Genomic DNA, 57,637 nt, shown 5'->3' with positions numbered 1-57,637 from the left:
TTCCATAAATAAGTAACCTGAAATAAGTAGAGCAATTTATGCAGATGATGGAGCATTATGGAAGAGAGGAAGACATGTAAATCATGTAGAAAGAAAATTCCAGGAGGCTATAGATGAAGTATGAAAATGGGCTAACTGTTGGGGATTTAGATTTTAGTTTCTAAAACTCAAGTAATATGTTTTTCTAGAAAGAGACAAAATCCGAAAGTTATGTTAAAAATATATAACAGATGTTGGTTTCTTTGGTTCGATATTTGGAACTATATTTGATGGATTCTAAGTTAACATTTGGAATTCATTTTCAAAAAATAACTGACAAATGCAAGAAGGGCATTAATAGATTAAGATGTCTGGCTGGAGCAGAATGGGGAGCTAGTTGACAACCTTTTTGGAGATTAGACTGTGCTTTAAGATCAACAATAGACTATGGTGGTTTTGTATATTGCTCAGCATCAATGTATTTGAGGAAAAACAACTGACAATACAATCTCTACTTATATTTACTAAAGAATTTGTTGTTGATGGATTCAGGACATCCCCAGTTGCATCTTTACAAGTATAAATATGGTAAATGCCATTAGAATTTAGCAGAATGCAATTAAAAATGGTGTATTGGATTTCAGTTAAAGGTCATGGCAAAATCCATCCAGTTAAAAAACATGTTGGGAGTATGAATATTCAAAGGTGGAAGGCTATGGCTGGACAGCAGATAAAGAGGCAAAGAGAATGGGAATAATGAAATTGATGTAAATCAAACTGTATACTGTTCCTACATGATTATATACATTACCAGTAGTTGACCTTCAGCTGAAAAACATAATTCTAGAAAAACTAAAATATATGTGAAAGGAGTTGGCAGTGAGACATTATATAGACATGGAGTATAATTGTTGTTTACAAATATATATATACAGATGGCTTAAAAAGACCAGCGTCAAATCGAATCACTCCAGCTGTTGTTGTTCCAGAGTTAAATTATATAATAAGTAAAAGCATCACTGATCATTTATCAGTTTATACAGCAGAGATGATTGCAATTATGTTAGCAGTTCAGTGGGTGGAGAACTTGAATCATAAAAATGTTGTAATATGCTCATGACTCATATTCGGTGTTAACAAGTATAATGTATGGGAAATCTACATCAAGAGAAGATATACTACTAATAGAAATCCTTTTGGGTACAGGGCCTGGCACATGTTGAGGTGGAAGGAAACAAAAGAGCAGATATTTTAGCTAAGACCTTAAAAATACAGAAATAGGACTTAGTATTCCTTTGAAGTTAAAGGAATAGTAAAAAGAGCCTTTTATGGCAAGAGAGGTGGGATAAGGAGGGAAAGGGAAGACACTTGTACAGAATTCAAAGAGAGTGGTTTGTGGAAATAGGAGGGAAGATGTGATTATTTCACATCTCCGTATAGGCCATATGGCGCTCAGCCATTTCTTAAAAATGATTGGGAATCATGAGTTAGGTTTATGTAATAGCTGTAAAAAAAAAACAGAGACAGTAGAGCATGTTCTATTATAATGCACCAGATCTAAAAATTAAAAGTTAAAACTAGAAAATCAAATCAAGTCAATGGGTATAAGTGGTTTGTCAATTAAGAATTTATTAACAAAGTCATCACAAGTTTTCAATATATTATAATTTAAAGGTCACAGATTTAATTCAATTTTTAAAAAAAATCTGTTATTTTTTTCATTTTTCTTTCTTATTATTACTTGTTTCACTTAATTGTATTACTTATATTGCTCCACACTCCATCTCAGAAGGTGGCGGAAATGCACTGTAAGTTAGTTTGCCAACTGCGATTAAGATGAAAGAAGAATGCTTAGACTCCGCTCCCCCTCTTCACAGCAACACATGGTACATCCCCAGCTTATCATCACCCGGCAATCAATCAACAACACGAGAGAAACAACCACAACACAGCAGCATCTTACCTACCAACATGGGCTCTCTATTGCGCCTGTTATCCGATGCAAGTCGCACTTTAGGAAATTAAATAGTTAAACTCTGTGTCAGCTCGAGGCGATATCGGAAGATGTTTGAACCAGAATGTAATCGTCTAAACTTTTACCAAGTTGCACGGAGAGTCCTGGCAAACAGTCACACAGAGAACAGAGATGAACCGTTCTCCAGTCAAGAGGCGGATTTATGAATCGCAAGGGGGTTCGACTCTAGTTTTGGTTCTGTATCTCGTTGTTGCTTGCATAGTTGGCACTGTAATCGTCTGCGACTATGTCTGATCCGAGTTCCTGGAGTGCGTTCCCTGGATGCAGCAAATCTCATTTTGTCTCGGGCGCGATGCTCAAGCGATCCAAAAGGTAACATGCGATATCAGACGAGACGTGCACGATCAAAACTTTCTAATGTGTCAACTTTTGACACGTCACGTGGGTAATTCTTGGTCGATTTATGTAATCGCACTGTGGATTTTAAGTTAATGCTATAGTTGCGTCTCAAAACAGTGTGCTGTTTACCACTGTAAAAAATGACGCAGTATATTAGGTTGCATGGCTTTGTCTAAAGCTTTTTTTTGAACTGTTGATGTTGGCATAGTGACATATCTCTATGCACTGATAGACATCTGTAGCTGCAGACCAGCTAGAGATGAAAGTGCAATGCATGACTCTGAAAGAGGTGATTGGTGAGCAGCAAGTGATAAATAACATGCACAACTTGAGTCTCTCAATGCAAATGACAGCTGTGTGAAGGACACCGCATATGATGGCCAGAGCCTGCAGATTTTGCAGAATTACTCATAGGATTATTCTTGAATCACAAAAGCCACATTATTGTAACACTATCGAGAGCGTGCTGATCATTAAATCCTTTGTCACTTTCTGTGTTAACTTTGGTGTCGACCGTAAAGGCTGGGCTGGATTATGTTGAAAGGTTTTTAATAACCCCTCTCCTCTTGTTTGTGTGTTGCAGCTGTCGCAGCAGTAATAGAAAGAGCCTTGGTGTTGGAACACCGTCGCCCACCCGCCCTCTTTCACCTCTGTCCGCACACACAGGTAATACTCGCCGTCACATGACACCCACTCTAGGACAGCTGACATTGTGTTGGCCTGTGACTGTTGAGAGGTTGATGTACCTGCCGTAACATAACCCTGTCCAATCCTCACCTCCTCGTGCCAAACTGCTTCAAAGGGTTTACGTCATCACTCAAAAAATATGTGAAAAAGCCGAACCCGTATGCTGATATTATTTCTGCAGAACACAAAACGAGAAGAGTCTTTTGAAGAGTCTTCACACAGACGTTTGTCAGTAGCGATATCTGTTGACTACATAAAAAGCACAATGGAAGTCAATCATATACCTTTCCATATCCTGCTATAGGATTGTTTGAGGAAAAGACAGACACTTAAACCATTTTGCATTGGTAATCTTCCTCTACAGTGATTTAAGCATTTGAATAGTGACTTTAAATTGATATATGAATCAGTGACAGAATGAAGAATCATGATTAAACTGTATGATTTGATCACAGATCTAATCATCAGAATAATTTATCATCAAATCAGCTGAATGAGTTGTTGAATCTTCTGAATGAGTTTCTTGAACTGTATCAATCTTCTGAACCATTTGCTTGTGATTCGGCTGTTGAAATCCAAGAGCTTTCTGACCCTGCATAGACCGCAACACAACTACCACATTTAAAGCCCAGAAAGGAAGTGAGGACATCATTAAAATGGGCCTTGAATGTGTGTGGTTGCGTTGCTGTCTATGGAGGATCAGAAAGCTCTCGGATTTCATCCAAAATATCTTAATTTGTGTTACGAAAACGAACAAAGGTCTAACAGGTTCGGAAAGATTTGAGGGTGAGTCATTTATTTTCATTTTGGGGTTAACTATCTCTTTAACTAAATTCATTAACTATAGCTCATCGACTTGTTTTTTACATTAACATCTGTGTGTTATTTTGGTGCAAATAATGACTGTTTTCAAACAGGTTTCCCTGGAACAGAAAAACACCTAGCCATGTCTGGCTGCTCAAACAAAGTTGCTTGCACCACTTGGAAAGTCAGCTTACGAATGGCTTACTTCTAGTCGTCTCTGCTTGTTAAGTTTAGAGATTATATTTTAAAACATTGGAAAAATTACACACGTCAGTTTTAAACTCCAAAGACATTGAATTAGGCGCATATTATTGTTCTGAAAGGAGATAAATGTCCTAAAGTGTGTGATTTGTGAAACATCTGAGGTCATCTGACATATATTAAATCCTCTAGCTTACGTAACACTGTGTGCTCTGTTGAAATTTCCTCTTGTTCCCCTTCCAGCTGCCAGCAGCCCTCTGGACAGCCCACGAAATGTGTCCACTGCTATTTGCTCTCTCAACTTCCCTTTCGCCCGCAGGTAAACAAACGCTCTTTATCATGTTTTTCTCGTTCATTAGACACATGACAGACCAGCATTCTGGATATTCTTCAGTATTTACCAAATTGTTAATTACCTAAGTGTCAGGATCGCCTAAGTGACAGGATGCACTGTTGACTCATTTATTCTTATGAATCTTTCTAAATAGAGCTCACTAAGCGTGTCGCCTATTTTCTCTCTCTTCATCCCTGTTTATTTCTTCTCAGCCACCTGGCTCGAGCTGACAGGTAGCCAATCTCTTTTTCACACAATGACGCAGCCGAACCTCAATCAACTTCACTATTTTTGGGACTCTGTGTACTCTTCATAAACTTTCTGTTATTTTGTGTATTTATTTTTTGCCTTGATGCTTTGCTTCACCATTTTTAAAAACAATTCCCAATGTTTTTGCCATAAATATAGGCTTTAATGCTGATATTGCAAAAAATAATAATAATTGTGTGCGAGATACCATTTCTGCCAGCCTCTGAATGCAAATTTAGCTTTCTTTTTATTTGAAAGTGCATGTCAGAAGCTGTTAATTGAGGAACTCTCAAGGTGACTTAGTATTAGCGGTGGTAAAGATGCATATTGTGAGTGATGTTAGTATGGGATTATATTAGCAGGGGAAAAAATATATATTTCATATAGTCTATAAATAATAGTTGTTGTGGGCTGACGTTAAGTTTGTGATTGAATATCATTCTCTGTCCTGAATTACTCTTTCTTTTCTCTCGGCAGAGCGGAAGGGAGACGGTGGTCTCTGGCTTCACTTCCATCCTCAGGTTATGGGACCAACCCTCCCAGCTCAACCGTCTCTGTACGTGTCTCTCGTTTATCTACAATTAAATCTTGTATGTTCCATTGAATTAAAATTTGGTTTGGAATAACAAGAGGATGCATAAAAAAAATAACAACAGAATTGTCAATTAAATCATTTTAATAGTAAAAGAGCAAAGCAGGTGGAAATGTTCCTGATTTGGAAGGATGTTTTATGTTCGTTGTGGCCATGTGTTTGTGATGGATTTATGTGTTTGTTGGTTGCTTTGCAGTCATCTTCCTCATCTCAAGAACGACTGCACCAGCTTCCATACCAACCCACACAGGACGAGCTTCATTTTCTGTTCAGACACTTCAGAAGTTCGGAGAGCATGACTGATGAAGATGGCCGGCCCTCCCCGTTTATACGACCCCGGTCACGTAGCCTTAGGTAAACAAAAACACACATGTACCCATTAATCGCAACATAGGATGTCTTTGTTTCCATTTCATTAATATGACTATTAGGATTTAATCATTTCTTGACTTGATTTAGAGTTTATTATATATGCATTGACTATCTCAGTGGTTCTCCCCTTAAAAAAGGAAATTACCTAATCAGAATACACCAACCAGTTAAGTGGGTAGGATCATTACATTTTCAAACTAATCAAAACCAATGATTTTAATTACCCATATTTGCATACAGGTGGTTATAAATATAGATGACCACTCTTAAAATAAACACAGTAATGAACTACAACGGGATTAATCACACTAGAACTAGTGTAAAGTTACTAGTTAACCGAGTTTACCCAGGGTTACAGCTGTAATGTGTATAGTCACTTTATTTTATATGTAATATTAAAGGAAGATTTCTCTCATTATTTTCATTGTTTCAAACCCATATGACCTTTTTTGCGTAATGTAAATACTTCCGTGTTCTTTTCTATGGATTTCCAATTAACAAGAACTTTTTTTGTAAAAAACATTCGAAATTTAAGAAGATATTTAGAAATTTTAACACCCAGCCTATTCATCTTGTTTTTTTGTTTGTTTTTTGTCGATTAAAAAGTTGCACTGATTTGGTTCAACTTTTTTTTACTCAATTTGAATTATGATTTGTCCATAATGCAAAGCTATTGTGTGACTTCTGAAAACTTGGAATACATATTTTTTAAAGGGAAAGTATACCCCAAAATTTAAATTGTATTATTTACTCACCCTCAAGTTGTTCCAAACCTGTATGAGTTTCTTTCTTCTGTTGAACAGAAAAGAAGATCTTTTAAAGAATGCTGGTAACAGTTGATCCCCATAGACTTCCATATTCTACAATACGTACAAAAAAAAAAAAATGTGAGTCAATTGTATTCAAAAGCTTCTTGGTTTTGGGATTTAGCAGAAGAAAGAAATTCATGAAAATGTAGAAAAGCCTGAGGTTGAGTGAACAATGACAGCATTTTATTTTTTGGGTGAAATGTCCCTTTTAAAGTGCACTTTTTTTATATTTCTGTGGTGCTTTTTTACCCTTTTTTGAATTTTTTTAATCCCCCATTCATTGTAACTGCATCAACCAGAAACAACCAGAAAGTCGTATGGGTTTGAAATGATGTGAGGATGAGTAAATCATGGCAGATTTGTCATTGTTGAGTGAACAATCTCTTTCAGTGCTGTTTGTTGCCAGACTTGTTGTCAGATGAGTGGACTCCTGACTAATAGGAATATCCAGGCTTTCCCCATTAAAACGAAACAAAAAGAGCTTTTTTGTTTTGCAAGAGAACCTCCCTTGAGTCTGAGTCCGAGAAGAGACCGTTTTCACTATGGTATAATTGAACACTGGGGTTTGAAATTTGCATCTGGCCAATTATTATGCAAGAGGTAGAGTCTAAAGTAGAAACTGAAATTTGATTAGGGTTTTTTTGTTTATGACACCCATTCTGAGCGAGTCTACAGACTGCAGTGCAACACCTCACCTTTACCCCACATCTCTGCAGGATTCAGAGGTTTAGATGTCCACCCACAATGCATCATGCTTCAAAGAGGGTGCTTGCACAAACAAACCTCTGCTCATTTGGTTTTTGAAAGTAGAGGATAGTGGGTATATTTGTCAGTAAAGTATTTAACCAACAATGAACATACTGGCAGTTTTCATTAGTGATGCAATGGCATATTTTCTTCCAAAACAGCCATTTTTTGGTTTTGAGTCAGAATAGTTTTGAAGTGGCAAAATCATTAAAAGGGACAGGGACGTTTAATTAGCATTTCTCTGATGACACATTTTTATGGAGCCAGTGTCTATTTTGTGACACAAATGCTTTGCGAATGCTAGTCCTGAATTAACAAAACCGATTTCTTGTTTTTAATCGATACTGATATGGATTCTTAAATCTCAAGAGCCATCTTTAATCTGTGCTGTTTTCTGTTGATGCATGAACATCACTACTAAAAACTTAATTTGTAGCATCTGTTATCACTATAAGGTTTGTGCTAATATTTAATATGAAATACCACAAATATTTATCAGAAAATAAAAAAAAATGGCACTCCTTAATGTGGTGTGACAGATTGCTGTAGTGTCTTTGTTCAAGCAGCAACCATTCATATCTTTCTCTTTATTACTATTTTTAACAAGAAAAAAACATTAACGAACATTATAATGTATATTGCATTATATTACAGAAGATTCATTATATTTTTACAGAACCTGTTGTCTTAATTATTTAATGTATGCTTGAATTGTCATGAAAAAGTTTACAGCCATCGTTTAAACGTTCATGATTGAAAAAAAAAATTGGAAAAACTCAATTGGGTTGGGATTTTGGCTGAGTGCATCCTGAGTTTTTTCAGTCCAGTGGATCATTATTTATCGTCTGTTGTTCTCCTTGTTTTAGCCCTGGACGAACTGGCAGCTCCTTTGATAATGAAATTATAATGATGAATCATGTCTATAAGGAACGCTTTCCAAAGGTATGTATCGCCAACAGGTTGTTTCCAGTTTCTACTCTACAAATCTGAGATGCCTAATGTTCTCTCTGCTGTGCAGGCCACCGCTCAGATGGAGGAGCATTTGCTGGAAGTCATCAGGCAGTTTTCCCCAGACAGCACCCTTCCGCTGGGAGATGGCGTCTTGGGATTTATCCAGCACCAGTTGGTGGAGTTGGCCAGGGACTGTCTGGATAAATCTCAGAAGGGCCTGATCACATCTCTGTACTTCATAGAGCTACAGGATAAACTGGAAAAAATGCTGCATGAGGTGAGGCGGGAATTTCTGAAAATCTCTTTCCAGTTCAGTGAATCCAGGCAATTGTTTGTATGTGAGACTTTGTTGATGTTGGAGAAGTGGCCTGGTGGGAAGCGCACGGGCTCCAACATGTGGCACCTGCATACCGGCGACCCATTCTGATGAAATGTAAAAAAAAAAAAAAAAATTGTTTAGTAATCATGGTTAAATTTTAAGTAAAATAATTATCTCTGTTTAACCATTATCGTCTAGCACTAGTCAGTCAGTTAAAGAATACTGAATGTATGCACTGAAAAAAAATTGGTTTAGGTTTTAAGGTCCTTGCGCAACGATATTTTCATCTGAATTTTTTTTTCCGTCTACATCAAACCTTAAAACATTATCACACACAGAAACATTGTATACTGGGTCCGATGCATATTAATTAATCTGTTGCAAAAAAAGAATAAAACGATACCAAATGGAGTCTTCTAGCAGGGAGGATGATTTTGTTGTCTTCTTTCTACTTAAAAAGAGTAAAAGAAAGAGGAGTATTGGGTCCATCCAATCCTGAGATATAGAGAAGGACTTCCACCTTCTATTAAGGAGCTGTGGGATTATTACGGGTGATTCAGACTTTACTTCAGGATGTCAGTGGCTCAGTTTTGATGCTTGCGAAAATGGAGCCACAAATTAAAAAGACCACCATTTTTTGTGAAAACAGTGTGCAAGGACAGTGCTTTGTGCTGCGAGACAAAGTGTATCAATTTGTCAGACGCCATTCTAGGTTTTGGCGTTAGCTGGTACGGTGGCTACGAATTGTCAAATGATTTGCTGTAATATGCTTGCTGTAGATTAAAAAAAAAATATAATAAATCAAACCCGATCCAATTATTATTATTTTTTTATGTATTTTAGTGTGTAAACGTGATTAACATAATGTGATGTCATATTATTTTTTAACATGCAAAAATTTCAAACTATGTGTGCAATAACATTTACTTCGAAAAACGTTTAACCTAGAAATTGCCGGTAAATGTCGCAAATAATCAAAGAAATGGCAAGTAACAAATTGAATGAAGACTCTAGTAAAACATACTCCAGACTCCAATCTTTGTTTCATTTACGACTTCGTAAAAACATTTTTTATGTCTGTGCACCATTTTAAATCTAGCTTGACTTGTCGTATGCATGAACAACCATTTTCTGCTGCTTTAGCCAATGTCAGCTTGGTGATGCTGTCCTTTTCTGATTATGCCAAAGCCAACAGGTGGTCTGAGATGGTGGTTGTGGTTAAGCAGGAATGCAGGCTTCTCAAAAGAAACTGTGACCATTTCCCCTAACAAGTGTGAAATCCACCTCATCCCCCAAGGTGTTTTTACTCTATAAATACTTTCAGATTTGTTTTACACCCAGCAAAAAAAAGAGCAGCCTCGAGCTGCGTGCTTGTACATTTGCATACACGTGAGCATTTGCGTGCGTGTGTAATTGCACATTGTTTTGTGTATAAATGTGTGTGTACCCTGCAGCAGAGGGTTTGATTAGAAATCTAGATCTCCCCGTTCAAGCTCCACTCTCATCTTTGCAACTACAGGGTGTTAGTTTCCATAGCAACCCTTACGCCCACCCTGTATGTAATGTTCAGACAACCCCAGGCAAGACTGAGCGCGCTGTCAGATCTCTGCTGTGCGGTGGATGTCGTGCTCATAGATGAGGCTATTAAAGTGTTTCCCACTTCCCTTAGTCAGCGGTGCCCTGATGCTGCAGTTTAACAGCTCTAACTGTTCGATCAAGCTGTTGTGATTGAAAGTCAAATCCTGTAGTTTTGTGTTGGTTTGTGGTTACATCAGTCCGCTCTGTGCTGTTACTGTCAATCTCTGCTCCTTTCTGGGATTGCATAGTCTTTGCAGCTTTAATTTCACTGGCATTATGCTTAAAACTATTGGTGGCTTATATGTTGCTGATTTATACAGCGCAAGATGAATTTAATGTTACACATAGGGCTGGGTGATATGGCCCAAAATATAGACTTTTAAATATTATTACAGTATTATTATTTTACCATTAATAGGGAAGGAAATGCTTTCCACGTTTGTTAGACCTTGAGATTGAATGTAAACTCTTCACTATTAAACTCCTAGCCATGAAATCAATTTTAATTTCCTAAATTCTGCATTTCCATTTGATTTTTTTTTTTGATGTTTAATGATTTAATAGAAATGCATTATCAAAAAATTATATTTTAATAATCTATTTTAATAATATTTCATAATGTAATAAAAAATTCATTTTTAACAAAATTCAAATTTCTGTTTTTTTTTTTCAAATAAAATGCTGTGCAACAGAACTGTGTAAATAAAAACATGAATGATTATATGATACTCCCTAAAAATAAAAGTAGTAGTATTTTTTTAAAGTCCATTTTAGTGATATATTTCTGTAATAATTGCTTTAAGTTAAATTAAACGTTTATTTTGGTGGTTTGTAGTGAAGGTCTTTGAGTATCAGTGTTTGATGTTTTTTGACTTTTTTGAGAAAGGAAAAAAAACACAGAAGCTGCGTCGGTGTATAAGTCACATAAAATATTAAACGTTCAACATTATTAAACATTAAAATGTTTACAAAAATTATACATTTAAATTTAATGGAACAGACAGAAATGAAAAGTAAAAGTATAAAACAAACAAATTACAGTGGAATTCCTTGTAAACTACTTATTATTTTATAAATGTCAAGGTTAAACTAATTTATGTAAAGCAAAAGTTAAACTACTGGTGTAAAAGGTACTGCACAAATAAATTTGGGCTCATTTAGCTCTTATTCAGCAGAAATTTTAGTAATCTGTGTTCTTGACATTTAGTTTTATAATATAAATAACTTTGAAATTAGAAATCGCAGCACATTTCAGATCATTCCAGAAACAAATGCATTTATATTTTCAGTATGGTGCAGAATCAGTTTTAACTTTTAATAAAGAATTTAAAATAAAGTTAGCATAAAATTGTTATCATTGATTAAATTTGTATTTTTTTGTTTTAAAATGTGGAAAAAATTTGTTTACATACTAATTAGACACCACTGTAGTTAATAACAAAATAATTTATTATACTAATTTGTCATCATATTGAACTGTTTATTATCGGTTTCATGAATTATCATGAAATGTCGCAAATGGAATCCCATCCTTGATCATAATTAGATGTTGAATTTCCGCATGTGAACAGTAAGGACAGCCTGAAGCTGGGCATCATTATAAAGCTCTGTGCTGCAAGGGCACAAGTCACAGTCGAGTCTGTGCTGCAATCTTATGACGGAAAGAGACTCGCTGGCTACAGTGCTAAAAAAGGAAATGGTTAATTGTTTTGATGTGACGGTTCGTGCCGAGTTCGAATCATCCTTGTTTCCCTCAAACCCCTCTTGCAGTGGCATTTGACTTTCTGCGAAACATGAGTCACACATCTTATCACATCTTTAATGCTGATTTGATAGCATGTCTCCCTCAATTTGCTCTGCTTCATCAAATGCATAAAAGTTCAGTAATTTTAGTTTTTCGTCTGACCGAGCGTCATCCTTTGTTTACTCTGCTTTTCTCCTTACGTGAGGAGACAGCAGCTCAAGATAGATTAAAAATGTTTTTATGCATTCTTTTACAGATGCTTGTGTTTATGATATTTGAATATGTCTTTCACAGCCTTCATATTTTGCCATCTATTGCATCTAAAATCCAGATACTGTGTGTACACAGAGTTGATTTAAAATTCACATGAGTGCCTAGAAAGGATTTGATACTGTTGCACAAGTGGCTCATTTCTTCCCACTTCCACATCCCACAAGCCACAGATTCCCCTGAACAAGCAAGAAATAACATTCCAGTCACTTCGCCAAATACTGTCCAGTGTTCAGAACGGATACAGTCATCTTCTGTGTATCTGACGATCAGCGCACAGTATGCTGCTGAATTATTTTCCACCCTCTCTCTGACTCTTTTAATTCAATGGTCTTTTAAAAAGAGAAATTTAAGAAAAGGTTGCATTAAATTGATCAAAAGTGACAGCAAAAACTTTTATGGTGTTAATAATAAATGTAATAAATGGTGTTCTTTTGAACTTTATCAAAGAATCCTAAAAAAAGTTTTACAGTTTGCATAAAAAATATGAAACCGCACAACGGTTTTCAACATTGATAATAATAAGAAATGTTTCTTGAGCAGCAAATCTGCATATTCAAATGATCTCCGAAGGAACATTAATGATGCTGAAAATTCAGCTTTGCATCACAGGAATAAAATACATTTTAAAATATATTCAAATAGAAAACAGTTCTTTTGAATTGTAATAATATTTAACAATATCTCTTTTTACGTAAAGGGACCGCTCTCCCCAAAATTACAAATTCTGTCAATAGTTTATGTAGTTTAAAGCTGTAATCTGAAATGTTTAATCATTTTTAAGTCAAATCATGCAAACCTCTATTTTCCCACATGTGTCATCCAGTCCAGTAGGTGGCAGAAATAAAAGCTTTTACCCTGGTTTGCCACCTGCCATTAAAACTGCAGAAGAACAAGATGCTGCAACTCTAAATTCATCCCCCTTATTGTTGTTAAAAATATGAATATTATAAAAATTATCTAAAAGCTAAAAATTTAGCTGTGAGCTAAAAACGTAATATTTACCTCAGGAAAACTATTCACGGTCCATATCTTTTTAGCAAGATAGGGAAAAAAATAACTCTACACTTTATATGCTATATAATATAATTCCGTTTTCCTTTTTTTGCTAAATATAAGTGCTAGTTTTTTTGGTTAGTGAGTTGAATTTCAAATATTTGCATTTACCGAAATTACATTGCATCACTAAATATCGCTTTGTTGAAAATTATACACTTTGTACTAAATAGAATGCAAAAAAAAGTTCTCTGCCAAGAGTATAGTACATCTCAATTCATATATATATTATTTGAAGAACAGAATGCAAAAAGTATGCAGTTGACCTACTACTTCTGATGGCAAACTGAAATGCACAACTCATTACTATCCCATGAGGCCAGAGACGAGGGTTTATGAATAGCATTGAAGCAATGCAACTGACGTTGGTAGTTCATGTGATCGTAACGATTTTATACATATCACACACACGACTCAAAACTATTTCAGTAGATCAAGACATGCGGTATCCCTGTAACAGACTGTGTTTGTCTCGCTTAGGCTCTGGAGCGCTCCGAGAGTGAGGAGGTTTCAGTAATCACCCAGCTGGTGAAGAAGATCCTCATCATCATCTCGCGACCCGCACGACTGCTGGAGTGTCTGGTGAGATTCTGCACTCCACTGATCCACGGTGAATATTCCTAACGCTCTTGACATTCCCAAAACTGTGCTCCTGATTTTCACTTCCCTAGGAGTTTGACCCTGAGGAGTTTTACCATCTTCTGCAGGCCGCAGAAGGACACGCCAAAGTCGGCCAAGGCATCAAAACCGACATTCCCCGCTACATAATCAGCCAGCTAGGACTCAACCGAGATCCCCTTGATGGTGCGATTATCTTGTGGTGGTTTTGTTTTGAAAGCATGTCAGTTTCTCTCAGGCTCATGTTGTTGTGTCCTTCATCTCTTTTGACAGAAGTCGTTCAGCTCGAGGAGCAGTATGACTCTGGCCCCACACTCACGGTCGATTCGGAAGAATCCACGGAGGTAAATGGACCTCAAAAAGAGCTGAAGCATTAAATAGCCTTGTTAGGTTTCGTAAGACATCGCTAAAGATACATCTCCTGTTGCTTACAGCAGAATAAATCTTTACCCACACCACTACGAAGAAAACCACAGGAGAGTGATTTTGAGACTATTAAACTCATCAGCAATGGGGCTTATGGGTAAGCAAATCACATCATGACTACAGGTAAAAAAGTGATTACTATAGAAAGGCATGAGGGCAAAACATGATTTGAATGAAAACCCAGCTTTATTAATCATTCTAGCTTACTATAGCTTTTAAATCCCGACAAAACAGGCTCCTGAACTGGAGGATGGTTTATTGTTACAATCACGAAGGCAGTTTCTTTTTCTGGTTTTGCTAGCTGCCAACAGGACCTACTTAAAATGATAGGTCTCCCAAAGATGCAAAATCTGTCATTAATTACTCAACCTCATGTCGTTCCAAACTCATGAGACCTTTGTTTATCTTTGGAACACAAATAAAGATATTTTTGATGAAATCCGAGAGCTTTCTGAACCTACGTAGACCGCAGTGAAACTACCACGTTCAAGGCCCAGAAACTTAGTAAAGACATTTTTAAAATGGTCCATTTGACATCAGTGGTTCAACTGTAAATTTATGAAGCATGAGAATACCTTTTTTGTGTGCAAAGAAAACAAAAATTACAACTTTATTCAACAATCTCTTCACTTCAGGTCAGTCTCCGCCGCCACTTACGAGAGTATTACTCAATCAAGTGTTGATTAAAAAAAAATGCATGAAGCTATAAAACATTGGCATAATGCATGTTAAGATATTCATTCAACAGAATATCATGAGGGTCATGATTATTTTGTGGAAATAATAAAAAATGTTGGCAGTAGCTGGTGAAGAAAAGTTGGCAAAATAGCTAATAATTAAAATAGCTAATAATTAAACAATTTTTTTAGCACAGTTTCTTAGAATATGTAAAGGAAAATATTGAGTTACAGTCTGGGGGTAGATGGGTTTATGTCTGAAAATGCAATGTCATAATTCTGAAAGTCAATGTAGTACATTTGTGTTAAGAAGATTCTAGTGATCTTCTGATTAGTTTCTTCTGATTAGGAAATGTTGGCAATGAAAAGGGATAGTTCTCCCAAAAATAAAAAAAAATGTCCTCATTTACTCACCCTCATGTTGTTCCAAACCTATATGAATATCTTCTTTCTGTTGAACACAAAAGAAGATATTTTGAAGAATGTTGGTAATCTTACAGTTACAGGCTCCCATTGACTACCATTGTTTTGGGTAAAAAAAAACTACTATGTAAATCAATGGCGAGCAGAAACTGTTTGGTTACCACGTTCTTCATAATAACTTCTGGAATAATAGCTTAAGGAATTGTGCAAATTGTGATAGAATTTTCATTTTTGGGTGAACTATCCTTTTAATAACTAAATTAGTGAAAACTAAATTGTGTAGCTGTTTTATTCAATCTCTCAAGATTTAGTGCTCTGTGTCTTCAAGGTCAGGAAGCTCCCAGAACATTACCCAAGCATCCTACTGCTATGTTCTCCATTTCTCCTGCAGGGCTGTGTATCTGGTGAGGCATAAAGAAACTCGGCAACGGTTTGCCATGAAAAAGATCAACCGACAAAACCTGATTCTGCGGAACCAGATCCAGCAGGTATTTGTGGAGCGAGATATCCTGACGTTTGCAGAGAATCCCTTTGTGGTCAGCATGTTCTGCTCCTTCGAGACCCGCAGACACCTGTGCATGGTCATGGAGTACGTGGAAGGTAAGGGCTACGCTACACAACATTTTTAAGCCACGGTTTTTCCCGCGATTTAAAATCTGGAGAAGTCAATGAAAGTCAGAGCCAGTCTGTAGATTTTAGTTGACAGGTTCCATTGAAAATCTTGATTCTACGACTCTGACTGTGATTCCATTGGGTCACAGGATATCAAACATGTTTCTGCGTGACTTTGTTGTGATCGGAAGGACTTTAAGTCTGGTAATGTGTGATCCTCAATGTATCTCTACTTCTGTTATACCTTTACACCGGAGACTTCTTAGGAAAAAGTCTTCTGAATATTTATTTTCTTGCAAGAAAAGTTCAACAGACATCCAAGGTGACTGCAGAGTGCGACCAAGAGGCAAACATCCAGATGAGTTTCTGAGAATTTAATGCAAATAATTTTCTAAGAAGCCAGGATGTCGTAAGAAACTAAAATAACATTTCTGTCTCACACTTATCTTGCGCACACACACACACACACCAGGTTTCCTGTTGTCTCTCAGCTCATCGAAAACTCATAAAGAACACTCTTTAGTACAGTGGAGCTAATAATACTAATAATAATCTTAATGTTTCATATGAAGATAAGATTTCCTCCACATCTTATAGCCGAGTTCTTTTGTGAATGATATTCTGCATCCGATGGTTTGGAGGCTAGCTTGCAGCAACTGTAGCAACGTTAGATTGCTTTCAGATTTATAATATAATTTGATTTGGAAATATATATTTAAAACCATTTCATTTGTTATTTCGGTTTATGTCATCCCCTGGATAATTTAATTTCTTTTATTTGTTGCTGTGATGATTGTAATAGTGAGTACAGCAGTAAATTTTATTTACTATGGGAAAGATTACACGAACACAAAATATATAAATATTCTCATATTAAGGGAAGTTTTGCATGCATAAATGCAAGTATTCTGAAAAGAACCCTGATATTATCCAGTTTAAAAATAAAACCATTTTATATTTATATTGAAAAAATGCCAGAAGGACCGTCGTCAACCGCCTTTAATTCCTCTGTTTAATTTGACTTTACATGTATACTCTTTTTCTTTGTGAATGATTATTGTGATATGATCATTTGTATTTTGTTTATTTTGAGACCATATGCAGTGATATCTAAAAAAAAAACAGCTGCTCTGCGGTTTATAACAAACACAAATATTTATTTACACTGTAAAAGCTTTTTATGTAAACTTAATATATTTATTATTTATTTATGAATTATATTCTGTAATGTTTATCAAAATAAAGCAGAAAAATATAGACCCCATTTTATTGATATTTAAATAGTACAAGCTTGTTTTGTTGAACTTTATTCGTGTATATAGTCTACAGGCGCTGTATTAAGCAGTATCAAAATCTCTTAGTCTTTGGCAGTAGCTACATAAATATATTGAATGAAAAGGCATTTTCTTTTGTAAAGTGCTTTCGAACATGATTTTTCTCCAATGAGGGGGAGGAATATTTGGCAAATTACGCTGCAGCACTTTTATTATTGCACTGGTTGGCTATTAACTGTGAGGAGACCGTGTCTTTCAATGCATTGGAGAATAGAATACAGTGAACCTAAATAAAGAAACAAAGTTGCTTGTCAAATTTCCTTAACAAGCAAACCATTTTTTTTTTTATATATATATAAGCCCAAAAAAACACCACCGGTGACCTGGATTTTTACACGCAACTTTACAAAATAAAAAGCCCAAAGTCACGTTTAATACTTGGACTTGGTAACTGTGTGGTGGAGGTAATAGTACCCTGTTTCACGTCAGAATGGAAGTTGTGTGACATCATGTGAAAAGGGTCTATGGACAGTTTTTTTTTCTGTGTTTGATGCCTAACGTTATAAAAAATCTGGATTTTAAATTGTGCTGTGTATTCCAGCTTTTAAGGCAACAGAACTCAAATATAACCTGTAAACGTATCTTTTAAACGAATATTGTCATATGAACAGTCAAAGCTCACAAAGAGAATATAGACATATATATATATATATATATATATATTTAAATAGTTTTATTCAGTGACTAAGGTCCTTCTCCTCTGGATGGTCGGTAGAAATGGAAATCTCTTGTAACAATATACATCACTGTTCAAAAGTTTGTGGGCAGTATTTCTTTTTGGAAAAAATATATATCCATGTGATAAAATGATCAAAAGTGATTGTAAAGGTCTATATTGTTAGAAAAGATAAAATGCTGTCATTTTTCATTTTTTATTCATCAAAGAATCTTGAAAAAAGTACCCCAGCTTCCAAAAAATATTATATCAACATTGATAATAAATCAGCATATTAGACTGATTTCTGTAGAATCATGTGACACTGAAGACTGGAGAAATGGATGATGAAAATTCTGCTTTGCATCACAGAAATAAATTATATTTTAAAGTATATTAAAATAGAAAAGCATTGTTTTTAATTGCAGTATGTCACAATATTACTGTTTTTCTTAATACCTGTACATCTATTCATTAAGAAAGTGTAATGCATTAAAACATGACAAGCAAAATTTCTAATATTATGATGCGTTTTAACTGTGGTTACCATTATTTATGGAAAGATATAATGCATTACATCATAGATTACAAATGTTTATTATGCATTATACATAAAGGCTCTGAGTAAAGTGTTAGCATTGCAAGTTGTTTAGATTTCATAAATTATTAATAATGCATGTGTATGTTGCTAGTATAAATATGTCTGGGCTGATGTGATCTCCAGGTGGTGACTGTGCCACTCTGCTTAAGAACATGGGGCCACTTCCTGTGGAAATGACCAGGATGTACTTTGCGGAGACGGTTCTAGCGCTGGAGTACCTCCACAGTTATGGCATTGTGCACAGAGATCTCAAACCAGACAAGTGAGAAAAGAACTGCAGACTTCATTCATGCAAGCGTATGTCAGTGTAACTGTTGTTAACCAGCTCTGTTAACCCTTCGCAGCCTCTTGATCACTTCAATGGGACATATTAAACTCACTGACTTCGGGCTCTCCAAAATCGGCCTCATGAACATGACAACTAATCTGTACGAGGGCCACATTGAGAAAGACACTAGGGAGTTTATCGATAAGCAGGTGGGCAAGAACTAATACTCAATCTATGCTAATTTTCAATACACTTTATTGATATTAATATAGAATCTGTCTTCGTTTTGCATTGTTTTATTTGTTGTATTCGTAGGTTTGTGGCACCCCGGAGTACATTGCTCCAGAAGTGATCTTGCGGCAGGGCTACGGGAAGCCTGTCGATTGGTGGGCCATGGGCGTCATCCTGTACGAGTTTCTGGTGGGATGTGTGCCGTTCTTCGGAGACACACCAGAAGAGCTTTTTGGACAGGTTGTGAGTGGTGAGTTCAGATGAACAGGACACAGATACCATTAAAGGATCAGGAAGCTTTACCAACTGGTTTAAAATGAAACCATGCCATGAAAGGATTTGATACACTGTGTTCCTTATGCAGATGAGATTATCTGGCCAGATGGAGATGATGCCCTTCCTGTAGACGCCCAGGACTTGATCACACGATTACTGAACCAAAACCCACAGGAGAGGCTTGGAAGAGGTGCTTCGACATTCATTTGTAGCCGATAGGAATTGTTAAAAAACCTCTTTAGTGTAATTACGTTAACTAGGTATAATTAACTCGTTATTTTTTTCAAAGGTTCATAAGTGTATTTTTAATAAAAGAGCATGTATTGAAACAAAGCTGATAAAACACATCGTTCTGAACTTCAACAAATTTATCTATCTGTTTTTAATTTAGAATTTTTATAAATAATAAAAAAATTTAATTGTAAAATATATTTTAGATTTTTTTTATAAGTATACATTTATTTTTTAATTTTTTTTAATTTTTTTATTTTATATATTATGAATTTATTAAATTCATAATATATATAAATTCATATATATATATATATATATATATATATATATATATATATATATATATATATATATATATATATATATCCTTTTTGAAATTTTTTATTTTTATAAATGTAATGTTATTTTAATTTTGTAAATGTATGAATCTTTAGAAAAAAATATTTTTTTTACATTTTATGTAATTCATGAAGTTGCATTGTTTTTGTTCCTCTGATTCAAAATTTTTTTTTTTTGCTTCAGCAAATTGACAAAAATGATCATGAAAAATACAATTAATATTGTATGAAAAACTAACTTTACCTCGTAAAAATAAATGACTGATTGAAGTTCAAAATAAATGTTTAGATAAATTAGATGTACTGCAAAAATCATTCAAGAGTTTTCTGTGAGCTGTGGTCAGATTTGATGTATTCACGTGTGTTTGTAGGTGGGGCTCCAGAAGTAAAGCAGCACATGTTCTTCAGTGGTCTGGACTGGAACGGACTCCTGCGTCAGAAAGCCGAGTTCATCCCTCAGCTGGAGGCCGAAGACGACACTAGTTATTTCGACAGTGAGTCTCACTAATTCAGCACAGGGAGGAGATTCACAAAGGCCTGGAGCGAAGCGCTCTGGAAATGTCAGCTCATTCTTGCGGCGTGTGCACTGAGATGCTGTTATTATGTCTTCATTGTACTTGCCTATTACTCCTTAAATCCTTTTTGTTTGTTTCTTTTTTCCCCCCATGAAGCTCGATCTGAACGCTACCATCATTTGGCCTCTGATGAAGATGATGAAACTAATGATGAAGAGTCTTCCCTAGAAATACGAGGGTTTTCCTCTTGGTCAAATCGTTTCAGCAAGGTTGGCTCCTTCAGCTGTCTGCGCACTTTTTTTTTTAATTGTAGTTTGATTTTTTTTAATTGTGACCCTGGAGCACAAAACCAGTCTTAAGTCGCTTGGGTGTTTTTGTAGCAATATTCAAAAATAGATTGTATTGGTCAAAATTATAGTTTTCTTTTATGCCAAAAATCATTAGGATATTAAGTAAAGATCATGTTCCATGAAGATATATTGTTAATTTCCTCCCATAAATATATCAAAACTTCATTTTTGATTAGCAATATGCATGGCTAAAGACTTCATTTGGACAACTTTTAAAGGTGATTTTCTCAATTTTTTTTTTTTTTGCACCGTTAGATTCCAGATTTTCAAATAGTTGCATCTTGGACAAATATTGTCTTATCATAACAAACCATACGCCAATGGAAAGCTTATTTATTCAACTTTCAAATTATGTATAAAACCCAATTTTGAAAAATTTACACTTGGTTTTGTGCTCCAGGGTCACAATTTAGTTATATTTTTTGATATTTTTTTTTTCTCTCTGACATTTCTTATGCACATTTCTGTAGGTGTACAGCAGCACCGAGCACCTGGCCACCCCATCCAACCTGAGCTTCTCCTCTGACCGCAGTCACAGTGAAGAGCTGGAGGACGGCAGGGACACTCACTCACATGGAGAGATCCAGCGGCAGGCCTCCACTGGAGACAAGAGGCTTTCGGCTCAGAGGGCAAGGTAGGAAAAGACGAATAAAGAAATCAGTTCACTCAAAAAACTGACATGTCATTACAATCGAATAGAACATGTTATACACAATACAGAAAACTAAACTATATATGTTGCAGAGATGCTCACAAGTCTCTGAGCTAGAGTCCAAGTCAAGTCTCAAGTCTCTGAGCTAGAGTCTAAGTCAATTCTCAAGTCTCTTTATTATATTAAGTCTCTGGTTATAATAAATGTTGCATCACGTACAGCGACCCATCCAAGCTGCTTAGAACACTGCATAGCTATATATAAGGAATTCAAAGCATGTAATATGTTATTATGACAACTCTATTTATTAGCATACAATATCAACTTTGATTTTGGTATATAATCAGTGTAAACAGGTTATTGCAACATGACAAAAACACCAAGAATGCTTTACTTTTAAGTTATTTTGCATTTATGGATTCAGTAATGGCCTTCTGTCTGTCCTGGCTGTATAGCTGCACACCTCTTGTCTGGCTTAAGAATGAACAAAGCTACGCTGACTTATGTTATTCATACAATACCTACTCACAAATAAACATCAAAAACAAAGCCGGCTGCAATGAATTTCTGTGCAAAACAGCTTTTACTACAAACACTTCCACACAAGAACATTGTTATCACACAAGAACATTTTGATAGAGAACCAAAAATATTTAAAGTAGATAAAATTAAAATAAATAAAATGGAAATGTCTACATACTATTACTACTGTAAACTTTGCAAATAGGACATCAGCCCCTTCAAGTCAATGAACAATAACAAAGTGGGCTGCAATGAATATCTGTGCAAAACGTCATGGCTCCGCTCCTACCCAATGACAGAGGCACGCAGGTTTTTTTCCACTGGAGTACTCACGTGAAGGATGCGTGCACAACTAATAACTAATATCATCACGCTCCCCTCCAGCCGTGACTCGGCTCCCATCGTTCATGTTTATGAGCCGTTCAAAGAATCGGTTCGTTCGCGAACGTCACAACTCTAACAGCGAGCTCATCTGACGTTTACTAAAAATTAACATTGTTCAGGAGTCCCGGAGCTCGAGTCCGAGTCGAGTCTGAAGTCTTTCGAGGACGAGTCTCAAGTCGAGTCTGAAGTCACTGTTTGTGCGACTTAAGTCGCACTCGAGTCCGAGTCTCAAACTCGAGTCCCCATCTCTGATATGTTGTGTATGTTACAGTCAGTTTTCATTCATCACTATTGGAACTATTGTAGATTTGAATTAATATTTTAAATTATGGTTTCATTTTATTTCTAAACTATTGGATTTTGTATTTTTATTACAAAAATGTTAGAATATGCACTTGTCAAATATTGTAGATACTTTCTGTATGAATTACTTCAAAAAATTGCATTACAGATGTCTGGTATTTTAACCAAAGTTATGTGGAAGGCAATTTTGACTAATAAGTTAACAGCAGGCATCTAAAATAAAATTGTCTAAAAATTGTATTTTTATTTTCAGCAATTCTGCGACTTAATTTAGACTAGTTAAAATGCGACAATGATAAAAATGTAATTGAGTAATCAAATTAAGATGACCTTAGGTCAAATTGCATTTTTACTTGTAAAAATTATTAACATTTGGTTGTTTTGTCTGTATATTCCTATTTATTTACTCATATTTATTTTATTTTTTAATTTTAGTACAAGTTGAACTAAATGATGTGTATATATGTGACTCGGACCACAAAAACAGTCTTAAGTGTAATTTCTTTCTAAATTGAGATTTATGCATCATCTGAAAGCTGAATAGACAATCTTTCCATTGGTGTATGGTTTGTTAGGATCAGACAATATTTTTCCAAGATACAACTATATGAAAATCTGGAATCTGAGGGGGCAAAAAATATTCTAAATAGCGGTACTGAGAAAATCTTCTTTGAAGTTGTCCAAATTAATTCTTAGTAATGCATATTACTAATCAAAAATATAGTTTTGATGTAATTTAGAAAATATCTTCATGGAACACGATCTTTACTTAATCCTAATGATTTAAAAAAAAAAAAAAAAAATTGATAATTTTGACCCATACAATGTTTTTTTGGCTATTGCTAAAAACACACCCCAGCGACTTAAGACATGGTTTTGTGCTCTAGAGTCACATATATAGACAGATAGTTAGATATAGATGTAGAAATATAAAATGTATTTCTTTTTTTGGTTCACTTTAAATGAAAATGTTTCTTATGGTTGCAAAACGGTATACCCAATCTAGAATTGCATTAGCAGTAGTATATAATGTTAGTATATTGTTTTGATGTTTGTGGCTGAGTCACAGTAGATGTTATTTTCCAGCAGTCTGAAAGTGTGTTTGATGTCTTCCAGTCTGCGCCCTCGCACTTCCTCCAGCTCCTCTCAGCCTGAGCGAGCGGTGAGCCCCCTAGTGGTGAGCAGCACACACAGCCTGGAGGCCATGCCTCGATTCGCCCTCTCCACAGACGACGAGGGTAAGCTGAGCCTCAGAATCTGACACATTCTATGAGATTTATTTCATCAATTTATTGGCCTTCACAAATTTCACAAAACCTGCCAGTGAGCAACTTGAGAACATCCATCCAGCGTTTGTCAGTATAGACCTTTTTCCTGAGTAAACAATGAACGCAACCATTACGGATTCAAACAGTGCCCATCTGTTTTTAATGTGGCTAACGTCGGCAGCTTCGTCTCATCCACGCACTCATTAAACTTTGAGGTCATTTACGGTCATGGTGCTATGGAGCTATGTGCTTTTTTTTAAAACACTTTAATAAGTTTAACATTAGATTATCAGCTCGGAATATACGTTAATTTGACTAAAAACACCAGAGACTGGAAATGCAAAGCATCCTTCTGGTTAAGAGTCATGCGTGACCTCAGCATTCAGTAAAAATATCTGTAACAGTGGAATTAATTGAGTTTAATTAAATTAACTAGTTTTTAGAATTATATTTTAGGGCTGAACTGTGAATCATAATAATAATCATGATTTCTGCTGCTCTCAATTTATTAAGCATAATCGTTATTTATCCTGAAAATTGTCATTTTCATTTGCCATTTAGATTTCAATAGTTTAAATTTCCCATAAATTTAATAAATGGATACTTTTTTGCCCAGAGATTATACGTAATCTTCCCAACCTGGCAACCATGTGCACACGCTCTCTCTATATTATTGAATCAAATGTTTGCCAGTCTGTTTTCTTCTATGAGGTCATTTGCGTGGTTTGCTGTGACTAAATTTTCTACCATACACATGAAGTTTGAGTTGAAGGGTTTGCTTCTGATCTCTCATAATTCTATTATGTTGGTGCCTTACATCCTGTTCTCTTTTTGCCTTTCTATAAAATCTCCCTTTGAAAGAAAATCTCTCATTGTATTTGCATATCTATACAGACTTGTATAGTAAATGTGTGCCCTAGCCATGTTCAAATGAATGTCCACCTAAATGCAAGAACGTTACGCTTCATTCACAAGGGTGGAGTAGTGTTTTGATGCAAACCTTTTTTCTGCAGCTGAAGTTGTCGTATCCAAACTGCGACGAATCAGACTACGTAGCAACAGCACAGGAACGAAACACTCATCGCCGAAGGAGCAAGGGAGTCCTCAGAGCTTTGGAAACCAGCTGGAGACACCTGACAGACATCGGCTCTCACCAGGACGCAAAGTTCCCAAATCTGCATCAGTGTCTACACTCTCGCTCATCATCACTCCAGGTCAGAGCCCACAGTCACCACTGCAGTCATGCAAAATATATCTCTTCTCCTCGTAGCTAGAGAGTGATCAGATTACTTGTAAATTGTAGTCTGTTACGGATTACAAATGACATTATGAAAATCATACATCATAATGTAATCTATTTTTAGCCAGCATTTCAGAAACATTTTGTTTATATATTAAATTGATTTATATAAATATAAATATATACATGTAAATATTTCCCAAATACATACTGTGTGTGTTTATGTATGTGTGTGTGTTTATATGTAATCAAATAAAATATATAGAATATAAGTTTTATTGAACAAAAGTGTTCAAATACACACAAATACATTTAATAAAACAATATAATAAATTATATACATTGTTTTATATCAAATCCCTGCAGAAAGTGCCAACAACCTGACAATTACCTCTAATCTAATGCTTGTTTAATATTGAATAAACCTTATTTGCCCATTTCTTTATGACAGAAATGCTACAGCCAGTGAGATTTCTTGAATATGTGGACATCAAAACTTTTATTTTAAAGTGTCAATGAACAGTTAGCGTTGTTAAAAAGAAAACGCTAAATTCTTCTGTATTCGCGTAGGCTTATAAATGATTTACCTTCAGATCTAATCGAAAGCTATTCATGGATTCTTGTCTGTGGAGTGTGCCATTTCTGCTATTTTTCTGTTTTTTTTTTATAATCGATGGAATCATATAATGACATAAATGCGCTATGGGTGTCCCGAGTTTGAATCCTGGGTCGAGGACCTTTCCAAATCCCACCCCTCTCTCTCCCACTTTGCTTTTCGTCAACTCTACACTGTCCTGTCCTAATAAAGGCAGAATTTCTTCATCTATGTTATTTTTGTCTTTTTTTTTTTTTTTTTTCATATCCCCAGATGATGGCGGTGGCAGCCTGCAAGCGCACTCTATTTCCCCTCGATCGTTTTCCTCCAACCCATCATCCCGAGACTCCTCCCCCAATCGAGACCTGTCACTCAGCATCAGCAGGCTCCGCCCCCCCATCATCATCCACAGCTCTGGGAAGAAATACGGCTTCACCCTGCAGACCATTCGTGTGTACATGGGGACCAGCGACATCTACACCATACACCACATGGTCTCGGTGAGCGGAGTATCCCTCCTACACTCAGACCCCGAGCTTTACAGGTGCTGGTTATTCTGATCGCTCTTGCTCTTTCTGTCAGGGTGTGGAGGAGAGCAGCCCTGGCCACGAGGCTGGACTGCGAGCAGGTGATCTGATCACTCATGTGAATGGAGAGTCAGTGCAGGGTCTAGTGCACACAGAGATGATGGAGCTGCTTTTGAAGGTATTCGAACTGAAGCACGCTGGGATTCACTGAACTAGACCAAAGATAAATTGTCATTTGAAGGATTTCACAGAAAACACAACTGTTTTGATCTTTTCAGGGATTTTTACCATGGCTAAGGGTTGTTGTTGTTGTCACAGTCTCAACTGGTTTATTAGTTCTAGTGATCGACCGATGTATCTGTTTACCGATATTTTTCCCGATATTTAAGCATTTTTCCATAATCGGGTATCGGTTTTGTAATATCGGATTCGCCGATTTACGGCGCCATCTTGTGGCCGTTTTGAGATTTCCGCCATTGCACCCCGGGCGTCTGAGGAGATCAGTCAACAACAACTCAGTGCATAGGTAAATATATGTTCTACTTGGTTTGCTTTAATTAATCAACTTTATTTAACATAACAGACATGCACAAATGAGATCTGAGACATAAATTCCTGATATAGTTAATTTATGCAGCTTGTTTCTAAACAATTGAGACGAACTCATTGAGTCACGTAGTGTAATTCATCATGTCCTGCCCCAATAAAGACGTATCTTTACATGAATTAAATAAAACAGATATGAATGAGTGCATGTTGAAAATAAAAGCGTTGAATTTAATTCTCTATCTGTTGTATTTGCTCACCATTAGTCTAGAAGAGAAAGTTCGTTCATATTGCTTAGCAACTGACGGATGATCTGGAGGCTTAAGCACGGCCACTGAATGAAACTTTTGACAAGATTGTCTTGTTTAAACACCCTAGATTATATTATCATTTACTACATAACAATTATTTCGCTAATACACATATAAATATAGCCTACCGCTTTGTGGAAATTAATTATTTATTATCTCCATACGCGATCGCGGTTGATTAAGTTATAGTCAAACAGCACTTTGTCAGTTGGCATTTCATGATTTAACGTTAGATTAAATTTAGATCATAAAATGCCAACTGACAAGTGCTGTTTAACTTTATATAGTCTCGGGAAAAAAAGTTCGTTCATATTGCTCAGCACCTGACTGGGTTGATGATCAGGAAGCCTCAAGCAATGCCACTGAGTGAAACTTTTGACAAGATTATCTTGTTTAAACACCCTAGATTATATTATCATTTACTACACAACAATTATTTCGCTAATACACATATAGGCTACATATACCGCTTTGTGGAAATTAATTATTTATTATCTCCATGCGCGATCGCGGTTGATTAAATTATAGTCAAACAGCAATTTGTCAGTTGGCATTTCATGATCTAACGTTAGATTGAATCTAGATCATAAAATGCCAACTGATAAGTGCTGTTTAACTTTATATAGTCTCGGGAAAAAAAGTTCGTTCATATTGCTCAGCACCTGACTGGGTTGATGATCAGGAAGCCTCAAGCACGGCCACCGCATAAAATTTTTGAAGGAAGCAGGCTTACTGGGCAGAATGCTGAAAGACTCTGTTTTCTACACTAAAACCTAGTTCTGCTTAACTGGGAGTATTAAGTTACACTACTAAATAGCCCTCCCGCCCCCACCAATATGTTAGAATCATTTTTGTGCTTTATTTTTTTTACCTGTTTTTATTTTTTTACCTCATCAAAGCTTTTATTTTAAAACAAAGACACTTAGTAACAGTGCGCTTAAATTTTTTGGACTCAGACCCCTCTATTTATTTGTGTATAAATATAATGCTTTGTTTTTTTGTATGCAAGGAGGGAGTGATTGTTATAAATAAAATGGTTTGTTCAGCTCATTTGTTTTGTAATAATTGTCAGAAACAGAAGTATAACAGTAAATAAATATCGGTTCTGCATATCGGTTATCGGGTACATAAACATACAAATAATCGGTATCGGTATCGGTTATAAAAAATCAATATCGGTCGATCACTAATTAGTTCCCTATCATAGGTCACTTCGATGCTGCGGTGACGTCACCACGTATGGGAACACCTCTGGTGTGACGAATGTCTGAAGCCCTATACCATCCCGCCAATCCTATTGGCCAAATGGCGCATAGCACCACCCTGCGCATGCGCACGCATGATATACCTGGGTGCAGCGCGCCATTTCGCTCAGATTTCATTCCTTCAGGAATAGCGAATCATCTGTGCCCTATCGTCTCGCGTTCTCCAGCGATCTCTTCGAGCAGTGTTAACTCCTCTTCGCGGACGCGATGAGTTTTCGGAAATGTAAGGAGCCATGTACCAGGTACATCACGGCGGGGGACACTCATGACAGGTGCGTAGTATGTCTTGGTTTACATCACGCACAGGCGGCGCTTAGCGGCCTTCTTCCTGTCCCCATTGTGATGGCCTGCGGCTCAGAGTACTGCGCTCCAGGGTGGAAGTATTCTCTAATGTCGCCCTCGAGTCTAACCCCCGTCAGGTCACCTCTGCGACTGCCGAGGCACCGCACGAGGCGAGGGCCTGGGGTGACACGTGCGACATGGATTTTGTGGACAGCGCAGCGCTGGAATATTCTCCACATCGCTCGCTCTCCCCTACCCTGCTGCAGAATAAAACTTATACTGAGCCCGTCGTCTTCTCTAATGAGGATTTACTTCCCACACCGGAGGCATGCGCCGCCATCTCCTTCGGTTGTGGACGCTATGACGACGATGTTTTATCCACCGCGGCCTCGGGGTCTGAGGACTTCGCGACCGACACTAGCCCTCTTCCTCCTAGCGGACAGGAGAGGCGTGTTTCCCCCTCCTACAGTGAGCTGTTGGATGTGGTTTCTCGTGCGGTGGGTAAATTGGGGCTAGACTGGGAGGTTGACAAGGCCGAGGCCCAACCTTCTTCCAAGCTGGACGACCGTTTCCTAACCAGTCGGACACCTACACAGCCCCGGAGGCCTTTGCCTTTTTTCCCGGACCTCCACCAGGAGGTTTCGAGGTCCTGGGAACAGCCGTTTTCGGCGCGGATTACTAACGCCGCGGCCGCGGATTTCGCCACCGTTTCTGATATGGCGAGCCATGGCTATACTATGATGCCCCCGGTGGAAGAGACTCTCGCCGAACACCTTGCGCCTAGTTCGGCCGCGGCTTGGAAGTCTCGCCCCCTTCTTCCTTCGAAGGCGTGTCGAGTCACGTCTAGTTTGGTGGGCAAATCCTACATGGCGGCTGGTCAGGCGGCTGCATCGCTCCACTCTATGGCGGTCCTTCAGGCCTACCAAGCGGAGTTATTGAAGGAATTGGATGAAGGTGAGGGCATCACACCGGAGGCAGTTAAAGAACTGCGTAGAGCTACGGATTTGGCGCTACGCGCTACCAAACATACCGCTCGTGCAGTGGGCCGTACTATGGCCGGTTTGATTTCGGTTGAGCGCCACCTCTGGCTTAATCTCACCGATATTAAAGAAAAGGATAAATCTTTCCTTATGGATGCCCCTGTCTCCAGGGATGGATTGTTCGGTGAGGCTGTCACGTCAGTAGTGGAGAAGTTCAGGGCAGCGAAACAGCAATCAGCCGCTTTCCGCCAGCTGATTCCCCGCAGACCCAGGGAGGTCGAACGCCGGCAAGCGCCCGCGCGTTCTCGCTCAACCTCCTCTCACCGCCAGCGAGCAGCCTCTCGAGAGGAACCCACACCCATGGCGCCTCCTCGTAAGGACTGGGGCCCTAGGGTTTTTCCTCCGGCGCACCAGCGTCAACGTAAGCGATTGAACCTGACCTCGACGGCTAAAGCCTCTCGTTCTCGGGTGCCGAATAGCAGCTCCTGATCTTTTTGCTGCTTGCCAAGGACTGTGCCCTCCGCTAGAGAGCGCTGTCGGACCGCTTTCGCGCATCCCACACTCTCATTGCAGTCCCCATGCTCAAACATTGATTGTCTCGCCGCTAACAGCGCCTCGAGCAACATTGGATCGAGCTGTAATAATACACGCTCCCTCAGACACTCTGCGCAATCCCGCTTTTGGAGTTCGAGGGACGACTCAAGGACCCTGCACAAACGGCCCGTTTATGACGGCTCGCACAGCCGCCGCTTTTTCGCTAGCGGCAGAGCCCGATGTTCCATCTGTTGGCCTAATTCCTGCCGTGGACACGTTTCAGGATTATACTCAACGGAACACAACGACTCTGGCGCATACGCTTCCCCGGTGCACGAACACCACGGGTTTTTCGTGTCCGGTCGTTTTAACGCGTATGACGGCGTTGCTGGGAGCGGAAGTCTTGAAACCGCTAATATTGTTTCGGGCCGCGTGGGAACGCTTGCCCGGCATTCCTCAATGGGTGTTACGCACGGTTTGTCACGGATACACCATTCAGTTTCGGAAAGGCCCGCCTCCTTTCCGCGGAATTCTTCCCACTACGGTGAAGTCTACGGAAATGGCGGTGCTGCGACAAGAAATGTCAGCTCTGCTGAGCAAAGGGGCTATAGAAGAAGTACACCCCTCTCAGATGGAGACAGGTTTTTACAGCCGTTATTTCGTGGTACCGAAAAAAGACGGCGGGTTACGACCCATTCTGGATTTACGCCGTCTGAATCTTGCACTCAGACCGAGCAAATTCAAGATGTTGACGGTGAAATCTATTCTGTCTCAGATCCGACCAAGCGATTGGTTTATTACGATCGATCTGAAGGATGCATATTTCCATATTCAGATCATCAAGAGACACAGGAAGTTCCTCAGATTCGCTTTAGAGGGCAAAGCGTATCAGTACCGCGTTCTTCCTTTTGGCTTGGCTTTAGCGCCCCGTACTTTCTCAAAATGCATGGACGCAGCTCTGGCCCCGTTGCGGCTCCAGGGCGTTCGTGTGTTGAATTATTTGGACGATTGGCTGGTGCTAGCGCAATCGCGGACTCAAGCACACTCTCACCGAGATCTTGTGCTGAATCATTTAAACAGCCTGGGCTTACGAACAAATTTCAAGAAGAGTGTTTTAACTCCCTCTCAACGGATAACTTTTCTTGGAATAGATCTGGACTCTCGCGCGATGACAGCGAAGCTCTCTCTCCCGCGCGCTCAGTCGATTGCGTCATGCGTGCGGCACTTCAAAGCGGGTCGCACGGTGACAGTGAGATTGTGCCTCAGGCTCTTGGGTCTAATGGCAGCAGCATCCCCCGTGATTCGTCTGGGATTGCTTCAAATGCGCCCCTTTCAGTGGTGGACAAAAAGGCGGAATATTTCACCCCGTTGTCTCCCGCATCGCACGATTTCGGTGACACGGCGGTGTGTGATGTCGCTAAAAATTTGGATGTCAACCGAATTTCTCCTGTCAGGAGTTCGATTGGGAATTTATGCTTTCCGAGAGACTGTCACGACGGACGCGTCTTTGACTGGTTGGGGAGCTGTGTGTCGAGGGCGACCAGCCCACGGAGTGTGGACAGCGGCTCAGCGCGGCTGGCACATAAACAGACTGGAATTACTGGCAGTTTTTCTGGCTCTCCAGTATTTCGCGGATCTGCTGATCGGCCGTCATGTGCTGCTCAGATCAGACAACACAGCGGTTGTGTCTTATCTGAACCATCAAGGAGGATTGCGCTCTCGCCCCCTGTGCAGGCTGGCGAGGCGTGTTCTTCTGTGGTCTCGGGACAAGTTTCTCTCGATCCGGGCCATTCATGTCCCCGGACGATTGAATTTCGGAGCGGACCTGCTATCCAGACAGGCTCTGGAACAGGGAGAATGGCGATTACACCCCCAGACGGTGGATCTGTTATGGCGGATATTCGGCAAAGCGAAAGTGGATTTATTCGCATCGAGCATGACTACGCATTGCCCGCTATGGTTCTCCCTACGCTCCCCATCGCCCCTGGGCGTGGATGCGTTAGCTCACAGCTGGCCCAGGACCAGTCTGTATGCTTTTCCTCCGATTCGTTTGATCCCAGCGGTATTATGCAGAATACGGCGGGACAGAGTGGAACAGCTGCTGCTGGTGGCTCCGCGATGGCACACGCAGCCGTGGTTTGCGGATCTGATCAGTCTGCTAGCGGGCTCTCCGTGGGAGATTCCCATCAGACAGGATTTATTATCACAAGCACAGGGGCTGATTTGGCACCCGAGGCCAGATCTGTGGAAACTGTGGGCGTGGCCACTGAGCGGAGTGCAATAGTATGTCCCGGTCTTTCTGTTGAAACTACTGAGACTATATTGAGTTCTAGAGCAGCTTCTACGAGACGCTTATATGCTTTCAAGTGGAGACTGTTTACAGCCTGGTGTGGCAATCATAATGTGGATCCAGTTTACTGCCCAGTGGCTTCAGTGCTGGAGTTCCTCCAGGAGCGTTTCTCGGATGGCGTTACACCAGCCACTTTAAAGGTTTACGTGGCAGCCATTTCAGCTTACCACGAATACATAGGCGGTGCCTCTGTGGGGCGTCATCCATTAGTTTCTCGTTTCATACAGGGTGCGCGACGGCTGAGGCCTTTCCGCCCTGTGCGAGTTCCTTCATGGGATTTATCCATTGTGTTGTTAGGTTTATCAGGGCATCCGTTTGAGCCCTTGGAGACCGTCTCAGATAAAATCCTGACACTGAAGACACTTCTTCTCATGGCCTTATCCTCCCTCAAGAGAGTTGGGGATTTACAGGCTCTTTCTGTTTCACCCTCATGCATGGAATTTGCACCAGGCTCTGTGAAGGTGCTGCTGCGGCCCAGGCCTAACTATGTTCCTAAGGTCGCATCTAACCCTTTTCGCTTTCAGCAAGTGGTTCTGGAAGCTTTTTCACCTGCTGAGGCCGGGTCAGGAGATCTAAGTCTTTGCCCTGTGAGAGCTTTAAAGACTTATGTGGATCGCACAGCCCCTTGGCGTGGATCTGACCATCTGTTTGTCTGCTTTGGACATAAAAGTAAGGGCCATGCAGTTACAAAGCAGCGCATGTCTCATTGGCTGGTGGAGGCAATTTCTTTGGCCTATGAGGCGCGCGGACTCGCTTCGCCCTTAGGGGTTAAGGCTCATTCCACTCGAGCTGTAGCTTCTTCTCAAGCTTTTCTCAGTGGCTCTTCTATGGATGATATCTGTGCTGCGGCAGGATGGTCCTCACCGAGCACTTTTATCAAGTCCTACAGCCTGGATGTGAGGATGGCCCCTGGCTCCCGGGTTCTCTCCGCTTGAGCAGTTGCTTCCTCGGATCTCAGTTATCAGGTACGTCAGGCGTTTTGGTATATCGTTCCCATACGTGGTGACGTCACCGCAGCATCGAAGTGACCTATGATAGGGAACATCTCGGTTACGTATGTAACCTTGGTTCCCTGAATAGGGAACGAGATGCTGCGGTTCTGGCCGTTCCGTACCTTGATAACTCTTCATCTTCAGTCATGAAATCTGAGCGAAATGGCGCGCTGCACCCAGGTATATCATGCGTGCGCATGCGCAGGGTGGTGCTATGCGCCATTTGGCCAATAGGATTGGCGGGATGGTATAGGGCTTCAGACATTCGTCACACCAGAGGTGTTCCCATACGTGGTGACGTCACCGCAGCATCTCGTTCCCTATTCAGGGAACCAAGGTTACATACGTAACCGAGATGTTTCATAAAATTTTGGGAGCAGCAAAATGACAGTGGACACAGTTAACAAATAAATGTTAAATAAAAAAAAAAAAAAAAAAAAAAATATATATATATATATATATATATATATATATATATATATATATATATATATAAAATATATATATATATATATATATATATATATATAAAATATATATATAAATGTTTACAATTTTAATTAAGAATTTACATATTATAAATAGTCATACATTTTTCCTAAGCGTTTACTAGTCCAAATTGAATCACAAATATCTTTGATGTAATTACAGATGTCAACATATTTTTTATAGTAATCAATTAGTAATATAAAATAAAAATCAAAGTTAATATAAAAAAAATAATAAACTAGAGTATTTACTAGTCTTTTACTTAATAGATAGCTGCTCTATGAAGAATAACTAGTCAAAGTTGCAGTAAAGATTTCAAAAATAGGAGTTTTGACTAGTCAGAATTTAATACAGTGGCATAGCCACGGGTGTGCCAGGGTGTGCCTGTGCCACCCACAGTGGCAGCTGGCACACCTAAAAATAGATGCAGAATTATTTTTTATATTCTAAATAAAAATGTTTACTAAACTTGGGCTATTGTTGTTTACTTAGAAAATATATATTTTTTTAAATGAACCCTTTCACGCGTAAATTACAAATTTTTAACTGACCCCTTGTTTTCATGGCGACACGTCATGATTGTCACGTGACACACCGCAGCCACTAACAGATGTTTCGATATTCGTTTTATTTCATTTTTCATTTTTTTATTAAAATATATACACAAACTTGCTTACCATGTCAACTATCTGATATTCCGATTCTTTGTTTAAAAGCCTTTATAAACTGTCTTGATCTATAACAAGATGAGCGCTGCAGTTCAGAGTACTTTCAGCCGGATTTAACGTACAGCACTTGAATTCCCCAGTTTCTCCCGAAATACAGGAAAGTAAGTGGCTGTTGAGCTGGACGAAGAATAGAGTAAACTTTGTTCTGCTATGTGTGTCTGATATATGAATAAAACACGTCGGCAAATTACATTTGATTAGATTAGACATCATTTGCTATTGTCTATTTGCTTCCAATAGACATCAGTGTGTATTTTACAAACTAGCAATGTATTGTTTTACTAGTGATTATCTATATTTAAATGTATGAAACCTAAAATAAACATTATGTGGTTGAAATCACTGCATATTAATTGTGATATATTACAAGCGTTGAGCCCGTCCGTCTCTGGCTCAGCGCCAGCCAATGCGCGAAAGCTGTTTGAATCTGGCAGTTCTGTAACGTCACTGAACATTCTAAATCATACTCTCAGGGGCACAGAAATAAGAATCCAATATATGGTGCAATAATGCTCAAATTGTTCTAATGTAATTTACATTTTAAATTATTTTTGTTAAAATATAGCTGCCGACATTTGGACTGCCAACCAATCAGCAAACAGGATCTGACTGTGACCCCAGCAGTCTATGATATAAACAGATCATTTTTGATTGCACATTGCTAGCTAGCAATATGTCGCAGAGCTCATTTCTTAATTTTTTTTTAGCAAAAAACCTTGGCTTGATGGACAGCTGGACACAAGGCCTAACTTTACACCTGATGAGGATGTTTCTCCCTCCCCGGGCCCAACATCAACAGAAAGTGTTGCCAGATTGTAAATGTCCAAGTATCAGAAGTTCAAAATTATCGTATTTGGAAGAAAATTATTACAACAATTAACTACATTTTGACACAACCTGCAAATTACCACTAGGAGTATGGTTGGACGGAAGCAGTGCGACAAAAATACTATCCCATAATTTTCACAGTAATCTGACAATAAATGTGGCACACCCAGATTTTCATATGCACACCCAGAGTCTCTTTTCTGGCTACACTACTGATTTAATAAATTGGTTTTCTGCAAGTTATCTGTTTTGACTAGTAATAGTTTAACTGCATTTAATTAAAATGCAATTTTGACAATTTTAACAGATTTTTACTATCAGGAATTTTTTTCACAATATCTGCAATTCAATTTGAGCTAGTAAAATTAATACTAATCAAACCATTGCAGGTACCTTTTGTTCTGTGCAGTTCAAATTGCATTATTGCTAAGTTTTATTTATTTATTTATTTTTCATTTGTCAGTTTAATTCTAGGTAATATTGCGAAGATTAAAAGATAAAATGAAGATTATGTCAGATTACATTTGCATTCATTCTGGTTCTCTCAATACACAGAGCGGTAACCAGGTGGCCCTGCAGACCATCGCACTGGAGGACACGTCGATAAAGATTGGTCCGGCACGCAAGCGCAGCTGTAAAGGAAAGATGGCTCGCCGCTGTAAGAGGAGCAAATGGAAGGAAAGTCAGGACCGGTCAGAAGAACTCTTGAATTTTTTTTTTTTTTAAGCTCCCATATCATTTTGCATAATATTATTATTATTATTTTTTTTTTTTTCAATGGCCAATCCCAATACGCAGAGTGCAGAAAAAATAATTCCATAAATAACGCTTCTGCATACATAATACAATTCAGTGAACGCAAATTAGATGCAAATTACTGAAATTGAATTGTTTGTTTTAAACCGTATTTACAATATTTAATGTCCTAACAGATATGGTTTGATGTCACTTGCAAGAGATGGAGATCCATCATTGATGTTTCTTTAACCTGAATAATGTCTGGCGTTCTTCCAGGAGGCGCAGTATGCTGAAGAAGCTGTCCAAACAGAGCACCGTCATGCACAGCAGCCGCAGTTTCTCCTCCGGCCTGCATCACTCCGTGTCCTCCAGCGAGAGTCTGCCAGGCTCTCCCACACACAGCCTTTCCTCCGGACCCACAACACCCTGCCGGAGCCCCGTTCCCGACCACACCGCTGGTATGGCATGATCTGAACACGTATGGAAGAAGTTTGAAAATAAGATAAATATTACATAAAATGAAGAAAGGCAAAATAAGATGAATTTCACTGATTCAATTAATATTCAAATATTTTTATTTTTAAATATAATTCTTATAATCATATTAAATATAATTCTGTTTTTATTTATATGATAAAATGAAGAGCTATTTCTTTATTTTTATATATGGCATTATTTGTAATTCACTTATTAAATTAGAAAGTAGCAAAAAAGTTTGGTAAATGTTTTGGCTATTATATTATGTAGACGTTTTAAAAACATGGAGATAGACATATAGAAATATCTTGACACTTTAAATTATATTTTCATTTGTTTATTAATTGGTTATATTGTAAAATAAAGAAATGTGTAAGATTCTGCCTCATTTCTAAATCACATGTTTAGAAAATGCTAAATAAGGTAAGACTGCGCACTAGTTTTAGTTCCCTTATTTGATTTTTAAATGACAAAAAGTTTTGTTGAATATATTGCATATATTTATATTATTTCTCTTTATATTGTAAAATAAATATTTGAGATTCCGCACTATTTCTAGTTCCATTATTCAATTAGAAAAATGCAAAAAATGTTTCGTTGTCGAATATTGTTTATTGTAATATGCAGATTGCTTTGTTTATTTTCAAACCTTTTTTTAAAAAAAAATTCAAAATATTTCTCTTTATATTGAAGAAATATTTAATAATATGCACATAATTTCTAGTTTACTTACTCTTATTACAAAATGGCAAAAAGGCTGTTTATATTTGTATTTTGTTACAAATTGTCATAAAACATTGCCATCTGTTCAGATGCCAGCCTGCCCCAGAACGCCTCTCCGTGCTCCAGCTCTCCCAGTTCACCGGTGGTCCAAATGCGGCCCAGCTCTCTGCACGGCCTCGGGTCTAAACTCAGCAACCAGCGCTACACTAAAGCGGGGAGACGCAAGTCCACCAGCAATATCCCACCCTCACCTCTGGCCTGCACTTCCTCACCGCAGGCCCTGTCCCCTCAGCGCTCCCCCTCTCCCTTACCCAGCATCTCCAAAACCCTCCACTCCTTCCACGGAAAGACCCTGTCGCCCCCCACCATCATTCGGCATGTGGTCCGACCCCGGAGTGCAGAACCTCCACGTTCCCCTCTGCTAAAGAGAGTCCAGTCTGCGGAGAAACTCTCGGGGGCTTTATTTGCTGACAAAAAGCCCCACGCAGCCCGCAGACACACGCTGGAGGTCCCGCACTGCGAGGTGGACGTCCCGGGAGAAGCCGAGGCCGAGGGGGCCTGTGGAGCCACATACATGGCGGATCACAGCAGGCTGGGTGGGTATCTTTGCGCCCAAAGATTTAGGGACTGGCCCGGCGAGCGCATGGAGCAGATGGTCGTAATGCGCAAGCTGAATCTCTGCGAACGTCGAGATTCCTTCAAGAAACAAGAAGCTGTGCAGGAGGTGAGCTTTGACGAGCCGGATGACCGGGCTCCTCAGATGCCCCCTCAGACGCCCGCATCCTCTGGCACACGGCCCAGGCACGTGATGGGTGAGACGCAGTCGGAGGAGGAGTGCATGGCGAGGAGGAATCCGCTAGTTCCCCAGATCGCCGTGCAAGGATCAGAGAGCGAGGAAGCAGATGACTGGAGGCTTTGCTCAGATGAAGACGAGCAAGAGGATGAAGAAATTGTGAATCGAGGTGATCCTGCCAACAAAGACGACCCACACTCCTCAGCAGCCGCCGAGACAGCGAAGGCGGAAACGCATCAGAGTCCAGATAAACACAAAGTGAAAGAGAGATAAATGACTGAAGACTGTTACATATCCGCAGGCTTCTCAGCTCACCCACTGAGATGTTTGTTGCCACGCAGACCAAGTAGAGTATTTTATTAGTGTGCAAATGGAAGTAAGCTAGTTTTATGCAGGGGATATTTATGCTTTTTTAATTTATAATGTACACTGGTGACATACTGTTGGCCAAAAAGAAAACTTAACGGTTGCTTGTACGTTTTTCTCACCTTGTGTAAACTTGTTGAGGAGGGAAACTGAATGACTTGATTTTTCTATGAAAATGTGCAAATGCTTAAATTAATTTCATCCTCCCATGAGCTTTTCATTTTTGCACCAACTTTGTGATTTTAAAAGCTTTTGAATGGAATTGTCATTTGACCCTCGTTATCTATTATTTTATCATTTCAAAGCGTTTCCAGAGCATTTGAAATGATACATGTGAAGTAAAAAAGGGCTCTGTTGTGCTGAACATTTGCACTTCGAGTAACTTGACATTTTCGTCAAGGTGTCCAAAAAAACCAATAGTGTATTTGTGGATTTCATGCATCAAACCAAACAGGACATTGTATTTGTCCTTTTTTTTAAAGGTGAATTTAGATTTTAAATATTTTAAACTACAGGGATAGTTCACCTAAAAATAAAAAACATCTGTCATTTCAAGAATTCCAAAAGATATTTTGAAGAAGGTCCCCATTGACTTGCTTAGTATTTTATTTTCCGTACTATGGGAGTAAGTGGAAACCAAAAACTGGTTCCCTGCATTCTTTAAAATATAATCGGTTATGTTCAGGTTTGGAACATCATGGGGTTGAGTACATGATGAGAGAGTTTTTTCATTCATTCAGTTTTGAAGTATACTTTCACAGTTCTCACTATTATTATTACTTCTTTTTTTTTTTTTGCATGCCTACAATTTTGTTTAAATACTCTTTCTGTAAAAAAAAATTCTCCCATCTTTGCATGTTATTTTCAGTTCCCACGTTTTTTTAATGCATGTCTTTTATTTTGTCTTAAATTTTCTTTCTGTATATTTTTTTCACCCAACTTTGCACGGTAATTTCACAGTTCCAACCTTTTTTTTTAATACGTCTTTAATTTTCCTTTATTTATGCTGTAAATTTTTTTCACCAAACATTGCATGTTATTTTCAGTTCCCACTATTTCTTCATGCATGTCTTTAATTTCTTTCTGCACATTTTTTTTTCACACAACTTTGCATGTTATTTTCACAGATCCCACAATTTTTTTTTATTTAATTTTCCTTAAGTATTCTTTCTGTAAAATAAGAATATTTATTTCACCCAGAGTTGCATGTTTACCTGCAACCTAAAAAAATCTTCACAGGTGCTAAGATGAACGGGCTCACAGACACCTTTGAGAAAAAAAAAAAAAAGTAAAGCATGCAGTCACACATTTCAAACTAACTAGAACTTAACTCGCGTGTGCTCTTACAAGAAATCAATGTGTAACAAACTACGTTATCCTGAGTTTTCCATGGACCGTTGGCTGTCGGCAGTCCTCACAAGCTTTTGTACTTGGAATAATGTTTACATTTTTCATATATTGGAATTTCTACTGTGTGAGGGGAGCTGTATGGCCTGTTTTTAACTTGATTACAAATGTGTTCAGACAGTGGGTGGAGGCTTCAGTTAGATTATGGTTTTAAAGTTCAGTTGATGTCATTGTTAATAGGCAAATCTCTCTAATGTTGCACATGTCAGACTGGAAGTTTTTGTGTTCATATGCATGACTCCCCTCCAAAACACTTTTTCTAAGCTGTATATGTGGTTATTTGAATCTAATGGACAGTATTTTTATTGCATGAGAAGGTGCAACAGTCTGTCAGTCGGGTGTTAATATATGTTCACAAGTTCAACATTTGTAACATTTTTAAAGTTTATTGTTATTGCGACCTCTGTGTAAGGTTTTTTTTTTTTTTTTGCATCAGGCTACTGTAATTGTAATACCAGTTTGTGTAAATGAATAGGCCGTATTTTTCTGCCTGTCAGCCGATCATTTGCATGGTGCATGTTCAGTGAATACACAGTGCACATTGGCATGGCATCCTGAGTGCAATATGTGTTTAATGGTCAAGTATAACCAAGCTTTGGAATTACAGTAATTTTTCAAACAATTTCATGTTATGCAGACCCCGTTGTGACCTTTTATCCCTCTGTAATCACAGACTTTAGTGGATGAAGTGTTTGTCGTGTGAAATGGTGTTCAGATGAGACGGGGTCACTATCTGCTCTTACATTCACACTAGAGCTTCACAGCACTGGAAATCCATCATATACATATCCTGGTGTGCTGCTGGTTTCTTCCATTTTGCCAGAATTGTCAAGACTTACTGATTATTGGTGTGTGTTTGTAAAAAAGATTAAAAAAAACTTTTTATAAATATTTTTTAATGTTCTGACTGTTCGTAGGATGATGTTTTGTAATAAATCATTCACTGGTTAAGAGGGAATATCATGACTTGTTTTTCTTTAAAAAAAAATTTTACACATAAAAATTTAAGTTGGATTGCGATATGGCTTTATATTAGCATGGCTGTGATCTGGCCGTGTATAAACAATAGCTGTAGTATTTATGAATATTTAGTATTGGGAAAAGGTGTGTATGTATGTTGCTGTACAGTGTTATGCCATTAGATGGCACTTCTCTTCGGAAAGGGGTGGCCACACTGCACTTTCAGCATCTTTTTAAAAACATAATTCAACCATGATAATACACCTTAAATGTAAAAACATACAATCTACTCCATTTTCCTGCAGTGCTGCATTTTTTTTTTAATTCAGATGAGGTCATGCTGTGATGTATCGATCTGTCATTGGTCACACAGTGTCACTTGATGTGAATTCGCAGGCTGAATTCACCAAGTTTAAACCTTTGTAAAACGCAGTGAAAAGTGAATCGCACTGGCTTGCATCGAACCCCCAGCTGCTCCTGGGTGCTGCAGCATAAATGGCTGCCCACTGATCTGGGTGTGTGTTCACTGTGTGTGTGTGTGTGTGCGCACTTTGGATGGGTTAAATGCAGAGCACGAATTCTGAGTATGGGTCACCATACTTGGCTGAATGTCACGTCACTTTGCGGCGCTCAAAAAATCTTAAGACCCTTTGTTTTTCAGTAATTCACTGCCAGAGTTCTGTGTAAACAAGCAATTAATAAACTTAACGTGAGAATCTGTTGTGGAAGGAAGAAGTTACTCACAGAGACACTCCATTGTTGTTTCCTGTATATTTACACACTTATGCCATCCAACTGTTAAATAAAAACAATATCACTCTTATAGCAATGCGATACGGCTCTATATCAGCACGGCTGAGCTTACTCACGGCACTTGGCCAATGGTCAAATCACAGCCTTATTAATCTTATGATTAACATGTTTTACCACCATTTACCTTTAATACTGCTGCCGATCATCCTAGAATATAATTTTTGAAGTCTCCAGTTGAATGCCATCTATGTATAAAAACTAGCTAGCTGATTTTGGGGAATTAGGATGTTGTTACCTATTTTTTTTTCTTCATATAAACTCCATGAAAGAGAGATACCATCCACATTTAATCTTAACTTCTTAAAAAATTAAAGTTCTTTATTGGCATTGGTGTTTCCACGAGGAACCTTTAACATTTATAGAACCTTTCCATTCCACAAAAGTTTCTTCAGAATGTTACAATTTTTTTCACACAAAGAAAGAATGTTTTTTTAAGAACGTATTGCTGAAAGGTTCTTTAATGAGCTAAACATGGTTCTTTAATATTATCTCTGCAAAACCCACCTGCATTTATTTTATTATATTTATTTTTAATAGCTTTTCCATCAAAGTAAATTAAAAAAAAAAATCTGTTTCTACTTGTTGGATTTCTTAGTTAGGTTACAGGATTCGCATCTTTGAATCTGTCAATGTTTAACCTGGCCTGTCACACTGTTTGTTTTTGTGTGGACTAAACCGTGTACTTTGGCCATTTCAAAACATCTGCTTTGAGTTCCACTGCACAAATCCTTCTTCATGGTTGACTTACTAAGACGACTAGAATACAGCATTTAAGCATGGGAAATCATCCCTGCACTCCATCTCCAGCAACTATAGACAGCATTTACAGGGTTGCCCAGGACAGTGGGATCCTCCCTGACATCACCCTTGATGGGACGGTGGCAAACCTCCTGTCGCTCAATTCCAGCACTGCTCTCAACCTGCAGTACACTGCTGTCCAGCAAACCTTGACCACAGACCAGCTGGTGGCTTTCAACTCCAACCTCACCTCTATTTTTGGACAAAGCACGAATGTATCTTATGGAGGTGTTGGAGTTGTGGCTCTCGCTTTATCTTTCCTTTTAGATGCTCTAGTGTCCAGTATTATCATTCAGAAGGATGGAGTTACCACGGACCCGTTTAAGAAGCCATTCGGATTAGACAACTCTTCGGAAATCGGCAGTATTGCGAGTGAGTACCTCAAACTGGTGTCTAAGAGGGCCAATGACATTGATGAAATGGGAGAAATAACTGAACTGTACGACCAGAAGCTGAAATACGTTCTGATCGAGCTCTTTGAGAGCATGACTGTGGATCATCAGCTGAACTCCTATAGCATTAAGCAGTGGATCAATGGAGCAGCCATCCACCTGCACATGAGGATTCATGGGATTCGTTTGGCGTCCGTACCTAAAGGCACGGCCGAATCGCTGCGTTTGTCATACCGAACAGGGTTGACAAAGATAATGCAGCTCTACACGGCGTACTTGAGGCAGTATGTAAGGGAACGGTCCACCACACAAGGTCCTCCGGTAAAGGCGGGATTCTTAATCATTGAACCCGGTAAGAAGGTCAGACACCGCGTGGTCCATAACACCTGCCAATCACAGGCTATTGCCTCAGCGGTTGTGGCCCGAATTTTATCGGCGCAGAATATTGGAAAGATCGAACAATTTTTTGATGAAGCTGGTCAAATCTTAGACAGCTTACTTCAACAGAGAGACACATTTGATCTTCACAGACGACAGTGAATGAAATGTTAATTTCATGATTTACTGAGCTGTTTTTTCTGATTCTACATATATTTTGTTTTTTAAAACACTACACCATGTTTCGTAATAGTTGCACATCTGCCGTTTTTGTCGAGTTTGAATAACATTGCCATTTTATGTTACTTATATGCTGGATGTATTATAGCATTACTTGCCTTGCCGTTAATAAATAAAGAAGATAAAACCAGTATCATGGTGGTGTTGTATTATATAGTAATTGTTACTTTTGTGTTGCTTTCATTTATTTGGAGCATAAGAAATGCAAGAAATATAATATGCTGTTAACCCACTTAATGATGCTAATATAAAGATTATCCATATTGGTTGTAAAACTTCATAAATGAAAGGTCCCATATTGTACACTTTTCTGGAGTTTTATTTTAGGTTTAGATGTCCTTAAGAATATATGTTTGCAGTAAAATTACCAAAAACAATCTAGTTATATTTTTACAGCTCATTTCTCAGGAGGTCTGCTAAGAACAGGTAGATTTTAGCCTTTCTAATTAATTCATGAGCCTCTCTTCTGATTGGCCAGATGTTTTCTGAGTGACGCACGGCTGGGCCAACCACAGGTAACTAGGGCCAGTCGATGTCACTCAGTTTAACACTGTCAACACTTCATATTTGACCTCACAAACAAAATAACTGCTGCACTCTTTAAATAATCAGATAGATCAAACAATGGTTTATTGGAATTATGGACATTTCAGATTTTTGAATTATCCAAAAATCAATGCAAATCAAAATTCAAATATTAAAAATAATTAAATATTAAAAAAAGAGCAAATCTGCTGTTGTTTTTGGAATGCAATAGGTTTGTTTCATCATGCACTTGCATGCAGGGCCGATGTTCCTACTCTGAACTAAAAATAACTCTAAAGTCTGTAATGCAAGAGGAACAGAAGCTGAAACTCAGCTTCAGGCCATCCAAGATGTAGATGAGTTTGTTTCGTCATCATAACAGGTTGGAGAAAAATGTAGCATTATATTACTTGCTCACCAATGGATGCTCTGCAGTGAATGGGTGCCGTCAGAATAAGAGTCAAAACAGCTGATATAGACATCACAATAATCCACAAGTAATCCACTCCACTCCAGTCCATCAGTTAACATCTTGTGATTCAAAAAGCTGCATGTTTTAAATAAAATAAGTATAATTATATCTACTATGAGTAACATGAAGTATGTCTTACAAAGTAATGCTGATGAAAAATTTCTTGATTTATGAGTCTTGTCTGTGTGTTTTCAGCTTTATGGTCCTGTTTTACATGGATAGATGGAGCTTGAGAGAGTTTGAGTCCGTGGTGAGTATGTTTTCATCACAGGCTGTGACAGGATGGCTCCTCGCGAACCATCTGGACGTGTGCGGAGCGGCAGCATGCTTGAGAGGAGGAGCTGAGACATCAAGTGTGTCCACAATCCATCTGGATGACATGAATGTGAGAGCATTGATAAAGCATGCAAAAGTTCAAAACTTAGGGATTATTCAATGTTTTCAAATAAGTCTCTTGTGCTCTTCAGGGGAGAATTTGTTTGCTCAAAATATCGTGAGATATTATTACAATTTAAAAGAAGAGTTTTCCGCTTTCATTTTTCAAAACTTAAATGATTAGCAAAACTTTTTAAAGGGTCTTTGAATTAATAAATGTCTTACTACCGGCAAAAAGCATTTTGGAAAATGTCATAATGGTAAGCAATTTAGATTAAACTGTTCTTGTGCTTGAATTCAAGATCAGCGTTAAGTGTGTGTACGTAATATTTCTCTTGATGCATATGAAGCATATCCTAATTTGTGCACTGTATATCCAATGTGTCCTCTGGAAAAGTGATGAAAGAATTCCTCTGAGGTGTCAGATGGTGAACTGCATTAAAAATGTCGTTTCAGATTTGCATCACGCACCTGTTATTCCTCAGGGTGAGATGCACAGTTCCTGTTGCAGTCTTATTTTCCCACCTGCATCTCTGACTGCTGGCTGCTCAAATGTGCCGTTTTTACAATATATTTACTATGGTGTGGTGACCATCAAAGCAACTTACTGTACAATAAACAATTTTTTTTTTTTTAGGATTTTCCAGATTATGGTCAACTTCATAGGCCAAATATGCATTTATATCATTTTAACCTACCGATTAGAGGTCTTCTGTTTTGACTGATGGTTGAAATGTTTAGTTGCACTATATAGTTTTGTTCCACCTTCCAGAGAGTGTTTATGAAAAAGAAAAGCGAGCGAGCTTATATCAAACAATATAATATACTGCTGATTTGGATTTGTTATTGGGAGCTTGACAGCAGCTACTGCTACATTTCGGTGTTGTGCAATAGCGCCATCACGTGGCCAGTTGTAAATAAGGCTCATAATACAGTAGACACGTTTTTACAGATTTGAGCTCTGCTGGGACACATTGCAGATCCAAATTTAGCACCAAAACTTGTGCATTTGAGTTCAGCAGAATATCTGCAGACTATTCAAAGACCTTGCTATTTAAATGTACACATAAATAGGTTGCTGAAACTATGCGACTTGTTCAATGTTGGTTTTCCAAACACATTCAAAAAACATTTCATGCAAGAGGCTCATTTAACATGAATCCAAATAGGACTTCCAGTTAGCTATTTTATATAACTGGTTTGTCAAAGTAAAATATACATGGTTCTATAAATATGGTGAGGAGGAGGGATTCAACCAAACCGGTTCAAAACTGTGACTTTATGCTTGTTTATCCCAGCATGCAATAGACAAATCTTGTCCCACCTTTATCAGAATGTTGTCTTGCACATATAAAAATGACTTCAATGCAAAACAGTAACAGGTTACTTAGACATGTACATCGATACGTTAACCTTTTTTACACTTCAGGAACCCACATTGGAAGTATTTTTAAATACTAAAGAACCATTTTAGTATTAAAGTCTGTTCAACTGCGGACTCGCTACAGTTAAGTGATATTGAAAATTGTGTACATTTTGTGTCACGTTTTGACCATCGATTTAGAGGCCTTATATTTAATGCATTATGTAACATTGTAGGCTTTATAATGTTACCCAATTAGAAAATCCACAGGACCAAGAGAAATGGTTCACGGTAAGATTTTTATTTCCATCTTCTCAACTCGGAAACATTAAATAGAACTTCAGACTGACCAGCGATAAAGATACAATTTGTTTTTGAATGTGACGTTACAAACCAAGTGCTCCTCCCTTTCATTCAATCCACCCGAAAATGTTTAAACAGACTCATTTACGAATGCTCCTCAGCCAGCTTCTCTGCCTTCGTCACCACCTCCTCGATGGGACCCACCATGTAGAAGGCCTGCTCAGGCAAAGCATCATACTCTCCTACGGAAACAAACGTTATGAGCAACACAAACACCAGAGGCGGATGCAAATCAACAGTCAAGACAATAGAAGGACTTACCAGCCAGGATAGCCTTGAAGCCTTTGATGGTGTCTTTCAGGGGCACCAGCTTTCCCAAGTGTCCAGTGAAGACCTCGGCAACTTGGAAGGGCTGGGACAGGAACCTCTGGATCTTACGTGCACGAGACACAATCAGTTTGTCCTCCTCAGACAACTCATCCATACCCAGAATAGCAATGATATCCTGCAGGGACTTGTAGTCCTATGATGAAGAACGGGAACAAGGTTGTCAAGATCACAGATTTGATTAGGAGTTAAGCGCACGGACAAAACATTCTTTGGCGCTCACCTGGAGGATCTTCTGGACGCCACGGGCGACGTCATAATGCTCTGATCCCACAATATTGGGGTCCATGATACGGGAAGTGGAGTCCAGTGGGTCCACAGCGGGGTAGATACCCAGCTCAGCAATAGCTCGAGACAACACGGTGGTGGCGTCCAAGTGAGCGAAAGTGGTGGCAGGGGCAGGATCAGTCAAGTCATCAGCAGGCACGTAGATGGCCTGTGAGAGAGAAATGACACTGTAGAACATGAAAAGATCCGGGAAGTGCAAGTGTGTATGCCATACAAACTGAAGACAGGAAGCGTACCTGCACAGATGTGATCGAACCCTTCTTGGTTGTGGTGATTCTCTCCTGCATGGTACCCATGTCAGTGGCCAGAGTTGGCTGATAACCCACAGCAGAGGGGATACGACCCAGCAGGGCAGACACCTGGGAGAACAAAAGCCAAATCAATAAGACGCTCAACTTAGGACCAGGATTATCAAACCATCCCGACACGGACCTCTGATCCGGCCTGGGTGAAGCGGAAAATGTTGTCAATGAAAAGCAGCACATCCTGCCCCTCCTGATCACGGAAATATTCAGCAACGGTCAGTCCAGTCAGAGCCACGCGGGCACGGGCACCTGGGGGCTCGTTCATCTGTCCGTACACCAGAGCCACCTGACGGACACCAAGAGGACCTTGTAAGTTACTGTAGTAGATTTTAAGTGGTTTGTCGGAGGAATCTTAGAAGTACCTTTGAGGTGGTGTCTTTCAGGTTGATGACACCAGACTCAATCATCTCATGGTAGAGATCGTTTCCCTCACGGGTTCTCTCTCCTACACCGGCGAACACCGAGTAACCACCATGAGCCTTGGCCACGTTGTTGATCAGCTCCATAATCAATACAGTCTTTCCCACACCAGCACCACCGAAAAGACCTGAAGAAACGAGACAGGGCCTTTAATTAGCTAAAGCGTAGCAATGTTCAAAACAAGCACAGGCGAATTATAAGAGTCCTTACGCCAGCATTTAAAATAGTGTTCACCCAAAAGCTGAAAATGATCATTTACTCACCCACACATTTTTACAAGCATGTACAAATTTATTTCGTCTGAAGACAAAACATAATATTTTGAAAAGTAAAATAAAACCGGGGAATAGTCAATGGGAACTAGCAACTGTTTGGTTAGATATTCTTCAAATATCTTTATGTATAATAGAAACTCATACAGGTTTAGAGCAATTTGAGGGTGAGTAAATGATGGTTTAATTTTTGGGTGAAATATCCCTTTAAGCATCAGAAGTTTTGAATGCTTGAAAAACATTTAAAACAAATACAATAGAAACCATAATAAAATCACTATCATTTAAGAATTATTTAAAAGGTTTAAAAAACACCAGGAGATACACTCAATTCTATGACAAATAGAAATTGAACTAACAGTTTTTATAATACTATGGATGTCTTTACTGTAACTTTTTATCAGGGTATTGCTTTCTGGATTAAAGACCTAATTTTTAAATTAAGCTTAATCTTTTTAACAGACGCATTTACACTCATACCGATCTTGCCACCCTTGGCGTAGGGTGCCAGCAGGTCTACGACTTTGATTCCTGTGACCAGAATCTCCTGCTCGACACTCATGTCTGTGAACTCTGGGGCCTCAGCATGGATGGCAGCAGTCCTGGATAACAGATCACAAACAACATTCAATTATCTACTTTACAAGAGGGTAAAACTCATTAAGGAGCTTGCAAACTACATTCTTGAATAACACCCCTGAAGCCTCTCTTGCCTTCAGATTACCTTATATCATAAAAGACTACAATACCCAAGAAGTGTCGCTCGTGGATAATTTTGAATGGTGAAAAACAACATTCAATATGGCCACAAGTCAAGTCGGAGATAATAAGCTTGGCGACCAGTTTTAGAGAATTTGAGGTTTCCCCAAACAAAGATGCTTTCCTGAGAGGCATTTCAAAGGGTCATGAATTGTCTGAAAGGGACTCACTGTTTTGTGGTAATTGGTCCTCTCTCATCAATGGGCTCACCGATGACATTCATGATCCTGCCAAGCGTCTCGGGTCCCACAGGGATTCTGATGGGTGCACCGGTGTCGAGCACCTTCTGACCGCGCACCAGTCCCTCGGTACCGTCCATAGCAATGGTGCGGACGGTGCTCTCACCTAAAGAGCAAAAACAGTTACTTCACAAATCGGGTCATGACTTTACCATTCAGATTCACTTGATTTGGTAGAGCTTCGGTCAGATTACCCAGATGCTGAGCCACCTCCAGGACAAGCCTGGTGTCACGGCCGGCCACTTCCAGGGCATTGAGAATCGGGGGAAGACCCTCGTCAAACTGGACGTCCACCACGGCACCGATGACCGCGACGATACGTCCACTGGCGGTGGCAGCAGCTGCGGCAGGAGCGGCATAATCCCTGCCTGAGAGAGAGAGACAGAAAGTGTAATATAACTTTTAGTATATCATACGTTTATATGAATCCATAGGTTTTAAATGGAATTCTTCTAACATTACTTGTTCAATTGTTATTTCAGTTGCTATATTGGTCCAATTACACTGTTGTATATTGTAGCTTTTCCTATGCATGCTTTGGCAATGCAAAATGTACTTTTGTCATGCCAATATAGCTAATTGAACAGACAGAGAGAGAAAGAGAGAGAGAGGCAGATGAATATCTTAAGAAACTGATCATCTGTCGTAAAAATGTTAAGACATGCATATGCAGGCTCGAAAGCTTATATTTAGATTCGTCACGATAGTTTTTTACTCGGTGTCTTGAGAAATCAAAACAGGCTAATGAATGAACGTACGCACGCAAGTCAAGCTTCTAGATTTTTAAAAAAAAATCCAAATATGTTGGGATTCGCCTGCTATATGCATTTACAGCTCGTACGTGTCTATAAATGTGTTTGCATTAATTCGTTATCTTGTTCTACATATTTATCTGTACCATGACCTCCCGGTTTGCGAACAAGCTAGCATGACACATAAAGGAAGGTCATTCCGGATTTCACAGCAAACGGATTTAGTTGTTGACATCAAATGAAGTATTCCGCTGTCAATTTAATTCTTCTACAGGAAACAACACACATGTAGCATATATGGCGAAGACAATCATTGAAAACGTTGACGGTAAAACTTTGCGGCCTGCGCTTGCTGTCCGCATGCTGCCATTTAGCAGTGACGCAGCTATCAGGAGGTCCGCTTTAAAACAGAGCGTTTTAAAAACCAACGAATTCTACTCACGAGAAAACAGTGCCGCTGGAGCTCCGCTGAGGGCCTTCAGGGGGGTCACCCCGGGCTTGAGAGCTTGCAAAGCCCCGGTGCAGCAGCGTCCCACAGCTCCTAACATTGTTAAAATGGCTGAAGGTGGAATGGGGCAGAGGCTCGGCAGCTTATATATAGAGCCGCTTGAATCCGACAATGCGCATGCGTCGCAGACATGGCGACACAGGAACTGAGCGTCTGCGCATGCGTCACTTTTGAAGGACAGACTGGGGATCTTTACAATGAACTGAAATAGCTTTATACTGCATGTGCAGGGAAAATGATTTTGGCAAAATATAATACCCTGCAATACATGTATAATTTGCATTTATATAAAAATAATAGATTAATACCAGAACGCTTTGTTATTAATAATATACAGAATGTGTAATAGACGCAATATCCGAGCAAGTATTTACGCGTGGTCCTCATCTGTTTTAGAGAATAACACACATGAAATTATTTTTAGCATATTATATATAACCGTGAAACTAAGTCAAATCTCACACTTTCTTACACTTTTGCCAGTGTCAGTGACATGTTTAGCAGTCTGTGACCTCTAGGTGTCGTAGTTGTGTAAACGTTTTATTCAGTCATCAAACCTAAACATTGTTTTTGGTCAAGAGTCTCAAGACGTGTATTGTGACAGTTGAACAAGAAACACCTTATACAGTACGTCTTGCAGTATGCATACTAGCAATAAAATGTTGTGGTTAAAGGCCAATAGACCCATTATGATCTGTTCTGACAAACAAATTAAAATAGTCCTGTGTTAAAGATGGTATGCTTATTGCATTAGCAGGATTTCCTCGACAAACGAAACTGAAAATGAAAACTGAAATTGTCTGTGCAGTCATGTTCAATTAATATGAAAGCTAAATAATACGTAAATAGTTAATTGGTCAAAAGTTGTGTATGGAAATCCACCTACATATTAATTTCTGACAAATTGTATGTTTACTGAACAGATCATACCACAGTCTTCTTGAATGCATAACCTATAATGCTTCAAAGTGCTGATCTCATTAAGACTGTTTAATGATGCAGAACAAGCAATTATTGGGCAGTGACCTATACTGCCATATTGTAATGTCATTCAGCCGTTGATTGTACTCAAAATAGTCCACACACATCCGAAAGATCCTCATGGTTATATGCATGGGTGAAAATCTCTGTAGGTCAACAAATATTTCCGTAAGCCACCCGATGAAGGGATCAAAGGCACATAGAAGTCTGTAACATTGGCTGTACCCTGATGTGCATGTGTAACATGTTGATGCGTCTCAGAAGCAGCAGTAATTGTGTTGTGTGCACAGATGGTGCAGCAGCACAACTGAACAAACAGGCCTGAGCTGTTACGGCACTGCCTGTACAAATCTGTGCTATACGATAAAAGATTTCTGTGTTCAGTGCATGTGATATAAATCCATTATGGACTTGCACAGGTTGAGTTTGATTCATGCCTCACATATCAGAGGCTGATTTTAAGGTAGTCTTGTTATTTGTGTAGATCTTTGACTGGTGTGAGGTTTTTGTCTGTCAGGGTTATCAGGAGGAACAGCTGTCTTAGTCCTTCCTCAACTGATAAATATTTGAGCTCATTTTTCCACCTGCTTATAATTTTTTCATCGCAGTTTATTTAATCAGATTCATTGGACCAGAATGAGACTCATTAACAGTAATTACTAAGTAAACAAACAGACAGGAAGAACAGCAGATACAGTGTTGAACGTGACACTGAAAGACACAATAAAACAAGACAAACTCACTGAGATGACTTGAAATGGGTTACAAATCATTAACAGTTTGGACTATTCTAAGTCAGTTTGAAGTGTCCATTCTATTTATTAACTAAGGTATGCAAAATTAAACATCAGAAGGCTATATGTTGTTGTTTTACACTTATATTTGTGGATGCACCATATATTTGCACCATAGATGTTATCAGTTGACAGATTTTTTTTTTTTTTACATCAGTCAATAATGAATCATTAATTGTTCATGTTTATTTTCTCTATTTGTACAGTTATCTTACTATTTACCATCAGTTAATGCTTGCTTAATCTTTAATAACACCGTTAAATGTAATGTTTACAGAATCTCAAAATGAATATCCATTTTTCAAACTGTACATTACAGATTTGTGATGCTTGAATTCACGTGCAGCATCTGATATTAGCGTGTTTTATTTTTTTTTATTTAGACTAAATAATATATAATTTCAATAACAACATGGCCATACCATGAAAATAATTAGCAGCTTACTAGTATTTTCAAGAAAAGTAAAATATGCATTTCTCTAGCTTTAAGTCTTTACATCATTACATATTTCATAAAATAATTATGTCAAAGGCACAACTAAACAATTTTATCTTCAAAAAGAAGACGCATTTAGGGAAAACTTCTGTTTAACTCTGTACTGAAACCTGATTTGTTCATGTTTGTTTAGCTGCACAAAACAATAGTGATTTAGCCCGTCAGAAAGGGTGGAGCCGACCTCTATATAAGTAAGCTCGGAGCGCCTTTCGTCAGATAATTTTCCTTCAGTAACGAGGATCATCTCTTTGCTGACTCTGGAAGAAGGCAAGTAGAAGAAGAAGCTCTGCTCGCCGCCACGATCGAGGAAGCCCAGCAGTGAAGATACACCTGCAGCCATCCGTCGTTTGAAGAGCAATTTTCAGAGAGCAAATTTCCTGAAGAGCAAATATCAGTGTACGTTGTTGTCCAAATGTCACTCGCAGGCCACCTTGCTTCATAGGTATTATTGGGTCCGAACGTCCTGTACAGTGAGGGCTCTGAGAGTATATGTAGAGTGATCTAGCCTGTTTAGACAGTCAGAGCAGCTTTTTGTTTGCTTTGGAGGCCACCATAAGCAAGAGTTTCTATTGGTGAGATTTGCGGCAGGTCGCCGCAGTCCACATTTTCCAGATTTTACAACTAAGATGTCCCTGCCCTGCAGGCGCAGATTTGAAGAAATTGCTATTCTTCCCCCTTTGGCAAAACTGGTTATATATGCTTCTCAGCTACTAGCTTGGGGTACATCATGTTCTTAGGGGCCCTTAATTAGCACTCAAAACCTTGGTTCTCTGAGATAAGGGAACGAGCATTGCATCACTTGCCACACTATAAGCTGCACGCGAATCGATGACTGTCGCTTCAGTCATATGATTTGGTGAATAGCACTCTGAGCCAATTTATATAGGGGTTGGCTCCACCCTTTTCCGACCCTTAATGGCACCATAAAGTGCCATTGGTTTGTGCAGCTACAAAAACATGAACAAAGTTTTCCCTAAATGCGCCTTCACACAAAACTTGTTCGCTCATCTCAGGGAACTGAGGTTATATCAGTAACTGGAGCATTCTTTACAAAGACTCAACATTAAATTGTTTACATGTGATATGCATGCACGCAAAAAAAAATAAAAATAATAATCTGAAGATTTAAATAAGTAAAATCAAGCATTTCCACTGCAATCTTGCAGAATAAGGTTAATCTGCCTCCCTCAAATAATTCATCCAAGTGGTCTAACACATGTCTGCTTATTCACACTAATAAACGTCTCATTTTAAGACCGTGATATGATAACTGACATTTGCAAATTCGCAGTTTGATATCCAAACTATGAGGGCAGGTCTCCAGGAAGGTTGGTGGGGCTGCAGTTGGTGGAGGAGTTTGGAGAGTGTGTTGGACTGAGCTGAATGGCTGTGGTGTCCTGTAGGGTGGGCTCACTGGTCTCCATCTCGAACACGGCTCTGCCCATCCTCATCAATGGCCAATGGTCCCGTCCAGCAGACATGTGAGAGCTTTGTCTGATGGGTCGTCGACTGCAGATGCAACACGCTCCAAAGAAAGAAAAGGCCACTAGGAGGAGGATGGGCCCGATGATAATGGGAGGGTTGTTTAAGGGAAGGAGTTTGGTAAAAGCGAGAGCACCCACTAGGGTGATGTTAATGCCCGCCAGCATGATGCAGAGCCCACAAGCACAGCAAAGAGCTGGCGAGGGCAACCCCTTAGAACGAAGTGCCCTCCTCTCACCTGACTGTGCATCTTCATGAGAGAAAACCATCCTCTCTAAATGCCACTGACTTTCCTGACCACTGCATGAAAAGGGAAAATGAGAGAAAGAGAAAACAATGAGGCGGCGAGCGGTAATGAGTATTATAGCGATGTGTTGGTCCAACATCCGCCTGTCTGTTCATGTGTCATGTCAGCACCGGCTGTGAGCCCAAACAATTCAATTAGAGCCAGCAACACCAGATGAGTCTGATGATGTGAAAGATTTGACTGCAAGGAAATTACACTACTATAAAACTTTATTACTCAGTATGTTTGCATGACAAGGCATAACGGTTATGTAAATGTTTTAATCAGATGTTATGTCTGCATAAGGAATTTAATAATGAACATCATGGTTATTATTTATTATGTTTACATCATATACACCATGTATATTTTGCTCAACTGTTAAAAATTCTGAATTATTTAGAACGTTTCACAATCAAAGTTAACATTCAAACTATTGAACTGATAAAATAGACAGATAGAGACAGACAGACAGACAGACAGACAGACAGATATATATATAGATAGATAGATAGATAGATAGATAGATAGATAGATAGATAGATAGATAGACAGACAGACAGACAGATAGACAGATATAGAGACAATCAGATAGATAGACAGAGATAGATAGATAGATAGATAGATAGATAGATAGATAGATAGATAGATAGATAGATAGATAGAACATTCTTAGAACATAGAACATAGAACATAGAAACATAGAACATAGAAAATCTATCTACACTCAATGGTTTAGAGTTTTTTTGTCATTTGCCTACTTTTAATAGCATATATTTTAATCTAAAAACGATATATTTTCAATATGAAAACACTCAAAGTCCGTAAATAAACTGCGAGCAGCATTACTCTGAAAATGAACGACTTCCCGCGCTACGGGTAAAAATAAATTCTTTAAACTCACCAGAAGATGAGATTTCGTAGAGTTGGCCGGTATTGTCCTCTATTTCAAGCGGATCTTCGGGAGATTCAGGTGGTTCTCCGGGCTTCTGAACTTCAGCCGCAGGAGAAGCGCTTCTTCTCGCTCTGAGCGGATGGAGATGGAGTCATTCTGCTCATCACCGCTGGAGGCGCTCTCGAGCTCCGCTTCACCACTCCGGCATTCAGATGATACACGAATCCCTGTGTTAACCTTTAACGCTTTCAGGTTCGGCTAAAAACATTACAACATACATGATGCACAATTTCTCCTCAAACACTTCTAGTAGAATATCAATACACTTGGAAACAATCATTAACATCTCCAGTTTCTCATGACACTGATACCCAAGGATCCACAAGGCCTGTCTGCTCAGTCTCCTCCACAAGGCTAAAGAGGAATAAATACACGCTCTTTTCAGTGCAAGAAAGAATTGAGGAACCCTTTGGTTATAAGCTCTCAGGTCAGGGAAGATAGTATGCACTGGCTGTTTATCAAAGTCTCTTTAAGAGTAAGGGTATTCTGTAGTCTTTGTGTTTATTCAGGTCTTTTACATCACAATCATAAAAATTCTGTTATCCACAACAACAATCCACACTTGTTGCTGTATTAAGTGCATTGAATAAAGACTCAAGTGTCAGTGCAACCTGCTTCATTTCTCAAAATTGGAAAACCAAATTAACACCTCTGACCTAGGAACTGTTCCCAGAGTTGTTAGGGTTAAATTGCCATTCCATAGACAGCATTTGTGAAAATCAGCATTTGATTCGCCATTAGAGTATCACACAAGCATTGAATACTGAGAACATAGCCATTGATGTGAGGTAGCGCCCTCTAGAGTCATCCCTGGTACATGAAACACTTCATCGTAAATGTACTTACATAACACATGGACAACCACTACATTCCATTTCATCTCAAGTCAAATAGCATTTTAAACAACAAATAACAGGAAAAATAATCGTGCATGTTTTGTAATTTGAAGATAACTGAGAGGTAATTAGTTATTTGGCACAATAGGAGCTCTGCCCCCCCCCCCCCCAAAATGGCAAACATTACACTTAATACAAACAAAAGTAATAAAAACGTACTCCATCTTATAACTAAATCAGCTATAGGACAGGCTCATCACCCCTGATGCATAGAAAACAGTGCACTTTTACAAAACAAAACTAATTTTTTGAAAGTGGAACCATGAAAAAATATAATTTTAAATAAAAAATATAATCATCTGAAATCTGAAAAGATAAAAAAAAAAAAACTTACTATGCAATATTTACTAACTATCTAAGCTGAAAAGTGTACGGTCAAATGTATATTATACCTCATCAGCACCTTTGTTAAAGCAATAACTCTCAATGCATTTCCACTTAAGACACATGGCAGCCATGGCTTTACATCAGCTCAAATAAACCAAAACATTATTCCCTCAACAATAACTGCAAACTAGACTACAGCTAGACCCTATATAAAACACATAGAAAATTGGAAAAGTAACAAAGCAAGATGTCCACTGCCTTTATAGTAAATTTTTAAATGTTTAAACTTTTAAGTTTAAAAATGCTAATGTTAAATAAAAAGCCTCACTGATATGGGCAACAACATAAATCAACATCTGTAGAATACCCTCAGGCTGAGCACCCTTTTATATTAGACTGACAAACACTGCCAGCCATAAATATCTGGTAAATAAAATAATTAAAAAGCACAGTTTCTGATGCTTAAAATACATAAAACTCACATTACACAGAGCAAAAGACCTGTATATAAATTAGAATTGTCTGGATGTTTTTGGTTTGTATATATAAGGCTAGTCTGTGCTACAAGTTGGTAGCACTAAGCCTGTGATGCATATACATGTGTGTTATGCACAAGTTAATGCCCATTCAGTTCACCAGAGAATGCATGTGTATGAAGGCTTAAACACACTTTGGCGTGCACGAGTATAACCGGAGCATCTGTAGGGAGGGCAGGTGTCAGGTATTGGTGCGCAGTGCTTGAGACTGTGCTCTGCGACGGGCTAATCTAGAGTTAGATGGAGGGGAGAGCTTCATGGAGCAGACCACAGCACCAAAGTCCTCCTGCTCTTCCTCCTTCTGAGACAGCTGTCGATTGAACGCGATGGCTTCAGCGGCAAACTGAGTCAGGTCTTTAGTGCTGCAGTTTCTGTGGGTTCAACCAGAGAGACGGTTAGAAACATTGCAGA

General features: G+C 38.7%; 2 protein-coding genes across 3 annotated transcripts; one reads left to right on the top strand and one right to left on the bottom strand.

The window, feature by feature from the left end:
- Nucleotides 1-1,887: 1,887 nt before the first annotated feature.
- LOC113078679 (microtubule-associated serine/threonine-protein kinase 3-like) lies at nt 1,888-40,829 on the top strand. 2 transcript variants are annotated; one of them, XM_026251012.1, is made up of 27 exons: nt 1,888-2,326; nt 2,937-3,019; nt 4,289-4,364; nt 4,592-4,612; nt 5,106-5,184; nt 5,417-5,574; nt 8,015-8,090; nt 8,167-8,376; nt 13,547-13,648; nt 13,738-13,870; nt 13,958-14,028; nt 14,119-14,207; nt 15,602-15,810; nt 18,536-18,674; nt 18,757-18,889; nt 18,996-19,161; nt 19,276-19,377; nt 20,131-20,253; nt 20,431-20,543; nt 21,095-21,258; nt 23,602-23,723; nt 24,767-24,967; nt 25,862-26,088; nt 26,171-26,293; nt 35,976-36,112; nt 36,435-36,616; nt 37,448-40,829. In XM_026251012.1, exons 1-27 carry the CDS (start codon nt 2,241-2,243, stop codon nt 38,422-38,424), a joined length of 4,302 nt encoding a protein of 1,433 aa, XP_026106797.1. In that variant the 5' UTR covers nt 1,888-2,240; the 3' UTR covers nt 38,425-40,829. The 2 variants fall into 2 exon arrangements, with proteins under 2 accessions (XP_026106797.1, XP_026106798.1); XM_026251013.1 differs by lacking the exon at nt 4,592-4,612.
- Nucleotides 40,830-46,520: 5,691 nt separating this feature from the next.
- Nucleotides 46,521-50,562, bottom strand: LOC113078677 (ATP synthase subunit beta, mitochondrial). The gene is made up of 10 exons (XM_026251011.1): nt 50,408-50,562; nt 49,408-49,581; nt 49,145-49,319; nt 48,696-48,817; nt 47,886-48,070; nt 47,651-47,809; nt 47,455-47,577; nt 47,154-47,366; nt 46,865-47,066; nt 46,521-46,785 (listed from the first exon to the last, which is right to left on the bottom strand). Exons 1-10 carry the CDS (start codon nt 50,511-50,513, stop codon nt 46,688-46,690), a joined length of 1,557 nt encoding a protein of 518 aa, XP_026106796.1. The 5' UTR covers nt 50,514-50,562; the 3' UTR covers nt 46,521-46,687.
- Nucleotides 50,563-57,637: the final 7,075 nt, after the last annotated feature.

This window comes from Carassius auratus, unplaced genomic scaffold (assembly GCF_003368295.1).
Source record: "Carassius auratus strain Wakin unplaced genomic scaffold, ASM336829v1 scaf_tig00026318, whole genome shotgun sequence".
NCBI lineage: Eukaryota > Metazoa > Chordata > Actinopteri > Cypriniformes > Cyprinidae > Carassius > Carassius auratus.
Note: the sequence above shows the minus strand (reverse complement) of the source record. Positions and strands in the feature narration are given on the sequence as shown.

What these genes read in the sequence shown, in the direction of transcription:
- LOC113078679 (XM_026251012.1), top strand. Translation starts at nt 2,241, where the DNA reads ATGTCTGATCCGAGTTCCTGGAGTGCGTTCCCTGGATGCAGCAAATCT. An exon ending in TGGAAAAAATGCTGCATGAG is followed by an intron (nt 8,377 to 13,546) that starts GTGAGGCGGGAA and finishes TGTCTCGCTTAG; the next exon opens with GCTCTGGAGCGCTCCGAGAG. An exon ending in TGGAAGGAAAGTCAGGACCG is followed by an intron (nt 36,113 to 36,434) that starts GTCAGAAGAACT and finishes GCGTTCTTCCAG; the next exon opens with GAGGCGCAGTATGCTGAAGA.
- LOC113078677 (XM_026251011.1), bottom strand. Translation starts at nt 50,513, where the DNA reads ATGTTAGGAGCTGTGGGACGCTGCTGCACCGGGGCTTTGCAAGCTCTC. An exon ending in TGAAAGACACCACCTCAAAG is followed by an intron (nt 47,810 to 47,885) that starts GTACTTCTAAGA and finishes GGTGTCCGTCAG; the next exon opens with GTGGCTCTGGTGTACGGACA. An exon ending in TCACCCAGGCCGGATCAGAG is followed by an intron (nt 47,578 to 47,650) that starts GTCCGTGTCGGG and finishes TTGTTCTCCCAG; the next exon opens with GTGTCTGCCCTGCTGGGTCG.